We start from the raw sequence: 72,089 nt of genomic DNA, 5'->3' as shown, positions 1-72,089 counted from the left end.
TTAACCATTACGCTACATAGCCACATGGGAGAGACGGAACACAAGATGGCTTATGTTTTGGTCTATGTGCGTCATTAAAAACAAAAAAAACCCACAACGGACAAAGTTAGATCCTAGTGGAATCGAACTCAGAACCTCAAGACAACAAGTCCAACACCTTACCCATTAGGCTACAGACACTGGACATGGGGGGGCTCAGAGAAAAACAATCCTTTAGTTTTTTACAGTCCTTTAGCTGGCCTGACTTCCAAACAAACACATTAAATCAACTAAAGAATGGTGGCTTTTAGGGGCCGAGACAAGATGGCTTAAATTTTGGTCTATGTGGTGATCCATGTCAAAAATAAGCCTTAGGGAATTGAACCAAGAACCTCACGAATCACCTAAACTAACACCTAAACCAAAAGGCTACAGAGAGAGGCGCCTTCCAGTATCTCTGACTTGGAGCTGTGGTTAAGGTGTTGGCCTTCCATCCCGCTGCTCGTGAGTTCAAATCCGGCCGCTGCCACCTTGTTCCCGCGCCAGTAATGTCGGCGAAAAGTGCTGCGGTTACCTTGGTGCACATAAATTCAAGCGGCAAAAAAAAGAAAGTCTCATTATTAATGATTCCTTTAACAATTTAATAATTAATAAATAATGATCAAATATGATACCTCTCGTTGTGACATAATGCACCAATCAGGAGGCTAGGGCTGAGGGGCAGCCCCTGATTGGCTGACTCCAGCAACCAATCAGCAGCCGGCACAGGTTCCCCTCTCCCTGATTGGTCGGCCCTGGTCAGGTGACAATACCCACCAATCAGGAGGCTAGGGCTGAGGGGCAGCCCCTGATTGGCTGAGCCTAGTCAGCTGACTCCAGCAACCAATCAGCAGCCGGCACAGGTTCCCCTCTCCCTGATTGGTCGGCCCTGGTCAGGTGACACCACCCACCAATCAGGAGGCTAGGGCTGAGGGGCAGCCCCTGATTGGCTGAGCCTAGTCAGCTGACTCCAGCAACCAATCAGCAGCCGGCACAGGTTCCCCTCTCCCTGATTGGTCGGCCCTGGTCAGGTGACACCACCCACCAATCAGGAGGCTAGGGCTGAGGGGCAGCCCCTGATTGGCTGAGCCTAGTCAGCTGACTCCAGCAACCAATCAGCAGCCGGCACAGGTTCCCCTCTCCCTGATTGGTCGGCCCTGGTCAGGTGACACCACCCACCAATCAGGAGGCTAGGGCTGAGGGGCAGCCCCTGATTGGCTGAGCCTAGTCAGCTGACTCCAGCAACCAATCAGCAGCCGGCACAGGTTCCCCTCTCCCTGATTGGTCGGCCCTGGTCAGGTGACACCACCCACCAATCAGGAGGCTAGGGCTGAGGGGCAGCCCCTGATTGGCTGAGCCTAGTCAGCTGACTCCAGCAACCAATCAGCAGCCGGCACAGGTTCCCCTCTCCCTGATTGGTCGTCCCTGGTCAGGTGACACCACCCACCAATCAGGAGGCTAGGGCTGAGGGGCAGCCCCTGATTGGCTGAGCCTAGTCAGCTGACTCCAGCAACCAATCAGCAGCCGGCACAGGTTCCCCTCTCCCTGATTGGTCGGCCCTGGTCAGGTGACACCACCCACCAATCAGGAGGCTAGGGAATCTCAATATGCATAAGCTTGGAGAAAATACCTGAAATTCATTTAACAAATCACAGGAGGGATGATTGTTTCAAAAAAGGAGAAATGGTTAAACAAGGTCATAATCTGAAACTAGTGAGTTAGAGGCTCAAATGTAATGTAAAGAAGCTTTACTCCGAGAGTGGTAGAGAAATGGAACAGCCTCCCAGCAGAAGCGGTAGAGACTAATAAAGTGAGGGAATGTTAGCTTCAAAGACACAACACAAAAGGGATTGAACAGGACACGTTAAAGCTATGGAAAGAAGAAGAACTACTTATGATAAGTGAAGGAAAAGACATTACTATTATTTGAGACGATAGGGTCTGAGACACCTTGTGCCTTCAGTAACAGCAAAGGTGGAGGCGGGAAAAAAAAAACTAAAACACAAAAGAATAGGGCCAATGGCAATATAAAAACAGAGACAGGGGAAATACTGTACAAAGATAAGCCCTGGCCTGGACACATCCTACTGCAACCACAGCACCTGGATTTCTCAAAGAAAATGAACAACAAAAGAACCAAGGGTTGCAAGTGATGCTTAAATCCCCCCCGGGTCTCAATCCCAATGCCTGGTTGGCTGGTGGAGTCACTTGACCAGGTTCAGCCAATCACAATGTGGGGATGTATGGTGGGATAAATATACAATGCAGGGGTAATTTTTAAGATGATTTTGTATGGCCTGTGAATGATGATAAAAATATCCAAATGTGGGGAAAATGGCTAATGCTAACAGAGTGACCCAAATCCCTTTGACTAAATCATTCAATTTAAATGCATGAACTGGGTGGCTTGTGTTTTGGTCTACCTGGTTGCTAATGGCTTTTTTCTCCCTCACCAACCAACAAAAACAGCACAATGTAGAGGAGAACTGAAAGAGAATTCAAGATAGACCACAAGGGAATCGAACCCACAACCTTAACCACTCTAGCTTAGCTCCTTAACCATTACGCTACATAGCCACATGGGAGAGACGGAACACAAGATGGCTTATGTTTTGGTCTATGTGCGTCATTAAAAACAAAAAAAACCCACAACGGACAAAGTTAGATCCTAGTGGAATCGAACTCAGAACCTCAAGACAACAAGTCCAACACCTTACCCATTAGGCTACAGACACTGGACATGGGGGGGTTCAGAGAAAAACAATCCTTTAGTTTTTTACAGTCCTTTAGCTGGCCTGACTTCCAAACAAACACATTAAATCAACTAAAGAATGGTGGCTTTTAGGGGCCGAGACAAGATGGCTTAAATTTTGGTCTATGTGGTGATCCATGTCAAAAATAAGCCTTAGGGAATTGAACCAAGAACCTCACGAATCACCTAAACTAACACCTAAACCAAAAGGCTACAGAGAGAGGCGCCTTCCAGTATCTCTGACTTGGAGCTGTGGTTAAGGTGTTGGCCTTCCATCCCGCTGCTCGTGAGTTCAAATCCGGCCGCTGCCACCTTGTTCCCGCGCCAGTAATGTCGGCGAAAAGTGCTGCGGTTACCTTGGTGCACATAAATTCAAGCGGCAAAAAAAAGAAAGTCTCATTATTAATGATTCCTTTAACAATTTAATAATTAATAAATAATGATCAAATATGATACCTCTCGTTGTGACATAATGCACCAATCAGGAGGCTAGGGCTGAGGGGCAGCCCCTGATTGGCTGACTCCAGCAACCAATCAGCAGCCGGCACAGGTTCCCCTCTCCCTGATTGGTCGGCCCTGGTCAGGTGACCCACCCACCAATCAGGAGGCTAGGGCTGAGGGGCAGCCCCTGATTGGCTGAGCCTAGTCAGCTGACTCCAGCAACCAATCAGCAGCCGGCACAGGATCCCCTCTCCCTGATTGGTCGGCCCCGGTCAGGTGACACCACCCACCAATCAGGAGGCTAGGGCTGAGGGGCAGCTCCTGATTGGCTGAGCCTAGTCAGCTGACTCCAGCAACCAATCAGCAGCCGGCACAGGTTCCCCTCTCCCTGATTGGTCGGCCCTGGTCAGGTGACACCACCCACCAATCAGGAGGATAGGGCTGAGGGGCAGCCCCTGATTGGCTGAGCCTAGTCAGCTGACTCCAGCAACCAATCAGCAGCCGGCACAGGTTCCCCTCTCCCTGATTGGTCGGCCCTGGTCAGGTGACACCACCCACCAATCAGGAGGCTAGGGCTGAGGGGCAGCCCCTGATTGGCTGAGCCTAGTCAGCTGACTCCAGCAACCAATCAGCAGCCGGCACAGGATCCCCTCTCCCTGATTGGTCGGCCCCGGTCAGGTGACACCACCCACCAATCAGGAGGCTAGGGCTGAGGGGCAGCCCCTGATTGGCTGAGCCTAGTCAGCTGACTCCAGCAACCAATCAGCAGCCGGCACAGGTTCCCCTCTCCCTGATTGGTCGGCCCTGGTCAGGTGACACCACCCACCAATCAGGAGGCTAGGGCTGAGGGGCAGCCCCTGATTGGCTGAGCCTAGTCAGCTGACTCCAGCAACCAATCAGCAGCCGGCACAGGTTCCCCTCTCCCTGATTGGTCGGCCCTGGTCAGGTGACACCACCCACCAATCAGGAGGCTAGGGCTGAGGGGCAGCCCCTGATTGGCTGAGCCTAGTCAGCTGACTCCAGCAACCAATCAGCAGCCGGCACAGGTTCCCCTCTCCCTGATTGGTCGGCCCTGGTCAGGTGACACCACCCACCAATCAGGAGGCTAGGGCTGAGGGGCAGCCCCTGATTGGCTGAGCCTAGTCAGCTGACTCCAGCAACCAATCAGCAGCCGGCACAGGTTCCCCTCTCCCTGATTGGTCGGCCCTGGTCAGGTGACACCACCCACCAATCAGGAGGCTAGGGCTGAGGGGCAGCCCCTGATTGGCTGAGCCTAGTCAGCTGACTCCAGCAACCAATCAGCAGCCGGCACAGGTTCCCCTCTCCCTGATTGGTCGGCCCTGGTCAGGTGACACCACCCACCAATCAGGAGGCTAGGGAATCTCAATATGCATAAGCTTGGAGAAAATACCTGAAATTCATTTAACAAATCACAGGAGGGATGATTGTTTCAAAAAAGGAGAAATGGTTAAACAAGGTCATAATCTGAAACTAGTGAGTTAGAGGCTCAAATGTAATGTAAAGAAGCTTTACTCCGAGAGTGGTAGAGAAATGGAACAGCCTCCCAGCAGAAGCGGTAGAGACTAATAAAGTGAGGGAATGTTAGCTTCAAAGACACAACACAAAAGGGATTGAACAGGACACGTTAAAGCTATGGAAAGAAGAAGAACTACTCATGATAAGTGAAGGAAAAGACATTACTATTATTTGAGACGATAGGGTCTGAGACACCTTGTGCCTTCAGTAACAGCAAAGGTGGAGGCGGGGAAAAAAAAACTAAAACACAAAAGAATAGGGCCAATGGCAATATAAAAACAGAGACAGGGGAAATACTGTACAAAGATAAGCCCTGGCCTGGACACATCCTACTGCAACCACAGCACCTGGATTTCTCAAAGAAAATGAACAACAAAAGAACCAAGGGCTGCAAGTGATGCTTAAATCCCCCCCGGGTCTCAATCCCAATGCCTGGTTGGCTGGTGGAGTCACTTGACCAGGTTCAGCCAATCACAATGTGGGGATGTATGGTGGGATAAATATACAATGCAGGGGTAATTTTTAAGATGATTTTGTATGGCCTGTGAATGATGATAAAAATATCCAAATGTGGGGAAAATGGCTAATGCTAACAGAGTGACCCAAATCCCTTTGACTAAATAATTCAATTTAAATGCATGAACTGGGTGGCTTGTGTTTTGGTCTACCTGGTTGCTAATGGCTTTTTTCTCCCTCACCAACCAACAAAAACAGCACAATGTAGAGGAGAACTGAAAGAGAATTCAAGATAGACCACAAGGGAATCGAACCCACAACCTTAACCACTCTAGCTTAGCTCCTTAACCATTACGCTACATAGCCACATGGGAGAGACGGAACACAAGATGGCTTATGTTTTGGTCTATGTGCGTCATTAAAAACAAAAAAAACCCACAACGGACAAAGTTAGATCCTAGTGGAATCGAACTCAGAACCTCAAGACAACAAGTCCAACACCTTACCCATTAGGCTACAGACACTGGACATGGGGGGGCTCAGAGAAAAACAATCCTTTAGTTTTTTACAGTCCTTTAGCTGGCCTGACTTCCAAACAAACACATTAAATCAACTAAAGAATGGTGGCTTTTAGGGGCCGAGACAAGATGGCTTAAATTTTGGTCTATGTGGTGATCCATGTCAAAAATAAGCCTTAGGGAATTGAACCAAGAACCTCACGAATCACCTAAACTAACACCTAAACCAAAAGGCTACAGAGAGAGGCGCCTTCCAGTATCTCTGACTTGGAGCTGTGGTTAAGGTGTTGGCCTTCCATCCCGCTGCTCGTGAGTTCAAATCCGGCCGCTGCCACCTTGTTCCCGCGCCAGTAATGTCGGCGAAAAGTGCTGCGGTTACCTTGGTGCACATAAATTCAAGCGGCAAAAAAAAGAAAGTCTCATTATTAATGATTCCTTTAACAATTTAATAATTAATAAATAATGATCAAATATGATACCTCTCGTTGTGACATAATGCACCAATCAGGAGGCTAGGGCTGAGGGGCAGCCCCTGATTGGCTGACTCCAGCAACCAATCAGCAGCCGGCACAGGTTCCCCTCTCCCTGATTGGTCGGCCCTGGTCAGGTGACCCACCCACCAATCAGGAGGCTAGGGCTGAGGGGCAGCCCCTGATTGGCTGAGCCTAGTCAGCTGACTCCAGCAACCAATCAGCAGCCGGCACAGGATCCCCTCTCCCTGATTGGTCGGCCCCGGTCAGGTGACACCACCCACCAATCAGGAGGCTAGGGCTGAGGGGCAGCCCCTGATTGGCTGAGCCTAGTCAGCTGACTCCAGCAACCAATCAGCAGCCGGCACAGGTTCCCCTCTCCCTGATTGGTCGGCCCTGGTCAGGTGACACCACCCACCAATCAGGAGGCTAGGGCTGAGGGGCAGCCCCTGATTGGCTGAGCCTAGTCAGCTGACTCCAGCAACCAATCAGCAGCCGGCACAGGTTCCCCTCTCCCTGATTGGTCGGCCCTGGTCAGGTGACACCACCCACCAATCAGGAGGCTAGGGCTGAGGGGCAGCCCCTGATTGGCTGAGCCTAGTCAGCTGACTCCAGCAACCAATCAGCAGCCGGCACAGGTTCCCCTCTCCCTGATTGGTCGGCCCTGGTCAGGTGACACCACCCACCAATCAGGAGGCTAGGGCTGAGGGGCAGCCCCTGATTGGCTGAGCCTAGTCAGCTGACTCCAGCAACCAATCAGCAGCCGGCACAGGTTCCCCTCTCCCTGATTGGTCGGCCCTGGTCAGGTGACACCACCCACCAATCAGGAGGCTAGGGCTGAGGGGCAGCCCCTGATTGGCTGAGCCTAGTCAGCTGACTCCAGCAACCAATCAGCAGCCGGCACAGGTTCCCCTCTCCCTGATTGGTCGGCCCTGGTCAGGTGACACCACCCACCAATCAGGAGGCTAGGGCTGAGGGGCAGCCCCTGATTGGCTGAGCCTAGTCAGCTGACTCCAGCAACCAATCAGCAGCCGGCACAGGTTCCCCTCTCCCTGATTGGTCGGCCCTGGTCAGGTGACACCACCCACCAATCAGGAGGCTAGGGCTGAGGGGCAGCCCCTGATTGGCTGAGCCTAGTCAGCTGACTCCAGCAACCAATCAGCAGAAGGCACAGGTTCCCCTCTCCCTGATTGGTCGGCCCTGGTCAGGTGACACCACCCACCAATCAGGAGGCTAGGGAATCTCAATATGCATAAGCTTGGAGAAAATACCTGAAATTCATTTAACAAATCACAGGAGGGATGATTGTTTCAAAAAAGGAGAAATGGTTAAACAAGGTCATAATCTGAAACTAGTGAGTTAGAGGCTCAAATGTAATGTAAAGAAGCTTTACTCCGAGAGTGGTAGAGAAATGGAACAGCCTCCCAGCAGAAGCGGTACAGACTAATAAAGTGAGGGAATGTTAGCTTCAAAGACACAACACAAAAGGGATTGAACAGGACACGTTAAAGCTATGGAAAGAAGAAGAACTACTCATGATAAGTGAAGGAAAAGACATTACTATTATTTGAGACGATAGGGTCTGAGACACCTTGTGCCTTCAGTAACAGCAAAGGTGGAGGCGGGAAAAAAAAACGAAAACACAAAAGAATAGGGCCAATGGCAATATAAAAACAGAGACAGGGGAAATACTGTACAAAGATAAGCCCTGGCCTGGACACATCCTACTGCAACCACAGCACCTGGATTTCTCAAAGAAAATGAACAACAAAAGAACCAAGGGCTGCAAGTGATGCTTAAATCCCCCCCGGGTCTCAATCCCAATGCCTGGTTGGCTGGTGGAGTCACTTGACCAGGTTCAGCCATTCACAATGTGGGGATGTATGGTGGGATAAATATACAATGCAGGGGTAATTTTTAAGATGATTTTGTATGGCCTGTGAATGATGATAAAAATATCCAAATGTGGGGAAAATGGCTAATGCTAACAGAGTGACCCAAATCCCTTTGACTAAATAATTCAATTTAAATGCATGAACTGGGTGGCTTGTGTTTTGGTCTACCTGGTTGCTAATGGCTTTTTTCTCCCTCACCAACCAACAAAAACAGCACAATGTAGAGGAGAACTGAAAGAGAATTCAAGATAGACCACAAGGGAATCGAACCCACAACCTTAAGCACTCTAGCTTAGCTCCTTAACCATTACGCTACATAGCCACATGGGAAAGACGGAACACAAGATGGCTTATGTTTTGGTCTATGTGCGTCATTAAAAACAAAAAAAACCCGCAACGGACAAAGTTAGATCCTAGTGGAATCGAACTCAGAACCTCAAGACAACAAGTCCAACACCTTACCCATTAGGCTACAGACACTGGACATGGGGGGGTGCAGAGAAAAACAATCCTTTAGTGTTTTACAGTCCTTTAGCTGGCCTGACTTCCAAACAAACACATTAAATCAACTAAAGAATGGTGGCTTTTAGGGGCCGAGACAAGATGGCTTAAATTTTGGTCTATGTGGTGATCCACGTCAAAAATAAGCCTTAGGGAATTGAACCAAGAACCTCACGAATCACCTAAACTAACACCTAAACCAAAAGGCTACAGAGAGAGGCGCCTTCCAGTATCTCTGACTTGGAGCTGTGGTTAAGGTGTTGGCCTTCCATCCTGCTGCTCGTGAGTTCAAATCCGGCCGCTGCCACCTTGTTCCCGCGCCAGTAATGTCGGCGAAAAGTGCTGCGGTTACCTTGGTGCACATAAATTCAAGCGGCAAAAAAAAGAAAGTCTCATTATTAATGATTCCTTTAACAATTTAATAATTAATAAATAATGATCAAATATGATACCTCTCGTTGTGACATAATGCACCAATCAGGAGGCTAGGGCTGAGGGGCAGCCCCTGATTGGCTGACTCCAGCAACCAATCAGCAGCCGGCACAGGTTCCCCTCTCCCTGATTGGTCGGCCCTGGTCAGGTGACAATACCCACCAATCAGGAGGCTAGGGCTGAGGGGCAGCCCCTGATTGGCTGAGCCTAGTCAGCTGACTCCAGCAACCAATCAGCAGCCGGCACAGGTTCCCCTCTCCCTGATTGGTCGGCCCTGGTCAGGTGACACCACCCACCAATCAGGAGGCTAGGGCTGAGGGGCAGCCCCTGATTGGCTGAGCCTAGTCAGCTGACTCCAGCAACCAATCAGCAGCCGGCACAGGTTCCCCTCTCCCTGATTGGTCGGCCCTGGTCAGGTGACACCACCCACCAATCAGGAGGCTAGGGCTGAGGGGCAGCCCCTGATTGGCTGAGCCTAGTCAGCTGACTCCAGCAACCAATCAGCAGCCGGCACAGGTTCCCCTCTCCCTGATTGGTCGGCCCTGGTCAGGTGACACCACCCACCAATCAGGAGGCTAGGGCTGAGGGGCAGCCCCTGATTGGCTGAGCCTAGTCAGCTGACTCCAGCAACCAATCAGCAGCCGGCACAGGTTCCCCTCTCCCTGATTGGTCGGCCCTGGTCAGGTGACACCACCCACCAATCAGGAGGCTAGGGCTGAGGGGCAGCCCCTGATTGGCTGAGCCTAGTCAGCTGACTCCAGCAACCAATCAGCAGCCGGCACAGGTTCCCCTCTCCCTGATTGGTCGGCCCTGGTCAGGTGACACCACCCACCAATCAGGAGGCTAGGGCTGAGGGGCAGCCCCTGATTGGCTGAGCCTAGTCAGCTGACTCCAGCAACCAATCAGCAGAAGGCACAGGTTCCCCTCTCCCTGATTGGTCGGCCCTGGTCAGGTGACACCACCCACCAATCAGGAGGCTAGGGAATCTCAATATGCATAAGCTTGGAGAAAATACCTGAAATTCATTTAACAAATCACAGGAGGGATGATTGTTTCAAAAAAGGAGAAATGGTTAAACAAGGTCATAATCTGAAACTAGTGAGTTAGAGGCTCAAATGTAATGTAAAGAAGCTTTACTCCGAGAGTGGTAGAGAAATGGAACAGCCTCCCAGCAGAAGCGGTACAGACTAATAAAGTGAGGGAATGTTAGCTTCAAAGACACAACACAAAAGGGATTGAACAGGACACGTTAAAGCTATGGAAAGAAGAAGAACTACTCATGATAAGTGAAGGAAAAGACATTACTATTATTTGAGACGATAGGGTCTGAGACACCTTGTGCCTTCAGTAACAGCAAAGGTGGAGGCGGGAAAAAAAAACGAAAACACAAAAGAATAGGGCCAATGGCAATATAAAAACAGAGACAGGGGAAATACTGTACAAAGATAAGCCCTGGCCTGGACACATCCTACTGCAACCACAGCACCTGGATTTCTCAAAGAAAATGAACAACAAAAGAACCAAGGGCTGCAAGTGATGCTTAAATCCCCCCCGGGTCTCAATCCCAATGCCTGGTTGGCTGGTGGAGTCACTTGACCAGGTTCAGCCATTCACAATGTGGGGATGTATGGTGGGATAAATATACAATGCAGGGGTAATTTTTAAGATGATTTTGTATGGCCTGTGAATGATGATAAAAATATCCAAATGTGGGGAAAATGGCTAATGCTAACAGAGTGACCCAAATCCCTTTGACTAAATAATTCAATTTAAATGCATGAACTGGGTGGCTTGTGTTTTGGTCTACCTGGTTGCTAATGGCTTTTTTCTCCCTCACCAACCAACAAAAACAGCACAATGTAGAGGAGAACTGAAAGAGAATTCAAGATAGACCACAAGGGAATCGAACCCACAACCTTAAGCACTCTAGCTTAGCTCCTTAACCATTACGCTACATAGCCACATGGGAAAGACGGAACACAAGATGGCTTATGTTTTGGTCTATGTGCGTCATTAAAAACAAAAAAAACCCGCAACGGACAAAGTTAGATCCTAGTGGAATCGAACTCAGAACCTCAAGACAACAAGTCCAACACCTTACCCATTAGGCTACAGACACTGGACATGGGGGGGTGCAGAGAAAAACAATCCTTTAGTGTTTTACAGTCCTTTAGCTGGCCTGACTTCCAAACAAACACATTAAATCAACTAAAGAATGGTGGCTTTTAGGGGCCGAGACAAGATGGCTTAAATTTTGGTCTATGTGGTGATCCACGTCAAAAATAAGCCTTAGGGAATTGAACCAAGAACCTCACGAATCACCTAAACTAACACCTAAACCAAAAGGCTACAGAGAGAGGCGCCTTCCAGTATCTCTGACTTGGAGCTGTGGTTAAGGTGTTGGCCTTCCATCCTGCTGCTCGTGAGTTCAAATCCGGCCGCTGCCACCTTGTTCCCGCGCCAGTAATGTCGGCGAAAAGTGCTGCGGTTACCTTGGTGCACATAAATTCAAGCGGCAAAAAAAAGAAAGTCTCATTATTAATGATTCCTTTAACAATTTAATAATTAATAAATAATGATCAAATATGATACCTCTCGTTGTGACATAATGCACCAATCAGGAGGCTAGGGCTGAGGGGCAGCCCCTGATTGGCTGACTCCAGCAACCAATCAGCAGCCGGCACAGGTTCCCCTCTCCCTGATTGGTCGGCCCTGGTCAGGTGACAATACCCACCAATCAGGAGGCTAGGGCTGAGGGGCAGCCCCTGATTGGCTGAGCCTAGTCAGCTGACTCCAGCAACCAATCAGCAGCCGGCACAGGTTCCCCTCTCCCTGATTGGTCGGCCCTGGTCAGGTGACACCACCCACCAATCAGGAGGCTAGGGCTGAGGGGCAGCCCCTGATTGGCTGAGCCTAGTCAGCTGACTCCAGCAACCAATCAGCAGCCGGCACAGGTTCCCCTCTCCCTGATTGGTCGGCCCTGGTCAGGTGACACCACCCACCAATCAGGAGGCTAGGGCTGAGGGGCAGCCCCTGATTGGCTGAGCCTAGTCAGCTGACTCCAGCAACCAATCAGCAGCCGGCACAGGTTCCCCTCTCCCTGATTGGTCGGCCCTGGTCAGGTGACACCACCCACCAATCAGGAGGCTAGGGCTGAGGGGCAGCCCCTGATTGGCTGAGCCTAGTCAGCTGACTCCAGCAACCAATCAGCAGCCGGCACAGGTTCCCCTCTCCCTGATTGGTCGGCCCTGGTCAGGTGACACCACCCACCAATCAGGAGGCTAGGGCTGAGGGGCAGCCCCTGATTGGCTGAGCCTAGTCAGCTGACTCCAGCAACCAATCAGCAGCCGGCACAGGTTCCCCTCTCCCTGATTGGTCGTCCCTGGTCAGGTGACACCACCCACCAATCAGGAGGCTAGGGCTGAGGGGCAGCCCCTGATTGGCTGAGCCTAGTCAGCTGACTCCAGCAACCAATCAGCAGCCGGCACAGGTTCCCCTCTCCCTGATTGGTCGGCCCTGGTCAGGTGACACCACCCACCAATCAGGAGGCTAGGGAATCTCAATATGCATAAGCTTGGAGAAAATACCTGAAATTCATTTAACAAATCACAGGAGGGATGATTGTTTCAAAAAAGGAGAAATGGTTAAACAAGGTCATAATCTGAAACTAGTGAGTTAGAGGCTCAAATGTAATGTAAAGAAGCTTTACTCCGAGAGTGGTAGAGAAATGGAACAGCCTCCCAGCAGAAGCGGTACAGACTAATAAAGTGAGGGAATGTTAGCTTCAAAGACACAACACAAAAGGGATTGAACAGGACACGTTAAAGCTATGGAAAGAAGAAGAACTACTCATGATAAGTGAAGGAAAAGACATTACTATTATTTGAGACGATAGGGTCTGAGACACCTTGTGCCTTCAGTAACAGCAAAGGTGGAGGCGGGAAAAAAAAACGAAAACACAAAAGAATAGGGCCAATGGCAATATAAAAACAGAGACAGGGGAAATACTGTACAAAGATAAGCCCTGGCCTGGACACATCCTACTGCAACCACAGCACCTGGATTTCTCAAAGAAAATGAACAACAAAAGAACCAAGGGCTGCAAGTGATGCTTAAATCCCCCCCGGGTCTCAATCCCAATGCCTGGTTGGCTGGTGGAGTCACTTGACCAGGTTCAGCCATTCACAATGTGGGGATGTATGGTGGGATAAATATACAATGCAGGGGTAATTTTTAAGATGATTTTGTATGGCCTGTGAATGATGATAAAAATATCCAAATGTGGGGAAAATGGCTAATGCTAACAGAGTGACCCAAATCCCTTTGACTAAATAATTCAATTTAAATGCATGAACTGGGTGGCTTGTGTTTTGGTCTACCTGGTTGCTAATGGCTTTTTTCTCCCTCACCAACCAACAAAAACAGCACAATGTAGAGGAGAACTGAAAGAGAATTCAAGATAGACCACAAGGGAATCGAACCCACAACCTTAAGCACTCTAGCTTAGCTCCTTAACCATTACGCTACATAGCCACATGGGAAAGACGGAACACAAGATGGCTTATGTTTTGGTCTATGTGCGTCATTAAAAACAAAAAAAACCCGCAACGGACAAAGTTAGATCCTAGTGGAATCGAACTCAGAACCTCAAGACAACAAGTCCAACACCTTACCCATTAGGCTACAGACACTGGACATGGGGGGGTGCAGAGAAAAACAATCCTTTAGTGTTTTACAGTCCTTTAGCTGGCCTGACTTCCAAACAAACACATTAAATCAACTAAAGAATGGTGGCTTTTAGGGGCCGAGACAAGATGGCTTAAATTTTGGTCTATGTGGTGATCCACGTCAAAAATAAGCCTTAGGGAATTGAACCAAGAACCTCACGAATCACCTAAACTAACACCTAAACCAAAAGGCTACAGAGAGAGGCGCCTTCCAGTATCTCTGACTTGGAGCTGTGGTTAAGGTGTTGGCCTTCCATCCTGCTGCTCGTGAGTTCAAATCCGGCCGCTGCCACCTTGTTCCCGCGCCAGTAATGTCGGCGAAAAGTGCTGCGGTTACCTTGGTGCACATAAATTCAAGCGGCAAAAAAAAGAAAGTCTCATTATTAATGATTCCTTTAACAATTTAATAATTAATAAATAATGATCAAATATGATACCTCTCGTTGTGACATAATGCACCAATCAGGAGGCTAGGGCTGAGGGGCAGCCCCTGATTGGCTGACTCCAGCAACCAATCAGCAGCCGGCACAGGTTCCCCTCTCCCTGATTGGTCGGCCCTGGTCAGGTGACAATACCCACCAATCAGGAGGCTAGGGCTGAGGGGCAGCCCCTGATTGGCTGAGCCTAGTCAGCTGACTCCAGCAACCAATCAGCAGCCGGCACAGGTTCCCCTCTCCCTGATTGGTCGGCCCTGGTCAGGTGACACCACCCACCAATCAGGAGGCTAGGGCTGAGGGGCAGCCCCTGATTGGCTGAGCCTAGTCAGCTGACTCCAGCAACCAATCAGCAGCCGGCACAGGTTCCCCTCTCCCTGATTGGTCGGCCCTGGTCAGGTGACACCACCCACCAATCAGGAGGCTAGGGCTGAGGGGCAGCCCCTGATTGGCTGAGCCTAGTCAGCTGACTCCAGCAACCAATCAGCAGCCGGCACAGGTTCCCCTCTCCCTGATTGGTCGGCCCTGGTCAGGTGACACCACCCACCAATCAGGAGGCTAGGGCTGAGGGGCAGCCCCTGATTGGCTGAGCCTAGTCAGCTGACTCCAGCAACCAATCAGCAGCCGGCACAGGTTCCCCTCTCCCTGATTGGTCGGCCCTGGTCAGGTGACACCACCCACCAATCAGGAGGCTAGGGCTGAGGGGCAGCCCCTGATTGGCTGAGCCTAGTCAGCTGACTCCAGCAACCAATCAGCAGCCGGCACAGGTTCCCCTCTCCCTGATTGGTCGTCCCTGGTCAGGTGACACCACCCACCAATCAGGAGGCTAGGGCTGAGGGGCAGCCCCTGATTGGCTGAGCCTAGTCAGCTGACTCCAGCAACCAATCAGCAGCCGGCACAGGTTCCCCTCTCCCTGATTGGTCGGCCCTGGTCAGGTGACACCACCCACCAATCAGGAGGCTAGGGAATCTCAATATGCATAAGCTTGGAGAAAATACCTGAAATTCATTTAACAAATCACAGGAGGGATGATTGTTTCAAAAAAGGAGAAATGGTTAAACAAGGTCATAATCTGAAACTAGTGAGTTAGAGGCTCAAATGTAATGTAAAGAAGCTTTACTCCGAGAGTGGTAGAGAAATGGAACAGCCTCCCAGCAGAAGCGGTAGAGACTAATAAAGTGAGGGAATGTTAGCTTCAAAGACACAACACAAAAGGGATTGAACAGGACACGTTAAAGCTATGGAAAGAAGAAGAACTACTTATGATAAGTGAAGGAAAAGACATTACTATTATTTGAGACGATAGGGTCTGAGACACCTTGTGCCTTCAGTAACAGCAAAGGTGGAGGCGGGAAAAAAAAAACTAAAACACAAAAGAATAGGGCCAATGGCAATATAAAAACAGAGACAGGGGAAATACTGTACAAAGATAAGCCCTGGCCTGGACACATCCTACTGCAACCACAGCACCTGGATTTCTCAAAGAAAATGAACAACAAAAGAACCAAGGGCTGCAAGTGATGCTTAAATCCCCCCCGGGTCTCAATCCCAATGCCTGGTTGGCTGGTGGAGTCACTTGACCAGGTTCAGCCAATCACAATGTGGGGATGTATGGTGGGATAAATATACAATGCAGGGGTAATTTTTAAGATGATTTTGTATGGCCTGTGAATGATGATAAAAATATCCAAATGTGGGGAAAATGGCTAATGCTAACAGAGTGACCCAAATCCCTTTGACTAAATCATTCAATTTAAATGCATGAACTGGGTGGCTTGTGTTTTGGTCTACCTGGTTGCTAATGGCTTTTTTCTCCCTCACCAACCAACAAAAACAGCACAATGTAGAGGAGAACTGAAAGAGAATTCAAGATAGACCACAAGGGAATCGAACCCACAACCTTAACCACTCTAGCTTAGCTCCTTAACCATTACGCTACATAGCCACATGGGAGAGACGGAACACAAGATGGCTTATGTTTTGGTCTATGTGCGTCATTAAAAACAAAAAAAACCCACAACGGACAAAGTTAGATCCTAGTGGAATCGAACTCAGAACCTCAAGACAACAAGTCCAACACCTTACCCATTAGGCTACAGACACTGGACATGGGGGGGTTCAGAGAAAAACAATCCTTTAGTTTTTTACAGTCCTTTAGCTGGCCTGACTTCCAAACAAACACATTAAATCAACTAAAGAATGGTGGCTTTTAGGGGCCGAGACAAGATGGCTTAAATTTTGGTCTATGTGGTGATCCATGTCAAAAATAAGCCTTAGGGAATTGAACCAAGAACCTCACGAATCACCTAAACTAACACCTAAACCAAAAGGCTACAGAGAGAAGCGCCTTCCAGTATCTCTGACTTGGAGCTGTGGTTAAGGTGTTGGCCTTCCATCCCGCTGCTCGTGAGTTCAAATCCGGCCGCTGCCACCTTGTTCCCGCGCCAGTAATGTCGGCGAAAAGTGCTGCGGTTACCTTGGTGCACATAAATTCAAGCGGCAAAAAAAAGAAAGTCTCATTATTAATGATTCCTTTAACAATTTAATAATTAATAAATAATGATCAAATATGATACCTCTCGTTGTGACATAATGCACCAATCAGGAGGCTAGGGCTGAGGGGCAGCCCCTGATTGGCTGACTCCAGCAACCAATCAGCAGCCGGCACAGGTTCCCCTCTCCCTGATTGGTCGGCCCTGGTCAGGTGACCCACCCACCAATCAGGAGGCTAGGGCTGAGGGGCAGCCCCTGATTGGCTGAGCCTAGTCAGCTGACTCCAGCAACCAATCAGCAGCCGGCACAGGATCCCCTCTCCCTGATTGGTCGGCCCCGGTCAGGTGACACCACCCACCAATCAGGAGGCTAGGGCTGAGGGGCAGCCCCTGATTGGCTGAGCCTAGTCAGCTGACTCCAGCAACCAATCAGCAGCCGGCACAGGTTCCCCTCTCCCTGATTGGTCGGCCCTGGTCAGGTGACACCACCCACCAATCAGGAGGCTAGGGCTGAGGGGCAGCCCCTGATTGGCTGAGCCTAGTCAGCTGACTCCAGCAACCAATCAGCAGCCGGCACAGGTTCCCCTCTCCCTGATTGGTCGGCCCTGGTCAGGTGACCCACCCACCAATCAGGAGGCTAGGGCTGAGGGGCAGCCCCTGATTGGCTGAGCCTAGTCAGCTGACTCCAGCAACCAATCAGCAGCCGGCACAGGATCCCCTCTCCCTGATTGGTCGGCCCCGGTCAGGTGACACCACCCACCAATCAGGAGGCTAGGGCTGAGGGGCAGCCCCTGATTGGCTGAGCCTAGTCAGCTGACTCCAGCAACCAATCAGCAGCCGGCACAGGTTCCCCTCTCCCTGATTGGTCGGCCCTGGTCAGGTGACACCACCCACCAATCAGGAGGCTAGGGCTGAGGGGCAGCCCCTGATTGGCTGAGCCTAGTCAGCTGACTCCAGCAACCAATCAGCAGCCGGCACAGGTTCCCCTCTCCCTGATTGGTCGGCCCTGGTCAGGTGACACCACCCACCAATCAGGAGGCTAGGGCTGAGGGGCAGCCCCTGATTGGCTGAGCCTAGTCAGCTGACTCCAGCAACCAATCAGCAGCCGGCACAGGTTCCCCTCTCCCTGATTGGTCGGCCCTGGTCAGGTGACACCACCCACCAATCAGGAGGCTAGGGCTGAGGGGCAGCCCCTGATTGGCTGAGCCTAGTCAGCTGACTCCAGCAACCAATCAGCAGCCGGCACAGGTTCCCCTCTCCCTGATTGGTCGGCCCTGGTCAGGTGACACCACCCACCAATCAGGAGGCTAGGGCTGAGGGGCAGCCCCTGATTGGCTGAGCCTAGTCAGCTGACTCCAGCAACCAATCAGCAGAAGGCACAGGTTCCCCTCTCCCTGATTGGTCGGCCCTGGTCAGGTGACACCACCCACCAATCAGGAGGCTAGGGAATCTCAATATGCATAAGCTTGGAGAAAATACCTGAAATTCATTTAACAAATCACAGGAGGGATGATTGTTTCAAAAAAGGAGAAATGGTTAAACAAGGTCATAATCTGAAACTAGTGAGTTAGAGGCTCAAATGTAATGTAAAGAAGCTTTACTCCGAGAGTGGTAGAGAAATGGAACAGCCTCCCAGCAGAAGCGGTACAGACTAATAAAGTGAGGGAATGTTAGCTTCAAAGACACAACACAAAAGGGATTGAACAGGACACGTTAAAGCTATGGAAAGAAGAAGAACTACTCATGATAAGTGAAGGAAAAGACATTACTATTATTTGAGACGATAGGGTCTGAGACACCTTGTGCCTTCAGTAACAGCAAAGGTGGAGGCGGGAAAAAAAAACGAAAACACAAAAGAATAGGGCCAATGGCAATATAAAAACAGAGACAGGGGAAATACTGTACAAAGATAAGCCCTGGCCTGGACACATCCTACTGCAACCACAGCACCTGGATTTCTCAAAGAAAATGAACAACAAAAGAACCAAGGGCTGCAAGTGATGCTTAAATCCCCCCCGGGTCTCAATCCCAATGCCTGGTTGGCTGGTGGAGTCACTTGACCAGGTTCAGCCATTCACAATGTGGGGATGTATGGTGGGATAAATATACAATGCAGGGGTAATTTTTAAGATGATTTTGTATGGCCTGTGAATGATGATAAAAATATCCAAATGTGGGGAAAATGGCTAATGCTAACAGAGTGACCCAAATCCCTTTGACTAAATAATTCAATTTAAATGCATGAACTGGGTGGCTTGTGTTTTGGTCTACCTGGTTGCTAATGGCTTTTTTCTCCCTCACCAACCAACAAAAACAGCACAATGTAGAGGAGAACTGAAAGAGAATTCAAGATAGACCACAAGGGAATCGAACCCACAACCTTAAGCACTCTAGCTTAGCTCCTTAACCATTACGCTACATAGCCACATGGGAAAGACGGAACACAAGATGGCTTATGTTTTGGTCTATGTGCGTCATTAAAAACAAAAAAAACCCGCAACGGACAAAGTTAGATCCTAGTGGAATCGAACTCAGAACCTCAAGACAACAAGTCCAACCCCTTACCCATTAGGCTACAGACACTGGACATGGGGGGGTGCAGAGAAAAACAATCCTTTAGTGTTTTACAGTCCTTTAGCTGGCCTGACTTCCAAACAAACACATTAAATCAACTAAAGAATGGTGGCTTTTAGGGGCCGAGACAAGATGGCTTAAATTTTGGTCTATGTGGTGATCCACGTCAAAAATAAGCCTTAGGGAATTGAACCAAGAACCTCACGAATCACCTAAACTAACACCTAAACCAAAAGGCTACAGAGAGAGGCGCCTTCCAGTATCTCTGACTTGGAGCTGTGGTTAAGGTGTTGGCCTTCCATCCTGCTGCTCGTGAGTTCAAATCCGGCCGCTGCCACCTTGTTCCCGCGCCAGTAATGTCGGCGAAAAGTGCTGCGGTTACCTTGGTGCACATAAATTCAAGCGGCAAAAAAAAGAAAGTCTCATTATTAATGATTCCTTTAACAATTTAATAATTAATAAATAATGATCAAATATGATACCTCTCGTTGTGACATAATGCACCAATCAGGAGGCTAGGGCTGAGGGGCAGCCCCTGATTGGCTGACTCCAGCAACCAATCAGCAGCCGGCACAGGTTCCCCTCTCCCTGATTGGTCGGCCCTGGTCAGGTGACAATACCCACCAATCAGGAGGCTAGGGCTGAGGGGCAGCCCCTGATTGGCTGAGCCTAGTCAGCTGACTCCAGCAACCAATCAGCAGCCGGCACAGGTTCCCCTCTCCCTGATTGGTCGGCCCTGGTCAGGTGACACCACCCACCAATCAGGAGGCTAGGGCTGAGGGGCAGCCCCTGATTGGCTGAGCCTAGTCAGCTGACTCCAGCAACCAATCAGCAGCCGGCACAGGTTCCCCTCTCCCTGATTGGTCGGCCCTGGTCAGGTGACACCACCCACCAATCAGGAGGCTAGGGCTGAGGGGCAGCCCCTGATTGGCTGAGCCTAGTCAGCTGACTCCAGCAACCAATCAGCAGCCGGCACAGGTTCCCCTCTCCCTGATTGGTCGGCCCTGGTCAGGTGACACCACCCACCAATCAGGAGGCTAGGGCTGAGGGGCAGCCCCTGATTGGCTGAGCCTAGTCAGCTGACTCCAGCAACCAATCAGCAGCCGGCACAGGTTCCCCTCTCCCTGATTGGTCGGCCCTGGTCAGGTGACACCACCCACCAATCAGGAGGCTAGGGCTGAGGGGCAGCCCCTGATTGGCTGAGCCTAGTCAGCTGACTCCAGCAACCAATCAGCAGCCGGCACAGGTTCCCCTCTCCCTGATTGGTCGTCCCTGGTCAGGTGACACCACCCACCAATCAGGAGGCTAGGGCTGAGGGGCAGCCCCTGATTGGCTGAGCCTAGTCAGCTGACTCCAGCAACCAATCAGCAGCCGGCACAGGTTCCCCTCTCCCTGATTGGTCGGCCCTGGTCAGGTGACACCACCCACCAATCAGGAGGCTAGGGAATCTCAATATGCATAAGCTTGGAGAAAATACCTGAAATTCATTTAACAAATCACAGGAGGGATGATTGTTTCAAAAAAGGAGAAATGGTTAAACAAGGTCATAATCTGAAACTAGTGAGTTAGAGGCTCAAATGTAATGTAAAGAAGCTTTACTCCGAGAGTGGTAGAGAAATGGAACAGCCTCCCAGCAGAAGCGGTAGAGGCTAATAAAGTGAGGGAATGTTAGCTTCAAAGACACAACACAAAAGGGATTGAACAGGACACGTTAAAGCTATGGAAAGAAGAAGAACTACTTATGATAAGTGAAGGAAAAGACATTACTATTATTTGAGACGATAGGGTCTGAGACACCTTGTGCCTTCAGTAACAGCAAAGGTGGAGGCGGGAAAAAAAAAACTAAAACACAAAAGAATAGGGCCAATGGCAATATAAAAACAGAGACAGGGGAAATACTGTACAAAGATAAGCCCTGGCCTGGACACATCCTACTGCAACCACAGCACCTGGATTTCTCAAAGAAAATGAACAACAAAAGAACCAAGGGCTGCAAGTGATGCTTAAATCCCCCCCGGGTCTCAATCCCAATGCCTGGTTGGCTGGTGGAGTCACTTGACCAGGTTCAGCCAATCACAATGTGGGGATGTATGGTGGGATAAATATACAATGCAGGGGTAATTTTTAAGATGATTTTGTATGGCCTGTGAATGATGATAAAAATATCCAAATGTGGGGAAAATGGCTAATGCTAACAGAGTGACCCAAATCCCTTTGACTAAATCATTCAATTTAAATGCATGAACTGGGTGGCTTGTGTTTTGGTCTACCTGGTTGCTAATGGCTTTTTTCTCCCTCACCAACCAACAAAAACAGCACAATGTAGAGGAGAACTGAAAGAGAATTCAAGATAGACCACAAGGGAATCGAACCCACAACCTTAACCACTCTAGCTTAGCTCCTTAACCATTACGCTACATAGCCACATGGGAGAGACGGAACACAAGATGGCTTATGTTTTGGTCTATGTGCGTCATTAAAAACAAAAAAAACCCACAACGGACAAAGTTAGATCCTAGTGGAATCGAACTCAGAACCTCAAGACAACAAGTCCAACACCTTACCCATTAGGCTACAGACACTGGACATGGGGGGGCTCAGAGAAAAACAATCCTTTAGTTTTTTACAGTCCTTTAGCTGGCCTGACTTCCAAACAAACACATTAAATCAACTAAAGAATGGTGGCTTTTAGGGGCCGAGACAAGATGGCTTAAATTTTGGTCTATGTGGTGATCCATGTCAAAAATAAGCCTTAGGGAATTGAACCAAGAACCTCACGAATCACCTAAACTAACACCTAAACCAAAAGGCTACAGAGAGAGGCGCCTTCCAGTATCTCTGACTTGGAGCTGTGGTTAAGGTGTTGGCCTTCCATCCCGCTGCTCGTGAGTTCAAATCCGGCCGCTGCCACCTTGTTCCCGCGCCAGTAATGTCGGCGAAAAGTGCTGCGGTTACCTTGGTGCACATAAATTCAAGCGGCAAAAAAAAGAAAGTCTCATTATTAATGATTCCTTTAACAATTTAATAATTAATAAATAATGATCAAATATGATACCTCTCGTTGTGACATAATGCACCAATCAGGAGGCTAGGGCTGAGGGGCAGCCCCTGATTGGCTGACTCCAGCAACCAATCAGCAGCCGGCACAGGTTCCCCTCTCCCTGATTGGTCGGCCCTGGTCAGGTGACCCACCCACCAATCAGGAGGCTAGGGCTGAGGGGCAGCCCCTGATTGGCTGAGCCTAGTCAGCTGACTCCAGCAACCAATCAGCAGCCGGCACAGGATCCCCTCTCCCTGATTGGTCGGCCCCGGTCAGGTGACACCACCCACCAATCAGGAGGCTAGGGCTGAGGGGCAGCCCCTGATTGGCTGAGCCTAGTCAGCTGACTCCAGCAACCAATCAGCAGCCGGCACAGGTTCCCCTCTCCCTGATTGGTCGGCCCTGGTCAGGTGACACCACCCACCAATCAGGAGGCTAGGGCTGAGGGGCAGCCCCTGATTGGCTGAGCCTAGTCAGCTGACTCCAGCAACCAATCAGCAGCCGGCACAGGTTCCCCTCTCCCTGATTGGTCGGCCCTGGTCAGGTGACACCACCCACCAATCAGGAGGCTAGGGCTGAGGGGCAGCCCCTGATTGGCTGAGCCTAGTCAGCTGACTCCAGCAACCAATCAGCAGCCGGCACAGGTTCCCCTCTCCCTGATTGGTCGGCCCTGGTCAGGTGACACCACCCACCAATCAGGAGGCTAGGGCTGAGGGGCAGCCCCTGATTGGCTGAGCCTAGTCAGCTGACTCCAGCAACCAATCAGCAGCCGGCACAGGTTCCCCTCTCCCTGATTGGTCGGCCCTGGTCAGGTGACACCACCCACCAATCAGGAGGCTAGGGCTGAGGGGCAGCCCCTGATTGGCTGAGCCTAGTCAGCTGACTCCAGCAACCAATCAGCAGCCGGCACAGGTTCCCCTCTCCCTGATTGGTCGGCCCTGGTCAGGTGACACCACCCACCAATCAGGAGGCTAGGGCTGAGGGGCAGCCCCTGATTGGCTGAGCCTAGTCAGCTGACTCCAGCAACCAATCAGCAGCCGGCACAGGTTCCCCTCTCCCTGATTGGTCGGCCCTGGTCAGGTGACACCACCCACCAATCAGGAGGCTAGGGCTGAGGGGCAGCCCCTGATTGGCTGAGCCTAGTCAGCTGACTCCAGCAACCAATCAGCAGCCGGCACAGGTTCCCCTCTCCCTGATTGGTCGGCCCTGGTCAGGTGACACCACCCACCAATCAGGAGGCTAGGGCTGAGGGGCAGCCCCTGATTGGCTGAGCCTAGTCAGCTGACTCCAGCAACCAATCAGCAGCCGGCACAGGTTCCCCTCTCCCTGATTGGTCGGCCCTGGTCAGGTGACACCACCCACCAATCAGGAGGCTAGGGAATCTCAATATGCATAAGCTTGGAGAAAATACCTGAAATTCATTTAACAAATCACAGGAGGGATGATTGTTTCAAAAAAGGAGAAATGGTTAAACAAGGTCATAATCTGAAACTAGTGAGTTAGAGGCTCAAATGTAATGTAAAGAAGCTTTACTCCGAGAGTGGTAGAGAAATGGAACAGCCTCCCAGCAGAAGCGGTAGAGACTAATAAAGTGAGGGAATGTTAGCTTCAAAGACACAACACAAAAGGGATTGAACAGGACACGTTAAAGCTATGGAAAGAAGAAGAACTACTCATGATAAGTGAAGGAAAAGACATTACTATTATTTGAGACGATAGGGTCTGAGACACCTTGTGCCTTCAGTAACAGCAAAGGTGGAGGCGGGGAAAAAAAAACTAAAACACAAAAGAATAGGGCCAATGGCAATATAAAAACAGAGACAGGGGAAATACTGTACAAAGATAAGCCCTGGCCTGGACACATCCTACTGCAACCACAGCACCTGGATTTCTCAAAGAAAATGAACAACAAAAGAACCAAGGGCTGCAAGTGATGCTTAAATCCCCCCCGGGTCTCAATCCCAATGCCTGGTTGGCTGGTGGAGTCACTTGACCAGGTTCAGCCAATCACAATGTGGGGATGTATGGTGGGATAAATATACAATGCAGGGGTAATTTTTAAGATGATTTTGTATGGCCTGTGAATGATGATAAAAATATCCAAATGTGGGGAAAATGGCTAATGCTAACAGAGTGACCCAAATCCCTTTGACTAAATAATTCAATTTAAATGCATGAACTGGGTGGCTTGTGTTTTGGTCTACCTGGTTGCTAATGGCTTTTTTCTCCCTCACCAACCAACAAAAACAGCACAATGTAGAGGAGAACTGAAAGAGAATTCAAGATAGACCACAAGGGAATCGAACCCACAACCTTAACCACTCTAGCTTAGCTCCTTAACCATTACGCTACATAGCCACATGGGAGAGACGGAACACAAGATGGCTTATGTTTTGGTCTATGTGCGTCATTAAAAACAAAAAAAACCCACAACGGACAAAGTTAGATCCTAGTGGAATCGAACTCAGAACCTCAAGACAACAAGTCCAACACCTTACCCATTAGGCTACAGACACTGGACATGGGGGGGCTCAGAGAAAAACAATCCTTTAGTTTTTTACAGTCCTTTAGCTGGCCTGACTTCCAAACAAACACATTAAATCAACTAAAGAATGGTGGCTTTTAGGGGCCGAGACAAGATGGCTTAAATTTTGGTCTATGTGGTGATCCATGTCAAAAATAAGCCTTAGGGAATTGAACCAAGAACCTCACGAATCACCTAAACTAACACCTAAACCAAAAGGCTACAGAGAGAGGCGCCTTCCAGTATCTCTGACTTGGAGCTGTGGTTAAGGTGTTGGCCTTCCATCCCGCTGCTCGTGAGTTCAAATCCGGCCGCTGCCACCTTGTTCCCGCGCCAGTAATGTCGGCGAAAAGTGCTGCGGTTACCTTGGTGCACATAAATTCAAGCGGCAAAAAAAAGAAAGTCTCATTATTAATGATTCCTTTAACAATTTAATAATTAATAAATAATGATCAAATATGATACCTCTCGTTGTGACATAATGCACCAATCAGGAGGCTAGGGCTGAGGGGCAGCCCCTGATTGGCTGACTCCAGCAACCAATCAGCAGCCGGCACAGGTTCCCCTCTCCCTGATTGGTCGGCCCTGGTCAGGTGACCCACCCACCAATCAGGAGGCTAGGGCTGAGGGGCAGCCCCTGATTGGCTGAGCCTAGTCAGCTGACTCCAGCAACCAATCAGCAGCCGGCACAGGATCCCCTCTCCCTGATTGGTCGGCCCCGGTCAGGTGACACCACCCACCAATCAGGAGGCTAGGGCTGAGGGGCAGCCCCTGATTGGCTGAGCCTAGTCAGCTGACTCCAGCAACCAATCAGCAGCCGGCACAGGTTCCCCTCTCCCTGATTGGTCGGCCCTGGTCAGGTGACACCACCCACCAATCAGGAGGCTAGGGCTGAGGGGCAGCCCCTGATTGGCTGAGCCTAGTCAGCTGACTCCAGCAACCAATCAGCAGCCGGCACAGGTTCCCCTCTCCCTGATTGGTCGGCCCTGGTCAGGTGACACCACCCACCAATCAGGAGGCTAGGGCTGAGGGGCAGCCCCTGATTGGCTGAGCCTAGTCAGCTGACTCCAGCAACCAATCAGCAGCCGGCACAGGTTCCCCTCTCCCTGATTGGTCGGCCCTGGTCAGGTGACACCACCCACCAATCAGGAGGCTAGGGCTGAGGGGCAGCCCCTGATTGGCTGAGCCTAGTCAGCTGACTCCAGCAACCAATCAGCAGCCGGCACAGGTTCCCCTCTCCCTGATTGGTCGGCCCTGGTCAGGTGACACCACCCACCAATCAGGAGGCTAGGGAATCTCAATATGCATAAGCTTGGAGAAAATACCTGAAATTCATTTAACAAATCACAGGAGGGATGATTGTTTCAAAAAAGGAGAAATGGTTAAACAAGGTCATAATCTGAAACTAGTGAGTTAGAGGCTCAAATGTAATGTAAAGAAGCTTTACTCCGAGAGTGGTAGAGAAATGGAACAGCCTCCCAGCAGAAGCGGTAGAGACTAATAAAGTGAGGGAATGTTAGCTTCAAAGACACAACACAAAAGGGATTGAACAGGACACGTTAAAGCTATGGAAAGAAGAAGAACTACTCATGATAAGTGAAGGAAAAGACATTACTATTATTTGAGACGATAGGGTCTGAGACACCTTGTGCCTTCAGTAACAGCAAAGGTGGAGGCGGGGAAAAAAAAACTAAAACACAAAAGAATAGGGCCAATGGCAATATAAAAACAGAGACAGGGGAAATACTGTACAAAGATAAGCCCTGGCCTGGACACATCCTACTGCAACCACAGCACCTGGATTTCTCAAAGAAAATGAACAACAAAAGAACCAAGGGCTGCAAGTGATGCTTAAATCCCCCCCGGGTCTCAATCCCAATGCCTGGTTGGCTGGTGGAGTCACTTGACCAGGTTCAGCCAATCACAATGTGGGGATGTATGGTGGGATAAATATACAATGCAGGGGTAATTTTTAAGATGATTTTGTATGGCCTGTGAATGATGATAAAAATATCCAAATGTGGGGAAAATGGCTAATGCTAACAGAGTGACCCAAATCCCTTTGACTAAATAATTCAATTTAAATGCATGAACTGGGTGGCTTGTGTTTTGGTCTACCTGGTTGCTAATGGCTTTTTTCTCCCTCACCAACCAACAAAAACAGCACAATGTAGAGGAGAACTGAAAGAGAATTCAAGATAGACCACAAGGGAATCGAACCCACAACCTTAACCACTCTAGCTTAGCTCCTTAACCATTACGCTACATAGCCACATGGGAGAGACGGAACACAAGATGGCTTATGTTTTGGTCTATGTGCGTCATTAAAAACAAAAAAAACCCACAACGGACAAAGTTAGATCCTAGTGGAATCGAACTCAGAACCTCAAGACAACAAGTCCAACACCTTACCCATTAGGCTACAGACACTGGACATGGGGGGGCTCAGAGAAAAACAATCCTTTAGTTTTTTACAGTCCTTTAGCTGGCCTGACTTCCAAACAAACACATTAAATCAACTAAAGAATGGTGGCTTTTAGGGGCCGAGACAAGATGGCTTAAATTTTGGTCTATGTGGTGATCCATGTCAAAAATAAGCCTTAGGGAATTGAACCAAGAACCTCACGAATCACCTAAACTAACACCTAAACCAAAAGGCTACAGAGAGAGGCGCCTTCCAGTATCTCTGACTTGGAGCTGTGGTTAAGGTGTTGGCCTTCCATCCCGCTGCTCGTGAGTTCAAATCCGGCCGCTGCCACCTTGTTCCCGCGCCAGTAATGTCGGCGAAAAGTGCTGCGGTTACCTTGGTGCACATAAATTCAAGCGGCAAAAAAAAGAAAGTCTCATTATTAATGATTCCTTTAACAATTTAATAATTAATAAATAATGATCAAATATGATACCTCTCGTTGTGACATAATGCACCAATCAGGAGGCTAGGGCTGAGGGGCAGCCCCTGATTGGCTGACTCCAGCAACCAATCAGCAGCCGGCACAGGTTCCCCTCTCCCTGATTGGTCGGCCCTGGTCAGGTGACCCACCCACCAATCAGGAGGCTAGGGCTGAGGGGCAGCCCCTGATTGGCTGAGCCTAGTCAGCTGACTCCAGCAACCAATCAGCAGCCGGCACAGGATCCCCTCTCCCTGATTGGTCGGCCCCGGTCAGGTGACACCACCCACCAATCAGGAGGCTAGGGCTGAGGGGCAGCCCCTGATTGGCTGAGCCTAGTCAGCTGACTCCAGCAACCAATCAGCAGCCGGCACAGGTTCCCCTCTCCCTGATTGGTCGGCCCTGGTCAGGTGACACCACCCACCAATCAGGAGGCTAGGGCTGAGGGGCAGCCCCTGATTGGCTGAGCCTAGTCAGCTGACTCCAGCAACCAATCAGCAGCCGGCACAGGTTCCCCTCTCCCTGATTGGTCGGCCCTGGTCAGGTGACACCACCCACCAATCAGGAGGCTAGGGCTGAGGGGCAGCCCCTGATTGGCTGAGCCTAGTCAGCTGACTCCAGCAACCAATCAGCAGCCGGCACAGGTTCCCCTCTCCCTGATTGGTCGGCCCTGGTCAGGTGACACCACCCACCAATCAGGAGGCTAGGGCTGAGGGGCAGCCCCTGATTGGCTGAGCCTAGTCAGCTGACTCCAGCAACCAATCAGCAGCCGGCACAGGTTCCCCTCTCCCTGATTGGTCGGCCCTGGTCAGGTGACACCACCCACCAATCAGGAGGCTAGGGCTGAGGGGCAGCCCCTGATTGGCTGAGCCTAGTCAGCTGACTCCAGCAACCAATCAGCAGCCGGCACAGGTTCCCCTCTCCCTGATTGGTCGGCCCTGGTCAGGTGACACCACCCACCAATCAGGAGGCTAGGGCTGAGGGGCAGCCCCTGATTGGCTGAGCCTAGTCAGCTGACTCCAGCAACCAATCAGCAGCCGGCACAGGTTCCCCTCTCCCTGATTGGTCGGCCCTGGTCAGGTGACACCACCCACCAATCAGGAGGCTAGGGCTGAGGGGCAGCCCCTGATTGGCTGAGCCTAGTCAGCTGACTCCAGCAACCAATCAGCAGAAGGCACAGGTTCCCCTCTCCCTGATTGGTCGGCCCTGGTCAGGTGACACCACCCACCAATCAGGAGGCTAGGGAATCTCAATATGCATAAGCTTGGAGAAAATACCTGAAATTCATTTAACAAATCACAGGAGGGATGATTGTTTCAAAAAAGGAGAAATGGTTAAACAAGGTCATAATCTGAAACTAGTGAGTTAGAGGCTCAAATGTAATGTAAAGAAGCTTTACTCCGAGAGTGGTAGAGAAATGGAACAGCCTCCCAGCAGAAGCGGTACAGACTAATAAAGTGAGGGAATGTTAGCTTCAAAGACACAACACAAAAGGGATTGAACAGGACACGTTAAAGCTATGGAAAGAAGAAGAACTACTCATGATAAGTGAAGGAAAAGACATTACTATTATTTGAGACGATAGGGTCTGAGACACCTTGTGCCTTCAGTAACAGCAAAGGTGGAGGCGGGAAAAAAAAACGAAAACACAAAAGAATAGGGCCAATGGCAATATAAAAACAGAGACAGGGGAAATACTGTACAAAGATAAGCCCTGGCCTGGACACATCCTACTGCAACCACAGCACCTGGATTTCTCAAAGAAAATGAACAACAAAAGAACCAAGGGCTGCAAGTGATGCTTAAATCCCCCCCGGGTCTCAATCCCAATGCCTGGTTGGCTGGTGGAGTCACTTGACCAGGTTCAGCCATTCACAATGTGGGGATGTATGGTGGGATAAATATACAATGCAGGGGTAATTTTTAAGATGATTTTGTATGGCCTGTGAATGATGATAAAAATATCCAAATGTGGGGAAAATGGCTAATGCTAACAGAGTGACCCAAATCCCTTTGACTAAATAATTCAATTTAAATGCATGAACTGGGTGGCTTGTGTTTTGGTCTACCTGGTTGCTAATGGCTTTTTTCTCCCTCACCAACCAACAAAAACAGCACAATGTAGAGGAGAACTGAAAGAGAATTCAAGATAGACCACAAGGGAATCGAACCCACAACCTTAAGCACTCTAGCTTAGCTCCTTAACCATTACGCTACATAGCCACATGGGAAAGACGGAACACAAGATGGCTTATGTTTTGGTCTATGTGCGTCATTAAAAACAAAAAAAACCCGCAACGGACAAAGTTAGATCCTAGTGGAATCGAACTCAGAACCTCAAGACAACAAGTCCAACACCTTACCCATTAGGCTACAGACACTGGACATGGGGGGGTGCAGAGAAAAACAATCCTTTAGTGTTTTACAGTCCTTTAGCTGGCCTGACTTCCAAACAAACACATTAAATCAACTAAAGAATGGTGGCTTTTAGGGGCCGAGACAAGATGGCTTAAATTTTGGTCTATGTGGTGATCCACGTCAAAAATAAGCCTTAGGGAATTGAACCAAGAACCTCACGAATCACCTAAACTAACACCTAAACCAAAAGGCTACAGAGAGAGGCGCCTTCCAGTATCTCTGACTTGGAGCTGTGGTTAAGGTGTTGGCCTTCCATCCTGCTGCTCGTGAGTTCAAATCCGGCCGCTGCCACCTTGTTCCCGCGCCAGTAATGTCGGCGAAAAGTGCTGCGGTTACCTTGGTGCACATAAATTCAAGCGGCAAAAAAAAGAAAGTCTCATTATTAATGATTCCTTTAACAATTTAATAATTAATAAATAATGATCAAATATGATACCTCTCGTTGTGACATAATGCACCAATCAGGAGGCTAGGGCTGAGGGGCAGCCCCTGATTGGCTGACTCCAGCAACCAATCAGCAGCCGGCACAGGTTCCCCTCTCCCTGATTGGTCGGCCCTGGTCAGGTGACAATACCCACCAATCAGGAGGCTAGGGCTGAGGGGCAGCCCCTGATTGGCTGAGCCTAGTCAGCTGACTCCAGCAACCAATCAGCAGCCGGCACAGGTTCCCCTCTCCCTGATTGGTCGGCCCTGGTCAGGTGACACCACCCACCAATCAGGAGGCTAGGGCTGAGGGGCAGCCCCTGATTGGCTGAGCCTAGTCAGCTGACTCCAGCAACCAATCAGCAGCCGGCACAGGTTCCCCTCTCCCTGATTGGTCGGCCCTGGTCAGGTGACACCACCCACCAATCAGGAGGCTAGGGCTGAGGGGCAGCCCCTGATTGGCTGAGCCTAGTCAGCTGACTCCAGCAACCAATCAGCAGCCGGCACAGGTTCCCCTCTCCCTGATTGGTCGGCCCTGGTCAGGTGACACCACCCACCAATCAGGAGGCTAGGGCTGAGGGGCAGCCCCTGATTGGCTGAGCCTAGTCAGCTGACTCCAGCAACCAATCAGCAGCCGGCACAGGTTCCCCTCTCCCTGATTGGTCGGCCCTGGTCAGGTGACACCACCCACCAATCAGGAGGCTAGGGCTGAGGGGCAGCCCCTGATTGGCTGAGCCTAGTCAGCTGACTCCAGCAACCAATCAGCAGCCGGCACAGGTTCCCCTCTCCCTGATTGGTCGTCCCTGGTCAGGTGACACCACCCACCAATCAGGAGGCTAGGGCTGAGGGGCAGCCCCTGATTGGCTGAGCCTAGTCAGCTGACTCCAGCAACCAATCAGCAGCCGGCACAGGTTCCCCTCTCCCTGATTGGTCGGCCCTGGTCAGGTGACACCACCCACCAATCAGGAGGCTAGGGAATCTCAATATGCATAAGCTTGGAGAAAATACCTGAAATTCATTTAACAAATCACAGGAGGGATGATTGTTTCAAAAAAGGAGAAATGGTTAAACAAGGTCATAATCTGAAACTAGTGAGTTAGAGGCTCAAATGTAATGTAAAGAAGCTTTACTCCGAGAGTGGTAGAGAAATGGAACAGCCTCCCAGCAGAAGCGGTAGAGACTAATAAAGTGAGGGAATGTTAGCTTCAAAGACACAACACAAAAGGGATTGAACAGGACACGTTAAAGCTATGGAAAGAAGAAGAACTACTTATGATAAGTGAAGGAAAAGACATTACTATTATTTGAGACGATAGGGTCTGAGACACCTTGTGCCTTCAGTAACAGCAAAGGTGGAGGCGGGAAAAAAAAAACTAAAACACAAAAGAATAGGGCCAATGGCAATATAAAAACAGAGACAGGGGAAATACTGTACAAAGATAAGCCCTGGCCTGGACACATCCTACTGCAACCACAGCACCTGGATTTCTCAAAGAAAATGAACAACAAAAGAACCAAGGGTTGCAAGTGATGCTTAAATCCCCCCCGGGTCTCAATCCCAATGCCTGGTTGGCTGGTGGAGTCACTTGACCAGGTTCAGCCAATCACAATGTGGGGATGTATGGTGGGATAAATATACAATGCAGGGGTAATTTTTAAGATGATTTTGTATGGCCTGTGAATGATGATAAAAATATCCAAATGTGGGGAAAATGGCTAATGCTAACAGAGTGACCCAAATCCCTTTGACTAAATCATTCAATTTAAATGCATGAACTGGGTGGCTTGTGTTTTGGTCTACCTGGTTGCTAATGGCTTTTTTCTCCCTCACCAACCAACAAAAACAGCACAATGTAGAGGAGAACTGAAAGAGAATTCAAGATAGACCACAAGGGAATCGAACCCACAACCTTAACCACTCTAGCTTAGCTCCTTAACCATTACGCTACATAGCCACATGGGAGAGACGGAACACAAGATGGCTTATGTTTTGGTCTATGTGCGTCATTAAAAACAAAAAAAACCCACAACGGACAAAGTTAGATCCTAGTGGAATCGAACTCAGAACCTCAAGACAACAAGTCCAACACCTTACCCATTAGGCTACAGACACTGGACATGGGGGGGTTCAGAGAAAAACAATCCTTTAGTTTTTTACAGTCCTTTAGCTGGCCTGACTTCCAAACAAACACATTAAATCAACTAAAGAATGGTGGCTTTTAGGGGCCGAGACAAGATGGCTTAAATTTTGGTCTATGTGGTGATCCATGTCAAAAATAAGCCTTAGGGAATTGAACCAAGAACCTCACGAATCACCTAAACTAACACCTAAACCAAAAGGCTACAGAGAGAGGCGCCTTCCAGTATCTCTGACTTGGAGCTGTGGTTAAGGTGTTGGCCTTCCATCCCGCTGCTCGTGAGTTCAAATCCGGCCGCTGCCACCTTGTTCCCGCGCCAGTAATGTCGGCGAAAAGTGCTGCGGTTACCTTGGTGCACATAAATTCAAGCGGCAAAAAAAAGAAAGTCTCATTATTAATGATTCCTTTAACAATTTAATAATTAATAAATAATGATCAAATATGATACCTCTCGTTGTGACATAATGCACCAATCAGGAGGCTAGGGCTGAGGGGCAGCCCCTGATTGGCTGACTCCAGCAACCAATCAGCAGCCGGCACAGGTTCCCCTCTCCCTGATTGGTCGGCCCTGGTCAGGTGACCCACCCACCAATCAGGAGGCTAGGGCTGAGGGGCAGCCCCTGATTGGCTGAGCCTAGTCAGCTGACTCCAGCAACCAATCAGCAGCCGGCACAGGATCCCCTCTCCCTGATTGGTCGGCCCCGGTCAGGTGACACCACCCACCAATCAGGAGGCTAGGGCTGAGGGGCAGCTCCTGATTGGCTGAGCCTAGTCAGCTGACTCCAGCAACCAATCAGCAGCCGGCACAGGTTCCCCTCTCCCTGATTGGTCGGCCCTGGTCAGGTGACACCACCCACCAATCAGGAGGCTAGGGCTGAGGGGCAGCCCCTGATTGGCTGAGCCTAGTCAGCTGACTCCAGCAACCAATCAGCAGCCGGCACAGGTTCCCCTCTCCCTGATTGGTCGGCCCTGGTCAGGTGACACCACCCACCAATCAGGAGGCTAGGGCTGAGGGGCAGCCCCTGATTGGCTGAGCCTAGTCAGCTGACTCCAGCAACCAATCAGCAGCCGGCACAGGATCCCCTCTCCCTGATTGGTCGGCCCCGGTCAGGTGACACCACCCACCAATCAGGAGGCTAGGGCTGAGGGGCAGCCCCTGATTGGCTGAGCCTAGTCAGCTGACTCCAGCAACCAATCAGCAGCCGGCACAGGTTCCCCTCTCCCTGATTGGTCGGCCCTGGTCAGGTGACACCACCCACCAATCAGGAGGCTAGGGCTGAGGGGCAGCCCCTGATTGGCTGAGCCTAGTCAGCTGACTCCAGCAACCAATCAGCAGCCGGCACAGGTTCCCCTCTCCCTGATTGGTCGGCCCTGGTCAGGTGACACCACCCACCAATCAGGAGGCTAGGGCTGAGGGGCAGCCCCTGATTGGCTGAGCCTAGTCAGCTGACTCCAGCAACCAATCAGCAGCCGGCACAGGTTCCCCTCTCCCTGATTGGTCGGCCCTGGTCAGGTGACACCACCCACCAATCAGGAGGCTAGGGCTGAGGGGCAGCCCCTGATTGGCTGAGCCTAGTCAGCTGACTCCAGCAACCAATCAGCAGCCGGCACAGGTTCCCCTCTCCCTGATTGGTCGGCCCTGGTCAGGTGACACCACCCACCAATCAGGAGGCTAGGGCTGAGGGGCAGCCCCTGATTGGCTGAGCCTAGTCAGCTGACTCCAGCAACCAATCAGCAGCCGGCACAGGTTCCCCTCTCCCTGATTGGTCGGCCCTGGTCAGGTGACACCACCCACCAATCAGGAGGCTAGGGAATCTCAATATGCATAAGCTTGGAGAAAATACCTGAAATTCATTTAACAAATCACAGGAGGGATGATTGTTTCAAAAAAGGAGAAATGGTTAAACAAGGTCATAATCTGAAACTAGTGAGTTAGAGGCTCAAATGTAATGTAAAGAAGCTTTACTCCGAGAGTGGTAGAGAAATGGAACAGCCTCCCAGCAGAAGCGGTAGAGACTAATAAAGTGAGGGAATGTTAGCTTCAAAGACACAACACAAAAGGGATTGAACAGGACACGTTAAAGCTATGGAAAGAAGAAGAACTACTCATGATAAGTGAAGGAAAAGACATTACTATTATTTGAGACGATAGGGTCTGAGACACCTTGTGCCTTCAGTAACAGCAAAGGTGGAGGCGGGGGAAAAAAAACTAAAACACAAAAGAATAGGGCCAATGGCAATATAAAAACAGAGACAGGGGAAATACTGTACAAAGATAAGCCCTGGCCTGGACACATCCTACTGCAACCACAGCACCTGGATTTCTCAAAGAAAATGAACAACAAAAGAACCAAGGGCTGCAAGTGATGCTTAAATCCCCCCCGGGTCTCAATCCCAATGCCTGGTTGGCTGGTGGAGTCACTTGACCAGGTTCAGCCAATCACAATGTGGGGATGTATGGTGGGATAAATATACAATGCAGGGGTAATTTTTAAGATGATTTTGTATGGCCTGTGAATGATGATAAAAATATCCAAATGTGGGGAAAATGGCTAATGCTAACAGAGTGACCCAAATCCCTTTGACTAAATAATTCAATTTAAATGCATGAACTGGGTGGCTTGTGTTTTGGTCTACCTGGTTGCTAATGGCTTTTTTCTCCCTCACCAACCAACAAAAACAGCACAATGTAGAGGAGAACTGAAAGAGAATTCAAGATAGACCACAAGGGAATCGAACCCACAACCTTAACCACTCTAGCTTAGCTCCTTAACCATTACGCTACATAGCCACATGGGAGAGACGGAACACAAGATGGCTTATGTTTTGGTCTATGTGCGTCATTAAAAACAAAAAAAACCCACAACGGACAAAGTTAGATCCTAGTGGAATCGAACTCAGAACCTCAAGACAACAAGTCCAACACCTTACCCATTAGGCTACAGACACTGGACATGGGGGGGCTCAGAGAAAAACAATCCTTTAGTTTTTTACAGTCCTTTAGCTGGCCTGACTTCCAAACAAACACATTAAATCAACTAAAGAATGGTGGCTTTTAGGGGCCGAGACAAGATGGCTTAAATTTTGGTCTATGTGGTGATCCATGTCAAAAATAAGCCTTAGGGAATTGAACCAAGAACCTCACGAATCACCTAAACTAACACCTAAACCAAAAGGCTACAGAGAGAGGCGCCTTCCAGTATCTCTGACTTGGAGCTGTGGTTAAGGTGTTGGCCTTCCATCCCGCTGCTCGTGAGTTCAAATCCGGCCGCTGCCACCTTGTTCCCGCGCCAGTAATGTCGGCGAAAAGTGCTGCGGTTACCTTGGTGCACATAAATTCAAGCGGCAAAAAAAAGAAAGTCTCATTATTAATGATTCCTTTAACAATTTAATAATTAATAAATAATGATCAAATATGATACCTCTCGTTGTGACATAATGCACCAATCAGGAGGCTAGGGCTGAGGGGCAGCCCCTGATTGGCTGACTCCAGCAACCAATCAGCAGCCGGCACAGGTTCCCCTCTCCCTGATTGGTCGGCCCTGGTCAGGTGACCCACCCACCAATCAGGAGGCTAGGGCTGAGGGGCAGCCCCTGATTGGCTGAGCCTAGTCAGCTGACTCCAGCAACCAATCAGCAGCCGGCACAGGATCCCCTCTCCCTGATTGGTCGGCCCCGGTCAGGTGACACCACCCACCAATCAGGAGGCTAGGGCTGAGGGGCAGCCCCTGATTGGCTGAGCCTAGTCAGCTGACTCCAGCAACCAATCAGCAGCCGGCACAGGTTCCCCTCTCCCTGATTGGTCGGCCCTGGTCAGGTGACACCACCCACCAATCAGGAGGCTAGGGCTGAGGGGCAGCCCCTGATTGGCTGAGCCTAGTCAGCTGACTCCAGCAACCAATCAGCAGCCGGCACAGGTTCCCCTCTCCCTGATTGGTCGGCCCTGGTCAGGTGACACCACCCACCAATCAGGAGGCTAGGGCTGAGGGGCAGCCCCTGATTGGCTGAGCCTAGTCAGCTGACTCCAGCAACCAATCAGCAGCCGGCACAGGTTCCCCTCTCCCTGATTGGTCGGCCCTGGTCAGGTGACACCACCCACCAATCAGGAGGCTAGGGCTGAGGGGCAGCCCCTGATTGGCTGAGCCTAGTCAGCTGACTCCAGCAACCAATCAGCAGCCGGCACAGGTTCCCCTCTCCCTGATTGGTCGGCCCTGGTCAGGTGACACCACCCACCAATCAGGAGGCTAGGGCTGAGGGGCAGCCCCTGATTGGCTGAGCCTAGTCAGCTGACTCCAGCAACCAATCAGCAGCCGGCACAGGTTCCCCTCTCCCTGATTGGTCGGCCCTGGTCAGGTGACACCACCCACCAATCAGGAGGCTAGGGCTGAGGGGCAGCCCCTGATTGGCTGAGCCTAGTCAGCTGACTCCAGCAACCAATCAGCAGCCGGCACAGGTTCCCCTCTCCCTGATTGGTCGGCCCTGGTCAGGTGACACCACCCACCAATCAGGAGGCTAGGGCTGAGGGGCAGCCCCTGATTGGCTGAGCCTAGTCAGCTGACTCCAGCAACCAATCAGCAGAAGGCACAGGTTCCCCTCTCCCTGATTGGTCGGCCCTGGTCAGGTGACACCACCCACCAATCAGGAGGCTAGGGAATCTCAATATGCATAAGCTTGGAGAAAATACCTGAAATTCATTTAACAAATCACAGGAGGGATGATTGTTTCAAAAAAGGAGAAATGGTTAAACAAGGTCATAATCTGAAACTAGTGAGTTAGAGGCTCAAATGTAATGTAAAGAAGCTTTACTCCGAGAGTGGTAGAGAAATGGAACAGCCTCCCAGCAGAAGCGGTACAGACTAATAAAGTGAGGGAATGTTAGCTTCAAAGACACAACACAAAAGGGATTGAACAGGACACGTTAAAGCTATGGAAAGAAGAAGAACTACTCATGATAAGTGAAGGAAAAGACATTACTATTATTTGAGACGATAGGGTCTGAGACACCTTGTGCCTTCAGTAACAGCAAAGGTGGAGGCGGGAAAAAAAAACGAAAACACAAAAGAATAGGGCCAATGGCAATATAAAAACAGAGACAGGGGAAATACTGTACAAAGATAAGCCCTGGCCTGGACACATCCTACTGCAACCACAGCACCTGGATTTCTCAAAGAAAATGAACAACAAAAGAACCAAGGGCTGCAAGTGATGCTTAAATCCCCCCCGGGTCTCAATCCCAATGCCTGGTTGGCTGGTGGAGTCACTTGACCAGGTTCAGCCATTCACAATGTGGGGATGTATGGTGGGATAAATATACAATGCAGGGGTAATTTTTAAGATGATTTTGTATGGCCTGTGAATGATGATAAAAATATCCAAATGTGGGGAAAATGGCTAATGCTAACAGAGTGACCCAAATCCCTTTGACTAAATAATTCAATTTAAATGCATGAACTGGGTGGCTTGTGTTTTGGTCTACCTGGTTGCTAATGGCTTTTTTCTCCCTCACCAACCAACAAAAACAGCACAATGTAGAGGAGAACTGAAAGAGAATTCAAGATAGACCACAAGGGAATCGAACCCACAACCTTAAGCACTCTAGCTTAGCTCCTTAACCATTACGCTACATAGCCACATGGGAAAGACGGAACACAAGATGGCTTATGTTTTGGTCTATGTGCGTCATTAAAAACAAAAAAAACCCGCAACGGACAAAGTTAGATCCTAGTGGAATCGAACTCAGAACCTCAAGACAACAAGTCCAACACCTTACCCATTAGGCTACAGACACTGGACATGGGGGGGTGCAGAGAAAAACAATCCTTTAGTGTTTTACAGTCCTTTAGCTGGCCTGACTTCCAAACAAACACATTAAATCAACTAAAGAATGGTGGCTTTTAGGGGCCGAGACAAGATGGCTTAAATTTTGGTCTATGTGGTGATCCACGTCAAAAATAAGCCTTAGGGAATTGAACCAAGAACCTCACGAATCACCTAAACTAACACCTAAACCAAAAGGCTACAGAGAGAGGCGCCTTCCAGTATCTCTGACTTGGAGCTGTGGTTAAGGTGTTGGCCTTCCATCCTGCTGCTCGTGAGTTCAAATCCGGCCGCTGCCACCTTGTTCCCGCGCCAGTAATGTCGGCGAAAAGTGCTGCGGTTACCTTGGTGCACATAAATTCAAGCGGCAAAAAAAAGAAAGTCTCATTATTAATGATTCCTTTAACAATTTAATAATTAATAAATAATGATCAAATATGATACCTCTCGTTGTGACATAATGCACCAATCAGGAGGCTAGGGCTGAGGGGCAGCCCCTGATTGGCTGACTCCAGCAACCAATCAGCAGCCGGCACAGGTTCCCCTCTCCCTGATTGGTCGGCCCTGGTCAGGTGACAATACCCACCAATCAGGAGGCTAGGGCTGAGGGGCAGCCCCTGATTGGCTGAGCCTAGTCAGCTGACTCCAGCAACCAATCAGCAGCCGGCACAGGTTCCCCTCTCCCTGATTGGTCGGCCCTGGTCAGGTGACACCACCCACCAATCAGGAGGCTAGGGCTGAGGGGCAGCCCCTGATTGGCTGAGCCTAGTCAGCTGACTCCAGCAACCAATCAGCAGCCGGCACAGGTTCCCCTCTCCCTGATTGGTCGGCCCTGGTCAGGTGACACCACCCACCAATCAGGAGGCTAGGGCTGAGGGGCAGCCCCTGATTGGCTGAGCCTAGTCAGCTGACTCCAGCAACCAATCAGCAGCCGGCACAGGTTCCCCTCTCCCTGATTGGTCGGCCCTGGTCAGGTGACACCACCCACCAATCAGGAGGCTAGGGCTGAGGGGCAGCCCCTGATTGGCTGAGCCTAGTCAGCTGACTCCAGCAACCAATCAGCAGCCGGCACAGGTTCCCCTCTCCCTGATTGGTCGGCCCTGGTCAGGTGACACCACCCACCAATCAGGAGGCTAGGGCTGAGGGGCAGCCCCTGATTGGCTGAGCCTAGTCAGCTGACTCCAGCAACCAATCAGCAGCCGGCACAGGTTCCCCTCTCCCTGATTGGTCGGCCCTGGTCAGGTGACACCACCCACCAATCAGGAGGCTAGGGCTGAGGGGCAGCCCCTGATTGGCTGAGCCTAGTCAGCTGACTCCAGCAACCAATCAGCAGCCGGCACAGGTTCCCCTCTCCCTGATTGGTCGTCCCTGGTCAGGTGACACCACCCACCAATCAGGAGGCTAGGGCTGAGGGGCAGCCCCTGATTGGCTGAGCCTAGTCAGCTGACTCCAGCAACCAATCAGCAGCCGGCACAGGTTCCCCTCTCCCTGATTGGTCGGCCCTGGTCAGGTGACACCACCCACCAATCAGGAGGCTAGGGAATCTCAATATGCATAAGCTTGGAGAAAATACCTGAAATTCATTTAACAAATCACAGGAGGGATGATTGTTTCAAAAAAGGAGAAATGGTTAAACAAGGTCATAATCTGAAACTAGTGAGTTAGAGGCTCAAATGTAATGTAAAGAAGCTTTACTCCGAGAGTGGTAGAGAAATGGAACAGCCTCCCAGCAGAAGCGGTAGAGACTAATAAAGTGAGGGAATGTTAGCTTCAAAGACACAACACAAAAGGGATTGAACAGGACACGTTAAAGCTATGGAAAGAAGAAGAACTACTTATGATAAGTGAAGGAAAAGACATTACTATTATTTGAGACGATAGGGTCTGAGACACCTTGTGCCTTCAGTAACAGCAAAGGTGGAGGCGGGAAAAAAAAAACTAAAACACAAAAGAATAGGGCCAATGGCAATATAAAAACAGAGACAGGGGAAATACTGTACAAAGATAAGCCCTGGCCTGGACACATCCTACTGCAACCACAGCACCTGGATTTCTCAAAGAAAATGAACAACAAAAGAACCAAGGGCTGCAAGTGATGCTTAAATCCCCCCCGGGTCTCAATCCCAATGCCTGGTTGGCTGGTGGAGTCACTTGACCAGGTTCAGCCAATCACAATGTGGGGATGTATGGTGGGATAAATATACAATGCAGGGGTAATTTTTAAGATGATTTTGTATGGCCTGTGAATGATGATAAAAATATCCAAATGTGGGGAAAATGGCTAATGCTAACAGAGTGACCCAAATCCCTTTGACTAAATCATTCAATTTAAATGCATGAACTGGGTGGCTTGTGTTTTGGTCTACCTGGTTGCTAATGGCTTTTTTCTCCCTCACCAACCAACAAAAACAGCACAATGTAGAGGAGAACTGAAAGAGAATTCAAGATAGACCACAAGGGAATCGAACCCACAACCTTAACCACTCTAGCTTAGCTCCTTAACCATTACGCTACATAGCCACATGGGAGAGACGGAACACAAGATGGCTTATGTTTTGGTCTATGTGCGTCATTAAAAACAAAAAAAACCCACAACGGACAAAGTTAGATCCTAGTGGAATCGAACTCAGAACCTCAAGACAACAAGTCCAACACCTTACCCATTAGGCTACAGACACTGGACATGGGGGGGTTCAGAGAAAAACAATCCTTTAGTTTTTTACAGTCCTTTAGCTGGCCTGACTTCCAAACAAACACATTAAATCAACTAAAGAATGGTGGCTTTTAGGGGCCGAGACAAGATGGCTTAAATTTTGGTCTATGTGGTGATCCATGTCAAAAATAAGCCTTAGGGAATTGAACCAAGAACCTCACGAATCACCTAAACTAACACCTAAACCAAAAGGCTACAGAGAGAAGCGCCTTCCAGTATCTCTGACTTGGAGCTGTGGTTAAGGTGTTGGCCTTCCATCCCGCTGCTCGTGAGTTCAAATCCGGCCGCTGCCACCTTGTTCCCGCGCCAGTAATGTCGGCGAAAAGTGCTGCGGTTACCTTGGTGCACATAAATTCAAGCGGCAAAAAAAAGAAAGTCTCATTATTAATGATTCCTTTAACAATTTAATAATTAATAAATAATGATCAAATATGATACCTCTCGTTGTGACATAATGCACCAATCAGGAGGCTAGGGCTGAGGGGCAGCCCCTGATTGGCTGACTCCAGCAACCAATCAGCAGCCGGCACAGGTTCCCCTCTCCCTGATTGGTCGGCCCTGGTCAGGTGACCCACCCACCAATCAGGAGGCTAGGGCTGAGGGGCAGCCCCTGATTGGCTGAGCCTAGTCAGCTGACTCCAGCAACCAATCAGCAGCCGGCACAGGATCCCCTCTCCCTGATTGGTCGGCCCCGGTCAGGTGACACCACCCACCAATCAGGAGGCTAGGGCTGAGGGGCAGCCCCTGATTGGCTGAGCCTAGTCAGCTGACTCCAGCAACCAATCAGCAGCCGGCACAGGTTCCCCTCTCCCTGATTGGTCGGCCCTGGTCAGGTGACACCACCCACCAATCAGGAGGCTAGGGCTGAGGGGCAGCCCCTGATTGGCTGAGCCTAGTCAGCTGACTCCAGCAACCAATCAGCAGCCGGCACAGGTTCCCCTCTCCCTGATTGGTCGGCCCTGGTCAGGTGACACCACCCACCAATCAGGAGGCTAGGGCTGAGGGGCAGCCCCTGATTGGCTGAGCCTAGTCAGCTGACTCCAGCAACCAATCAGCAGCCGGCACAGGTTCCCCTCTCCCTGATTGGTCGGCCCTGGTCAGGTGACACCACCCACCAATCAGGAGGCTAGGGCTGAGGGGCAGCCCCTGATTGGCTGAGCCTAGTCAGCTGACTCCAGCAACCAATCAGCAGCCGGCACAGGTTCCCCTCTCCCTGATTGGTCGGCCCTGGTCAGGTGACACCACCCACCAATCAGGAGGCTAGGGCTGAGGGGCAGCCCCTGATTGGCTGAGCCTAGTCAGCTGACTCCAGCAACCAATCAGCAGAAGGCACAGGTTCCCCTCTCTCTGATTGGTCGGCCCTGGTCAGGTGACACCACCCACCAATCAGGAGGCTAGGGAATCTCAATATGCATAAGCTTGGAGAAAATACCTGAAATTCATTTAACAAATCACAGGAGGGATGATTGTTTCAAAAAAGGAGAAATGGTTAAACAAGGTCATAATCTGAAACTAGTGAGTTAGAGGCTCAAATGTAATGTAAAGAAGCTTTACTCCGAGAGTGGTAGAGAAATGGAACAGCCTCCCAGCAGAAGCGGTACAGACTAATAAAGTGAGGGAATGTTAGCTTCAAAGACACAACACAAAAGGGATTGAACAGGACACGTTAAAGCTATGGAAAGAAGAAGAACTACTCATGATAAGTGAAGGAAAAGACATTACTATTATTTGAGACGATAGGGTCTGAGACACCTTGTGCCTTCAGTAACAGCAAAGGTGGAGGCGGGAAAAAAAAACGAAAACACAAAAGAATAGGGCCAATGGCAATATAAAAACAGAGACAGGGGAAATACTGTACAAAGATAAGCCCTGGCCTGGACACATCCTACTGCAACCACAGCACCTGGATTTCTCAAAGAAAATGAACAACAAAAGAACCAAGGGCTGCAAGTGATGCTTAAATCCCCCCCGGGTCTCAATCCCAATGCCTGGTTGGCTGGTGGAGTCACTTGACCAGGTTCAGCCATTCACAATGTGGGGATGTATGGTGGGATAAATATACAATGCAGGGGTAATTTTTAAGATGATTTTGTATGGCCTGTGAATGATGATAAAAATATCCAAATGTGGGGAAAATGGCTAATGCTAACAGAGTGACCCAAATCCCTTTGACTAAATAATTCAATTTAAATGCATGAACTGGGTGGCTTGTGTTTTGGTCTACCTGGTTGCTAATGGCTTTTTTCTCCCTCACCAACCAACAAAAACAGCACAATGTAGAGGAGAACTGAAAGAGAAATCAAGATAGACCACAAGGGAATCGAACCCACAACCTTAAGCACTCTAGCTTAGCTCCTTAACCATTACGCTACATAGCCACATGGGAAAGACGGAACACAAGATGGCTTATGTTTTGGTCTATGTGCGTCATTAAAAACAAAAAAAACCCGCAACGGACAAAGTTAGATCCTAGTGGAATCGAACTCAGAACCTCAAGACAACAAGTCCAACACCTTACCCATTAGGCTACAGACACTGGACATGGGGGGGTGCAGAGAAAAACAATCCTTTAGTGTTTTACAGTCCTTTAGCTGGCCTGACTTCCAAACAAACACATTAAATCAACTAAAGAATGGTGGCTTTTAGGGGCCGAGACAAGATGGCTTAAATTTTGGTCTATGTGGTGATCCACGTCAAAAATAAGCCTTAGGGAATTGAACCAAGAACCTCACGAATCACCTAAACTAACACCTAAACCAAAAGGCTACAGAGAGAGGCGCCTTCCAGTATCTCTGACTTGGAGCTGTGGTTAAGGTGTTGGCCTTCCATCCTGCTGCTCGTGAGTTCAAATCCGGCCGCTGCCACCTTGTTCCCGCGCCAGTAATGTCGGCGAAAAGTGCTGCGGTTACCTTGGTGCACATAAATTCAAGCGGCAAAAAAAAGAAAGTCTCATTATTAATGATTCCTTTAACAATTTAATAATTAATAAATAATGATCAAATATGATACCTCTCGTTGTGACATAATGCACCAATCAGGAGGCTAGGGCTGAGGGGCAGCCCCTGATTGGCTGACTCCAGCAACCAATCAGCAGCCGGCACAGGTTCCCCTCTCCCTGATTGGTCGGCCCTGGTCAGGTGACAATACCCACCAATCAGGAGGCTAGGGCTGAGGGGCAGCCCCTGATTGGCTGAGCCTAGTCAGCTGACTCCAGCAACCAATCAGCAGCCGGCACAGGTTCCCCTCTCCCTGATTGGTCGGCCCTGGTCAGGTGACACCACCCACCAATCAGGAGGCTAGGGCTGAGGGGCAGCCCCTGATTGGCTGAGCCTAGTCAGCTGACTCCAGCAACCAATCAGCAGCCGGCACAGGTTCCCCTCTCCCTGATTGGTCGGCCCTGGTCAGGTGACACCACCCACCAATCAGGAGGCTAGGGCTGAGGGGCAGCCCCTGATTGGCTGAGCCTAGTCAGCTGACTCCAGCAACCAATCAGCAGCCGGCACAGGTTCCCCTCTCCCTGATTGGTCGGCCCTGGTCAGGTGACACCACCCACCAATCAGGAGGCTAGGGCTGAGGGGCAGCCCCTGATTGGCTGAGCCTAGTCAGCTGACTCCAGCAACCAATCAGCAGCCGGCACAGGTTCCCCTCTCCCTGATTGGTCGGCCCTGGTCAGGTGACACCACCCACCAATCAGGAGGCTAGGGCTGAGGGGCAGCCCCTGATTGGCTGAGCCTAGTCAGCTGACTCCAGCAACCAATCAGCAGCCGGCACAGGTTCCCCTCTCCCTGATTGGTCGTCCCTGGTCAGGTGACACCACCCACCAATCAGGAGGCTAGGGCTGAGGGGCAGCCCCTGATTGGCTGAGCCTAGTCAGCTGACTCCAGCAACCAATCAGCAGCCGGCACAGGTTCCCCTCTCCCTGATTGGTCGGCCCTGGTCAGGTGACACCACCCACCAATCAGGAGGCTAGGGAATCTCAATATGCATAAGCTTGGAGAAAATACCTGAAATTCATTTAACAAATCACAGGAGGGATGATTGTTTCAAAAAAGGAGAAATGGTTAAACAAGGTCATAATCTGAAACTAGTGAGTTAGAGGCTCAAATGTAATGTAAAGAAGCTTTACTCCGAGAGTGGTAGAGAAATGGAACAGCCTCCCAGCAGAAGCGGTAGAGACTAATAAAGTGAGGGAATGTTAGCTTCAAAGACACAACACAAAAGGGATTGAACAGGACACGTTAAAGCTATGGAAAGAAGAAGAACTACTTATGATAAGTGAAGGAAAAGACATTACTATTATTTGAGACGATAGGGTCTGAGACACCTTGTGCCTTCAGTAACAGCAAAGGTGGAGGCGGGAAAAAAAAAACTAAAACACAAAAGAATAGGGCCAATGGCAATATAAAAACAGAGACAGGGGAAATACTGTACAAAGATAAGCCCTGGCCTGGACACATCCTACTGCAACCACAGCACCTGGATTTCTCAAAGAAAATGAACAACAAAAGAACCAAGGGCTGCAAGTGATGCTTAAATCCCCCCCGGGTCTCAATCCCAATGCCTGGTTGGCTGGTGGAGTCACTTGACCAGGTTCAGCCAATCACAATGTGGGGATGTATGGTGGGATAAATATACAATGCAGGGGTAATTTTTAAGATGATTTTGTATGGCCTGTGAATGATGATAAAAATATCCAAATGTGGGGAAAATGGCTAATGCTAACAGAGTGACCCAAATCCCTTTGACTAAATCATTCAATTTAAATGCATGAACTGGGTGGCTTGTGTTTTGGTCTACCTGGTTGCTAATGGCTTTTTTCTCCCTCACCAACCAACAAAAACAGCACAATGTAGAGGAGAACTGAAAGAGAATTCAAGATAGACCACAAGGGAATCGAACCCACAACCTTAACCACTCTAGCTTAGCTCCTTAACCATTACGCTACATAGCCACATGGGAGAGACGGAACACAAGATGGCTTATGTTTTGGTCTATGTGCGTCATTAAAAACAAAAAAAACCCACAACGGACAAAGTTAGATCCTAGTGGAATCGAACTCAGAACCTCAAGACAACAAGTCCAACACCTTACCCATTAGGCTACAGACACTGGACATGGGGGGGTTCAGAGAAAAACAATCCTTTAGTTTTTTACAGTCCTTTAGCTGGCCTGACTTCCAAACAAACACATTAAATCAACTAAAGAATGGTGGCTTTTAGGGGCCGAGACAAGATGGCTTAAATTTTGGTCTATGTGGTGATCCATGTCAAAAATAAGCCTTAGGGAATTGAACCAAGAACCTCACGAATCACCTAAACTAACACCTAAACCAAAAGGCTACAGAGAGAGGCGCCTTCCAGTATCTCTGACTTGGAGCTGTGGTTAAGGTGTTGGCCTTCCATCCCGCTGCTCGTGAGTTCAAATCCGGCCGCTGCCACCTTGTTCCCGCGCCAGTAATGTCGGCGAAAAGTGCTGCGGTTACCTTGGTGCACATAAATTCAAGCGGCAAAAAAAAGAAAGTCTCATTATTAATGATTCCTTTAACAATTTAATAATTAATAATGATCAAATATGATACCTCTCGTTGTGACATAATGCACCAATCAGGAGGCTAGGGCTGAGGGGCAGCCCCTGATTGGCTGACTCCAGCAACCAATCAGCAGCCGGCACAGGTTCCCCTCTCCCTGATTGGTCGGCCCTGGTCAGGTGACCCACCCACCAATCAGGAGGCTAGGGCTGAGGGGCAGCCCCTGATTGGCTGAGCCTAGTCAGCTGACTCCAGCAACCAATCAGCAGCCGGCACAGGATCCCCTCTCCCTGATTGGTCGGCCCCGGTCAGGTGACACCACCCACCAATCAGGAGGCTAGGGCTGAGGGGCAGCCCCTGATTGGCTGAGCCTAGTCAGCTGACTCCAGCAACCAATCAGCAGCCGGCACAGGTTCCCCTCTCCCTGATTGGTCGGCCCTGGTCAGGTGACACCACCCACCAATCAGGAGGCTAGGGCTGAGGGGCAGCCCCTGATTGGCTGAGCCTAGTCAGCTGACTCCAGCAACCAATCAGCAGCCGGCACAGGTTCCCCTCTCCCTGATTGGTCGGCCCTGGTCAGGTGACACCACCCACCAATCAGGAGGCTAGGGCTGAGGGGCAGCCCCTGATTGGCTGAGCCTAGTCAGCTGACTCCAGCAACCAATCAGCAGCCGGCACAGGATCCCCTCTCCCTGATTGGTCGGCCCCGGTCAGGTGACACCACCCACCAATCAGGAGGCTAGGGCTGAGGGGCAGCCCCTGATTGGCTGAGCCTAGTCAGCTGACTCCAGCAACCAATCAGCAGCCGGCACAGGTTCCCCTCTCCCTGATTGGTCGGCCCTGGTCAGGTGACACCACCCACCAATCAGGAGGCTAGGGCTGAGGGGCAGCCCCTGATTGGCTGAGCCTAGTCAGCTGACTCCAGCAACCAATCAGCAGCCGGCACAGGTTCCCCTCTCCCTGATTGGTCGGCCCTGGTCAGGTGACACCACCCACCAATCAGGAGGCTAGGGCTGAGGGGCAGCCCCTGATTGGCTGAGCCTAGTCAGCTGACTCCAGCAACCAATCAGCAGCCAGCACAGGTTCCCCTCTCCCTGATTGGTCGGCCCTGGTCAGGTGACACCACCCACCAATCAGGAGGCTAGGGCTGAGGGGCAGCCCCTGATTGGCTGAGCCTAGTCAGCTGACTCCAGCAACCAATCAGCAGCCGGCACAGGTTCCCCTCTCCCTGATTGGTCGGCCCTGGTCAGGTGACACCACCCACCAATCAGGAGGCTAGGGCTGAGGGGCAGCCCCTGATTGGCTGAGCCTAGTCAGCTGACTCCAGCAACCAATCAGCAGCCGGCACAGGTTCCCCTCTCCCTGATTGGTCGGCCCTGGTCAGGTGACACCACCCACCAATCAGGAGGCTAGGGAATCTCAATATGCATAAGCTTGGAGAAAATACCTGAAATTCATTTAACAAATCACAGGAGGGATGATTGTTTCAAAAAAGGAGAAATGGTTAAACAAGGTCATAATCTGAAACTAGTGAGTTAGAGGCTCAAATGTAATGTAAAGAAGCTTTACTCCGAGAGTGGTAGAGAAATGGAACAGCCTCCCAGCAGAAGCGGTAGAGACTAATAAAGTGAGGGAATGTTAGCTTCAAAGACACAACACAAAAGGGATTGAACAGGACACGTTAAAGCTATGGAAAGAAGAAGAACTACTCATGATAAGTGAAGGAAAAGACATTACTATTATTTGAGACGATAGGGTCTGAGACACCTTGTGCCTTCAGTAACAGCAAAGGTGGAGGCGGGGAAAAAAAAACTAAAACACAAAAGAATAGGGCCAATGGCAATATAAAAACAGAGACAGGGGAAATACTGTACAAAGATAAGCCCTGGCCTGGACACATCCTACTGCAACCACAGCACCTGGATTTCTCAAAGAAAATGAACAACAAAAGAACCAAGGGCTGCAAGTGATGCTTAAATCCCCCCCGGGTCTCAATCCCAATGCCTGGTTGGCTGGTGGAGTCACTTGACCAGGTTCAGCCAATCACAATGTGGGGATGTATGGTGGGATAAATATACAATGCAGGGGTAATTTTTAAGATGATTTTGTATGGCCTGTGAATGATGATAAAAATATCCAAATGTGGGGAAAATGGCTAATGCTAACAGAGTGACCCAAATCCCTTTGACTAAATAATTCAATTTAAATGCATGAACTGGGTGGCTTGTGTTTTGGTCTACCTGGTTGCTAATGGCTTTTTTCTCCCTCACCAACCAACAAAAACAGCACAATGTAGAGGAGAACTGAAAGAGAATTCAAGATAGACCACAAGGGAATCGAACCCACAACCTTAACCACTCTAGCTTAGCTCCTTAACCATTACGCTACATAGCCACATGGGAGAGACGGAACACAAGATGGCTTATGTTTTGGTCTATGTGCGTCATTAAAAACAAAAAAAACCCACAACGGACAAAGTTAGATCCTAGTGGAATCGAACTCAGAACCTCAAGACAACAAGTCCAACACCTTACCCATTAGGCTACAGACACTGGACATGGGGGGGCTCAGAGAAAAACAATCCTTTAGTTTTTTACAGTCCTTTAGCTGGCCTGACTTCCAAACAAACACATTAAATCAACTAAAGAATGGTGGCTTTTAGGGGCCGAGACAAGATGGCTTAAATTTTGGTCTATGTGGTGATCCATGTCAAAAATAAGCCTTAGGGAATTGAACCAAGAACCTCACGAATCACCTAAACTAACACCTAAACCAAAAGGCTACAGAGAGAGGCGCCTTCCAGTATCTCTGACTTGGAGCTGTGGTTAAGGTGTTGGCCTTCCATCCCGCTGCTCGTGAGTTCAAATCCGGCCGCTGCCACCTTGTTCCCGCGCCAGTAATGTCGGCGAAAAGTGCTGCGGTTACCTTGGTGCACATAAATTCAAGCGGCAAAAAAAAGAAAGTCTCATTATTAATGATTCCTTTAACAATTTAATAATTAATAAATAATGATCAAATATGATACCTCTCGTTGTGACATAATGCACCAATCAGGAGGCTAGGGCTGAGGGGCAGCCCCTGATTGGCTGACTCCAGCAACCAATCAGCAGCCGGCACAGGTTCCCCTCTCCCTGATTGGTCGGCCCTGGTCAGGTGACCCACCCACCAATCAGGAGGCTAGGGCTGAGGGGCAGCCCCTGATTGGCTGAGCCTAGTCAGCTGACTCCAGCAACCAATCAGCAGCCGGCACAGGATCCCCTCTCCCTGATTGGTCGGCCCCGGTCAGGTGACACCACCCACCAATCAGGAGGCTAGGGCTGAGGGGCAGCCCCTGATTGGCTGAGCCTAGTCAGCTGACTCCAGCAACCAATCAGCAGCCGGCACAGGTTCCCCTCTCCCTGATTGGTCGGCCCTGGTCAGGTGACACCACCCACCAATCAGGAGGCTAGGGCTGAGGGGCAGCCCCTGATTGGCTGAGCCTAGTCAGCTGACTCCAGCAACCAATCAGCAGCCGGCACAGGTTCCCCTCTCCCTGATTGGTCGGCCCTGGTCAGGTGACACCACCCACCAATCAGGAGGCTAGGGCTGAGGGGCAGCCCCTGATTGGCTGAGCCTAGTCAGCTGACTCCAGCAACCAATCAGCAGCCGGCACAGGTTCCCCTCTCCCTGATTGGTCGGCCCTGGTCAGGTGACACCACCCACCAATCAGGAGGCTAGGGCTGAGGGGCAGCCCCTGATTGGCTGAGCCTAGTCAGCTGACTCCAGCAACCAATCAGCAGCCGGCACAGGTTCCCCTCTCCCTGATTGGTCGGCCCTGGTCAGGTGACACCACCCACCAATCAGGAGGCTAGGGCTGAGGGGCAGCCCCTGATTGGCTGAGCCTAGTCAGCTGACTCCAGCAACCAATCAGCAGCCGGCACAGGTTCCCCTCTCCCTGATTGGTCGGCCCTGGTCAGGTGACACCACCCACCAATCAGGAGGCTAGGGCTGAGGGGCAGCCCCTGATTGGCTGAGCCTAGTCAGCTGACTCCAGCAACCAATCAGCAGCCGGCACAGGTTCCCCTCTCCCTGATTGGTCGGCCCTGGTCAGGTGACACCACCCACCAATCAGGAGGCTAGGGAATCTCAATATGCATAAGCTTGGAGAAAATACCTGAAATTCATTTAACAAATCACAGGAGGGATGATTGTTTCAAAAAAGGAGAAATGGTTAAACAAGGTCATAATCTGAAACTAGTGAGTTAGAGGCTCAAATGTAATGTAAAGAAGCTTTACTCCGAGAGTGGTAGAGAAATGGAACAGCCTCCCAGCAGAAGCGGTAGAGACTAATAAAGTGAGGGAATGTTAGCTTCAAAGACACAACACAAAAGGGATTGAACAGGACACGTTAAAGCTATGGAAAGAAGAAGAACTACTCATGATAAGTGAAGGAAAAGACATTACTATTATTTGAGACGATAGGGTCTGAGACACCTTGTGCCTTCAGTAACAGCAAAGGTGGAGGCGGGAAAAAAAAAACTAAAACACAAAAGAATAGGGCCAATGGCAATATAAAAACAGAGACAGGGGAAATACTGTACAAAGATAAGCCCTGGCCTGGACACATCCTACTGCAACCACAGCACCTGGATTTCTCAAAGAAAATGAACAACAAAAGAACCAAGGGCTGCAAGTGATGCTTAAATCCCCCCCCGGGTCTCAATCCCAATGCCTGGTTGGCTGGTGGAGTCCGTTGACCAGGTTCAGCCAATCACAATGTGGGGATGTATGGTGGGATAAATATACAATGCAGGGGTAATTTTTAAGCTGATTTTGTATGGCCTGTGAATGATGATAAAAATATCCAAATGTGGGGAAAATGGCTAATGCTAACAGAGTGACCCAAATCCCTTTGACTAAATCATTCAATTTAAATGCATGAACTGGGTGGCTTGTGTTTTGGTCTACCTGGTTGCTAATAGCTTTTTTCTCCCTCACCAACCAACAAAAACAGGACAATGTAGAGGAGAGCTGAAAGAGAATTCAAGATAGACCACAAAGGAATCAAACCCACAACCTTAAGCACTCTAGCTTAGCTCCTTAACCATTACGCTCCATAGCCACATGGGAGAGATAGAACACTAGATGGCTTATGTTTTGGTCTATGTGCGTCATTAAAAACAAAAAAAAACCACAACGGACACAGTTAGATCCCAGTGGAATCGAACTCAGAACCTCAAGACAACAAGTCCAACACCTTACCCATTAGGCTACAGAGACTGGACATGGGGGGGGTCTTGAGAAAAACAATCCTTTAGTTTTTTACAGTCCTTTAGCTGGCCTGACTTCCAAACAAACACATTAAATCAACTAAAGAATGGTGGCTTTTAGGGGCCGAGACAAGATGGCTTAAATTTTGGTCTATGTGGTGATCCACGTCAAAAATAAGCCTTAGGGAATTGAACCAAGAACCTCACGAATCACCTAAACCTAAACTAACACCTAAACCAAAAGGCTACAGAGAGAAGCACCTTCCAGTATCTCTGACTTGGAGCTGTGGTTAAGGTGTTGGCCTTCCATCCTGCTGCTCGTGAGTTCAAATCCGGCTGGGAAGTGCCGGCAGGGGAGGCTGTCTGAGCGTATCAGGGAGTAGGATGCAGGTCCCCTGCACTGCTGCCGGGGATCTGTATCCTGACCCCGCTGCCTGCCCGGGACTGCATGTCCCGGGCGTCGGGCGCTAGACCCCGAATATAGGCCGCACCCCCACTTTAAAGACTTAAAGTGGGGGAAAAAAGTGCGGCCTATGTTCGGGCCAATACGGTAATTTGGCAATTACAATGTATAGCAAAGTCAAGGAGTTTAAATCATGTCTCTGGCGCAGACTTGCTTCTGATATTGAGGTGGTCTGTTATAGCAACAATCCACAAATAGCCAGGACTATTTTGCCCAGAGCTGCAAATTCACTCAAGTTAAACCCCTATGTTTGCTTTTGTACAACAGTCCACAAATCCTCACACTGGAAGAGGGAAAGCAGAAGGCTTAACCAAGCTGGTTCACTAACCAAATTAGCATTTTCTATAGCCTCCCTTTAAAGGTACAGGCAGTGACAACTACATCACCGGGACCACTGGAGCGAGCCCACGCCAGGACCATGCCAAGCGGTCGCTGAAAACTTCACGAGCGACCGCTCGGCGCCCGGCCTGCCCGGGACTTAAATTGAAACATCATTTTTCTTGTTTGTTTTAACTTTATTTAACAACCTCCATGTTAAATAACGTTAAAACAACTTTATTTAATATGGAGGATGTTAAAAAAAAACAAAACAAAACAAAAAACCGATGCTTTAATTTAACTCCCGGGCCAGCGCCCCTGTTGCCATGGCGCCCTGTGCGGCCGCACAGGTCGCACACCCCTAAGGCCGGCCCTGATCCCAATATCTTGGTTTTATGTTAATATGTGTTTTGCTGGATATATCCAGCCCTGTGTGTCTAAAATAAATCAGTCTTCGTTTGGTTTTACCCTACAGGGAGTCTCGACTAGTGACTGGGGAACCGGGGAAAGTGTGTTGTCCCAGGATAAAGGAGCACAAGTTAGCGGAGGTAGTCGGTCGGACTAGCCAGCTCCGTGACAACTAGTAATATAAACAATTTGCCAGGAGTCCCCCTTTAAGCATATTTCCTCCTTACCCTTCCTGGTTTCAGCAAAAGTGAGGTGGCAAATGAGACAGACGTCTCTCGCTTCAATGACTCCAGAATGCAAATAGAGGTTGGATAATAACACTAAGATCCAGATCCCCCGCATCGCTGCAATGGACCTGGATTCTCCTCTCTGACAGCCGGCGGGCGTCTGTGCGATGTGCGCAGACATCCTTTGCTACTGTCCTCCACTTCCTCCAGGGCTTCTATGATGGAGCAGCAGCTGACATGACCTTCCTGTGCTCCACCATAGGAGCCCCGGCCGGGCGTCTGTGTGATATGCGCAGACAACTTCCGCTGGTACTGGCAGCAGAGGTTGTCTACACGCAGATGCTCACCGGCTGCCCCTACTAGACACCAAGGAGTGTGGAGCATGGGGGTAAGTGGGGGGGGGCATATCTGGGGGTATAAAGCATATCAGGGGCAGGGTGTACATTTTACCCTGGGGTAATTACCTCACTGCAAGGCATCTCTTGGGAGTGCAAACTATTCTCTATAGTGCCTTCAGGGGAAAAAAACTATTTGAGTAACTAAACTGCTCTAATCATATAATAACAATTGTACTTATGTATACACTAAGGATCAGGTTTGATTTATGCTGACAAGCGTGTAATTCATTGTCTAATCAGTAATATTCATTAGAAAGCACTCATCACACAGTACACTATAACCCTAACTACTTCAGAACGTGCAGTAAAAATGAAATCGAGGCTTGGAACGCTGCAGTTCAGTGACGTCACTGGATCGAGGTTCTCCAGCTTTTCGGCCGCTGACTGGTGTTTTTACATCCCCATATGTGCCCAGACCGCGATGGGGAGAGGTAGTAGCTGGCCTGATTCCTCTACCCAGCACCAGCCGCTTTCTCTCATGCCAGGGGGCAGCGAGGCTTGGGCAAGCACAGGCTAGAAACAAAACCAAAAGCAACGTTTGTGTCCGGAAGCGGGGTAGCTCCGCCCACTCCGACTCACCAAGAACTGCCAGGCCATCAGGTGGAAGTCCTGCTTGGATCAAGAGACAGGTATTTAGGAGGCATGTAAGGGGTAACTAGGCTTGCGAGGGGCAAATGAAGAGGGGGTTTTTGAGTGAGTAGTAGACAAACATACATTCAGGGCTTGTAGGGGGAATGCAGTTGGTTGTTTTGAGTTTTGTGTTGGATTAAGAGTCCATAAAATAAGGTCCCTGATCAGTGCTGTTTTATTGCCCAAGTGCTGGTCCCGTTTGCTTTACTTAAGTTTCAGGGAGCTGTTAAGAACCTGTCAGTCAGAAAGGAGATGTTTGGGCCAAGTAAAGAGAAGTCTGTGACCATGTAACCTGGCAGGGCAGAAGCTCATTAACTACCTGATACCCCTTATCTATAATATGAAAGCAAGAAGCAGTAACTATATACACTATAGATTTAACTGAGTCCCCGCTGAAGCACAGGTCAATATCTGTTTCTTCCGATCTTCTCGTGTTCGTGGATGGTCATCCAAACCACACGTACTGGTGGGACCCCAATCAAAAGCATTAGGTTTGCGCCATGGATTGATTTCTGGCATTCATCTCTGGTATATTCATTAAAGGCACTGTTGTGGTTTCAACTCCCTCGTTAGTGATGGCCCTTTATTATGAATATTATGAGGGCTAACACTTTTCCCTATCAAGAAGGGCTGAGCTGGCCCTTTATAGTGTATAAGTAATTAATTTCACCGCTGTAACTATATCTTTAAAAAGAGTCAACTAAGCTCTTGCTACAGCAGAAGCTCACTGAGGTTGGACCTCCATAATGTATATTGGAATATAAAACCTGAAGTGCAACTCTCCCTTTAATGAATAAACCCCTCTGTCTGAAAGGACCATTTTCAACCAGAAGTAATAAACGCTGCTTTCATTTCCTGGTATCTGTAAGTCGGGTAGGATATGTACTGAGTCACCGCTGAAGAAGTCATTAAGCATTGTGTTGAAGACTGTAAATAAGTTAGCGAGGCCATTGTTGTATTACAATAGGCAATTGCTGTACAAACAAAAATTCCTGCTTGGAAAAAAACTCTAGTTTTCAAGTTAATAAAAGTTACCAGTTTAATTAAAATTATACACATGTAATAGCTGAGATGTATATAACAAATCGGCCTGGGTCAAGTGCAATTCGGTCAACCGTGTCACCTCAGCCCTCATATGCCCACCATTCTTGCCAGGAACTTTGTGTAAAAGTATCATAAGGCTAGATGGCATGATCACAGGCAGGGTTCTCAACTCCTGTTGTGTCTGTTTGTTATGTATGTGTTAACTGCCCCATTTAAATTGGACAGAGCTGCGTATTTTGTTGGCGCTTAATAAAAAATAAAAAAAAAAAAAAAAAAAAAGGATAATAATAATAAAATTAATAATATAACAGGTCATGAACTGTATGACTCGGGTAGGGTGAATATGTTAGAAAAGTATTTTATTTTTATAATATACTTTTTAAGCTCCACTATGACATTGTACATTGTATTTATTTACTTTTTATTTGATGTGTTGTTGTGTATTACCTTGTTTTAATCACTTTAAAATATATATATATATATATATATATATATATATATATATATTAGTTGCATAATTATCTGTTGCTAGTATTAATATTACATTAACACTTTACATAAATACTTTATCCTGTGGTGGCAGTTATCAAGACATAACCCATAGAAATCAGTAGGTAATTATAGAAAAATATATATTCACCATAATTGAGTTGGGGAATAATCATGGTGATGGTTATAAGGAAGTCTGAAAGCTCCTCACAAACATATCTGGGAACTTTCCGGGTTTGACCCGGAGATTGCCGGGTGAAGCTCCGTTCTCCGGGTCAAGAGCCGAATCCTCTGGGTTGCGGGAGCGGGGTCTTGGCACGCCCCGCTCCCCACCCATTATCTCCTGAATTAGGGGTGTTTCAAGGGAAGGCTCTGGGTAGCGGGAGGCCAAAAGTTCACAGGTATGCTCGCAAAGTGCTAACGTTTTTCTGTAATTACCGGCTGGTTTCCAGTTTTAGGACTAATATGCCTATAGAGGGCCTGAAACCTTGAGTTTTTCATAGGCTTCAGTCCTTACCATGTATGAATTCTATCGTATCCTACATGTCACACAGGACAGCTAGTGTAAATAAGCAATTGAAACACAACCATCTCCTGATCTTAAAACAAGAAGGGATGTTATACATTACCGAGCACATTCGTACAGCTAGATTGTTTAAATTCAAGGGAACACGTTCATATTACAGGGCAAAAATCATAACGTAGAGGCGGCTCAACTATGTACAGTATCTCCAGGGTCTGCCTTGCTGTATCTTGAGATGAGATCTAAATTGGAGGTATATTTTACATTTAAAGATAAATGTAATGCTGTCGTGCCTCAACGTCTAATGTATTGCAGCATACGTTTTGTGAGGCTTCACATTAGGCAAGTGGACAGTACCGCGTCTTACTTAGAACTCTCAATATATTATTGCTGAGGAAGATTTTGGCAATACCTACCAAGATAGTAGTTGTTTTTTGTATGTGTAGCTGAATAATTTCAAGACTGTCCAAAATGAAATGTTTTATTTTTTGTTTCAGTTGTCATGGACCCCACCATAGATGATGACATCTGTATTTTGGCCCATGAGAAAGAGGACTGCGTCTCAAAACAAGAGCAACCGGTTCCCTTTTCTTCGTCTTCTGAGGAGACATCTGTTGCCTCGCATTTTGCACTTGTTACGGCATATGAAGACATTAAGAAACGCCTGAAGGACACTGAAAAGGAGAATTATTCCCTAAAGAAAAGATTAAGGCAACTGGAAGAAAGGGTATGTGCCGCAGCTAAGAGCTTGCCACGCTGCTGTGATTATTATAGATTTTTCCTCATTTGGTATCATGATATAAATAAAATGTAACTCTTAATAATAAAATAACTGATTTTGTTAGCCGGCCATCCTACAAATACAACTAAATGTTGGTGGAACTAAATGTATTAAAGATTTGTTTTTTAACCTTCATGGAACATTTTTTGTGGCGTCTACTGATTATGTAACAAAAGGGTTAAATATAATATTCTTACTAAATGCTAGGCTATACATGCAAATGGTATCAAAAGAAAGCCCTGTATTAAAAATATATATATATATAACAATTTTGAGAGAAAAAAAAGGTTCCTTATACATGTATTTTGTACTGTGGTAGGAGTACCATAAGCTAGTCATAATATCCATAAGTCTAGATACTGACCTAGTTCTTGTTACCAGTGGTTTCTTCTATACAGTTGTATTTATCACTTCATTTTTTTCAAACTTTTAGCTCTGTAGAAGCCAAGAAGAAGAACAAGGTGCAGTCGACTATAAACAAGCAGATAAAGGGTGGGTTGGAGGCAAACAAGTGAGCAAAGCTTACAGTGCCTACCGCGAGATTTGCATTGAGCGTGACAAACTGAGAAGCAAGCTGGACATGGTGGTATGTGGAATAAATCTTTTATACGGCTTTGCATTTACTTTATTTTTTTCTTCCAGATTGCTCTGAACTTTTGAACTGACATATTTTTGTAGCCAAAGGGAAACAGGAAAGATTTTTTTTATTATTAAAAAAAATGTTCTAGAATAGTTAAATTTGATTGCTAAGAGAGCTCCAATGAGCCTATACTTATTACTGAAATAATATTTTGAAAAGCTGTATATATATATTATAAACATTTCCCCACCTTGTTGCTATCATTTAAAGTGATACAAATACAACCAAGCTAGTAAGGAAGATGTGGTGAGGTACATGCTATGTACCGTCATGGTGAGAAGCCATTTGTCTGATCTTGTCATGCAAAACGTTGCATGAGGAAGTGAAAATGTAGTTTATTTTCTTCGGCCACATTGTGCCATAAATGTTATCTGGAAACCTGGCCACACTCCACCATAAAGTTAGCTGACCATGAAGAACATCCAAGAAGGGCATCTTCAAAGGATGCCAGATGTCCTGACCAGGTTGCTGTAAAATCTTACAGGAGATGAGGCATTTGGGTCACACAGGGGACGCAGCACCTAGCATCTTCATTTGAGAAATATCGTTACTTTACCATGGCAGAATCGTAACGTGGAGATGTTCTGTGTGCGGACTGTCTGACATCGAGATTGATGGAAAACATGGCAGGGGGGAAATTACAATGGGTCACCTCACTAACAGGTAGATAGATGTTTGGTACTTGTATGCTTGTGATGAACCCAGTACCCAATGTACCATAGCAACAGAATATGATGTATTAAAATATCAGACAGGAGCTTGCTTCCAGCTGTACGACCCAGTTCATAGGGAGCGTCGTAAAGTGGCTGGACTACAACCCCCCTCACCACATGACACCAAATGGGCGGCCCCCCATTGATTTCATCGTTCGGCGATCATATGTTAGGAAGACCTATATATATATATATATATATATATATATATATATATATATATATATATATATATATATAGCGCGCCACTTTATTAGATACACCTCGCTACCGGTTTGAACTGCCTTCATTCTTTGTGGCATACTTTCTACAAGGTGCTGAAAACCTTCCTCAGAGGTTTTGGTCCATATGTACATGATGGCATCACGCAGTTGCTGCAGATTTGTCGGCTGCACATGATGCGAATCTCCCATTCCACCACATCTAAAAGGTGCTCTACTGGATTGAGATCTGGTGACTGTGGAGACCATTGGAGTACAGTGAACTTATTGACATGTTCAAGAAACCAGTTTGAGATGATGTGAGATTTGTGACATGGTGCATTATCCTGCTGGAAGTAGCCATCAGAAGATGGGTACACAGTAGTCATAATGGGATGACCACCGTCACATTTAAACAATGCTCAATTGGTACTAAGGGGCCCAAAGTGTGCCAAAAAATGTCCCCCACACCATGACACCACCAGCCTGAACCAGGATAGATCCATACTTTCGTGTGTTTACGCCAAAGTCGGATCCTGCCCTCTGAATGTCGCAGCTGGAATCGAGACTCATCAGACCAGGCAACGTTCTTCCAGTCTTTCATTGTCCATTTGTGGTGAGCCTTTGCAAATTGTAGCCTCAGTTTCCTGTTCTTAGCTGGCAGGAGTGGTACCCAGTGTGGTCTTCTGCTGCTATAGCCCATCTGCTTCAAGGCTCGATGTGTTGTGCGTTCAGAGATGGTATTCTGTATACCTTGGTTGTAACGAGTGGTTATTTGAGTTATTGTTGCCTTTCTGTCATCTCAAACCAGTCTGCCCATTCCCCTATGGCCTCAACAAGGCATTTTCATCCACACAACCTCCACTCACTGGATATTTTCTCTTTTTCGGACCATTCTCTGTAAACCCTAGAGATGGTTCTACGTGAAAATCCCAGTAAATCAGCAGATTCTGAAAGACCAGCCTGTCTGTCATCAACAACGATGCCACATTCACTGTCACTTAAATCTCCTTTCTTCCCCATTATAATGCTCGGTTTGAACTTCAGCAAGTTGTCTTGGCCTAAATGCATTAAGTTGCTGCCATGTGGCTGATTAGCTATTTGTGTTAAGAAGCAATTGAACATGTATACCTAATAGAGTGGTCAGTTAGTGTATATCTGCATAAGTTGATTTGTTAATAATCAATGATTTTATTGTGCAGGAGAAGGAGAAACTTAAATCTACTAAAGCTCTGAATGACCAGCTGCAATCCAAAGAAGTAGAGTTGCTACAAGTGAAAACGGAGCTGGAAACCCATCAAGGTAAGTCTAGTCTCAGTCCCTTCTGGAAATCAGTAATTGGAAGCCATGACCTACATCTCAGATTCATGATGTTGTCCGACACTTGCTAAAGGAGGAAGCTGCATTATGCATGAGATGTCCGCATTTAGGTTTCTGTTCAAGCTGTTTAGCCATTTTTTTTTTTAGTTTCGATTCTGGCACTTATTATTTTTATAGTTGGTGGCTGTGTCCTCTTGCTGCGCTGAAGCCTTAGTGGCCAACTGCATTATTGAATGGCCACACTGAAATATAAACAACTCAGGCTACCCTTTGCTTTCAGCAAGTACACAAGGGCACAGGTTAATAGATGCTGTGGTGCTTTCTGTATTAAATCTGTACCCCCACAACAGCGCTTTAACTCCACTGTAAGTACCAAAAAAGGTTTTGAAGTATCTGTATAATAATCTGTGCATTCAAATGTCTTTCGGAGTAGCTAATAGACATTGGGCCACGGTTACAAAAGCTGATATGCTGTTATCATAGAAGTAATATGCGTATGTTTAAAAAAGGACTTAAGGATACATTTTGAATTTTAAAGCCTTCAAAATGTCCTTTCAAACCTCAGAAATCCTGGTTTTCAGAATCTAGGTTGAAAAGAATAATGCAACAAAGTCCTAAGAAACAGTGAATTACTAAGCACCTCTCTTGCTCGCTTTTATCAGTGAATCTCCGTCATTTAAATTCACACTTGTATGTAAGGTAACGCGTCTGAATGTTTAATAGGCATGTCAAATAAAGTGAACTCAAATAACAGACAAAATGCTGCACACAATACAGTATAGAAAGAATACTTTATTTGGAAATCCTCTGTTTCACATGTTTTTCTTTGTATAAACAAATAAAATAAATATAATATCCATAGTGCAGTGTTCCTTCTAAATCTTTCAAATGATATATATACAATTTTATTCCCACCATGGATGTAAAAAAAGTTTATTATTTGAGTATTTGAATTAAATGTTTTAATTTGGAAGCGCTTGTTTAAATGTATATTTCAGCAATATAATATTGGTGTTTTGCTGATGTGTACATTTATGATTAAGTGTGCTTGGTATCATTTTTTATTTATTTATGTAAAAAAAAACTGATGACTCGTTTCGGCATTGGTTAATTTGATATTACCTTCTTGATGAGGGAGGTGGCAGCGCATTTTATATGATGCCGCTATTGATGATGATGGGACGGCACTAATGAGCTTATACTGCAAGAGTTGCTGAGCGGACCCTTCATAATTAAAGTTGACGAGATAACATTCAAGAAAACCACCCCACCTTAGCTGTGCATGATGCAGGGCCAGTTCAGCTGTTCTTCCATGATAAGCTCCTCGGGGTTGGCCTTTTGATAATACATAGTGGAATCGGAGTTGAAAGTTTCCACACTTCTGCAAACTCATTGTGTACTGAATACACCACATACCGTGACCATCATCCTGTGGTTTTGGTGAGGTGTGTCTGTAACACCTTCAGATCTCTCCACCGTAATGACAGTAAAGCTTAAGTTTCGCTTAAGATTATGTTTTGTAAAGGGTTGATCTCTTCTGCAATGTCACAAGTATGAATAAATTAGTTTTACAGCCTAGATATTTTTTTGGCTAGCAAATAAATTAAAAACCTGTTTTTTTTTTTTTTGTTTTTTTTTAATTGTTCACTTCTGTTTGTTACACCAAAAGTAAAGTGTTGAATTGACTTTTTTTTTTAACAGTGATGAAAAGCTTAAGCAAAACTCCTAGTGACTGGGAGATAGAAAAACTGAACAGCGAGTTGAAAATGCGGTCGCTGGAGCAAGAAGTCAAATTGCTCCAGGAAGAATCCAGGAACCTTAAAGCAGAACTTCAAAGGACAAAGGTAATTGTGCATGTTTGAGAAATGTGCAGTAAAAGCTCGATGTGCATAAAACCGTTTACGGTCCTCTCCGATTCAAGCAGATGCTCTTTATGGATGAATTCATTTTAAGTTGTGCAATTAGTCTCAGCAAACCCCTTTTAATGGCTGAGTTATACAAATTATACTGCGATGGCAGTAGGTAAATGGAACAGGTAGCAGAAGTGGTAGAGGCTAATAATGTAATAATAAACATGCATGATATGGGCATGCAGCTGTCCTGGGTATAAGACAGAAGTGGGCCAACTAGACTTTTGCCGAGTGGTTCTTCTCTGTTGCCAAGATATATGCTTTTGTGTTAACATACGGGTCTGATAGGAGAGTAATGTGACCCAGGGATGCTTGATTAAACAATAGCAGATTAGTTCCACTATTGACCATATTGTGGCGTTATGCATTAAAGTGTCTATCATAAAAGTAGTCCAGTTGTAGCACAACTGACGTCTCTCTGTATGACATGTTACCCCTAAAGAGTTTTGCATCGTTTGCACCACTATAGAAAAAAAAAGTTCGTTTTCTTAGCTGCTCTGTGTAGTCAGATCAAGCTTTGAAAATGAAAGGTCTCAACACTGCTATGGAATCTGTGGGTGCCATATAAATAAAATGTACTTATTACACTTAACTCTTATTTATATAGCGCCAACAATTTACGCAGCGCTTAGTACAATACATAAATTCGAGGGGCCTGACAAGACGAGAATTGAAAGACTAAGACAAACCGATACATTAGGTGGAGAGAGCCCTGCTCACAAGCTTACAATCTTGAGGGAATGGGGTGACAAACATAAGGCACAGAGAAAGGGTGAGAGGTAGTGTGTGTGTGAGGGGGTATAAGGCACAGAGAAAGGGTGAGAGGTAGTGTGGGGGTTGTATCAATGACAAGGAAGTTCTAGCAGCTAAGACGGTGCGGCTTCTCTGAAGAAGTGAGTTTTTAGATGTTTCTTGAATGTCGGAGGGAGGGTGAATGCTGAAGGTTCAGGGGAAGTAGATTCCAGAGATATGGGGCAGCCACATATTTATTATTATTATTATTGTTTTATATAGCGCCATCAAATTGCGTAGCGCTGTACAGTGGGTAGACAGGACATAACAAGTAGTATGTAACATAAATTGACTTACAGAGACAACAGGTGAGGAGGGCCCGGCTCAAGCGAGCTTACAATCTCTAGTGCAGCGACCTCATACTCTAAATTGACAAAGAAGGGTTTTCACTATATTAATGTAAAGGGTTTGTCATATTATTATAGGTGTGTCATTCATTTGCAGGGTTTCACAAACGAATTGTCTTTAGAGGTATGCGACCTTTTAAAATTAAATGCAGAAGTGCGTGTATCACCTTTGGCCACTAGATGGTGCCAAAGACAATCATATAACATGCTGCTTTAGCATACTCTCGTAATATCCTAAAATAATCGTGCAACACGAGAACTGTGGTGTGTATAGTTTACCCTCAGCCTTTAAAGATATAATGGGCAATGAAAAGTTTATCAACTTTTTATAGTAGAAAAAAACCCTGTTATCTCTGTGCATAAATCACACAGGCTCCAGTTTATTGGTATAGAGATGGGCAGCGTTCGGTACTTAAGCTTCAGCAGCTGAATGTATTCCCATATATTCCCAATTCCTATATTCTCGTCCAGCTTTTTCTAACCATGCAGTAGCTTGAGTGCCAAAAAACATATCTGGTATCTGTGTGAATATCTGCGCATGCACTCGAAAAAGATGTACGATTTCTCACTTGCTTATTTTGTGCAAGAAAAAAAAACGGCACTTTTGGTTTATAAAATGTAAGTTTGCTTGTTATTTTGTAGGAAGCAAATCTGGAGAAAACTCTGACTACCTATGGATGCAGCCAAGGCAATGAAACTGAAAGGTAAGTAAAATTCTGATTTGCTATTCCGAGACAAATACATAGTTTGGGATCTTTTTTCTTAGTAAAGTGAGGGCATTAGCACAGATTCCACCCTAGCTGATTCAGAGCTTGGCCTGTTATGGGGAAAACATCCTTCTCTACTTTACCTGTCTGTTTTATATAATAAATGAATGTTTGCAAAATAAACAGCAACATAGATGCAAGCTGGCCATACATGTTTAAATTCCTTCTTCTTCACAAAAAACAATCATTTCATTATGAATTATATGGGGCAAGCCAAGCTCTTCCTATGGCAGAGGCCATTCTTACTGCGTGGTCAATTTGACAAACCCCAGAGACAGCATTTTAAATGCCAAAGTGTATGTTTGAGCATTCTGTTTTTCCAGTTTCGATGCTGACCCTGCGGAAACCATAAGATAGTGTTGTACAAACCCTGCTGGGGTCTCTGATTATCCTCCTGTCATTGATCACACAAGGTTAGGGGGACATCAAGTGGCTGTCATAATGATCAGATGGTCAGGAGTGATCTGATCATCATCATCAGCCCAGTGTGTGGGTGTGGGTGTGTGTGGGTGTGGGTGTTAATACATTTTTCACATATATGATATGGTTTCAAATAAAAGCTCAATTGATTAGCTTAATTGATCAGTGATTTGGGTGTTTCCGTTCTGAATACCCAAGGAGGATATGCATCTACCCGATATGTCTTCGTTGAACCAAAAAAATCAACGAAAGCATTATTTTGCATTTATCAAATGCTCTGACTGCCCCAATTTGCTGGAATAATAGTCTCTCAATTTTTGTCTGATACACGTTGGTGTCGAATGTGACTGAAAAACGTTTAGGGAATTTGTACGGCTTCCTTTATTGAACGGTGTAAACTCTCAGTAAAGTACTTTTGTACCATTAACCAAAGATTACAGCGATATAATAAGTATTTTTCCTCTACGTGCATTTTAGCAGTTAAGCAATGACAATAACTCCACTGCACTTTTCCCTTGTATATAAGCCACCCGTCCCCCCCCCAGAATCTGTATGGGTATATAAGTACCGCTTAGCAACCATTTCATTTAGGCTAGTATTTCCATAGAGAGAAGAGAGAATGTGCGGTTCTTGCTAAACAGACTGGAACTTTTTTTTTTATAATGTGCTTTGACATCAATAGATTACACGCTGTTTAAATTATCTAAGCCAGAACCTTACATGAACTCATGCAGCGCTCCTGGTTTTCTTATTTTTTTAAAAGTTAAAGATTTGTAATGCGAGTAGAGCTGCTTTAGCACAGGGTGGATATTCTTACTTCTTTTTTAATACACCGTGTGCTTTGGTGTTAATTCCCGTATCACAGTATATACCCGTATTACCCTGACAATATGGCAGCCTTTACTTTCAAATGCCCCTGTTGAGCTGTGTGTGTATTGCATTAAGGAAATAAACACAAAGTACTATCTGGATGGTACATAAATCCAATATATACCCATATAAATCAGGACTCGCCAGGTTCTTACCTTTTACATGTGGTGTGACCTGTTTGGTGGGGAGCAATACCCAGGCTTCCTTCCAACACATAAATCCATATTCAACTAGACTTAGCAAGTACAAATGTGATTAAGAAGTCCACAACACTTGACTCCTTCATCATAACAAGATCCGGCATAACCTGTAAAGGCATTCAATATAACCTACATAATATATTATGGCTATGGCGTAATAAGAAAGAAAACAAAAAACTATATTTCACAAAACTGATTTCTCAGATACACAAAACAGATTCAACCTCCCTGTCTTTTTTTTACTCTTCCTATTGGATATTATTGCATATATTACATGTGCTGATTTTGTTTCTTATAGTATATATATATATATAAAAAAAACCCCAAAACATATTTTTGCGATAAACAAAATGTACTTGATTAGCGTGCGTATGGCAAACTATAGATCCACAATATCGTAAGCTCACAGAGGAGCCTTTTCTGAAGCATACAATTTAACAAAAATTACAAAATATATATGTATATATTTTTTAATTCATATTCTCACTTCGTTAGTAAAACTATGTTGCACTCTTTTTTTTCATCGATTGCCCTTTTCTATTATTCTTTTAACATTGTGCTTACCAACGTAGGATGAATGATGTCCACTAGGGGGAGAACAAGGACTTCAAATTGTTCTTTTTTTTTTTTTGTGAAGGTAGAAATAAATGAAGGGAGTCGATTAGACTGGCAAGAACTTTTATCCTTTATATTTGACTGCAGTCTGCTTTAAAAATTAAATAAAAGTGCTGAAACATTTGCTCACCTCTCAACGCACGGGGGTAAACTACGTAATTACACTCATGTAGGTCTATGCAGTAATCTAAAAAAAAATTATATAAAAAGTAAATGTTTGCTTGTCCGTTTGGTATTTTTTGCTAATTGTCTGGAATGCCAGTTACAATTTAAACGTATCAACTGCTTAAATTTTTTTTAAAATGTTAATTCAAAACGTTTATTTCTGCAATTTTATAGTTAGACAATATGCACCTGACCCAGTCTATTCTTATTGTCTGTTTGCCATCCTATTACAAATGTGTCACTTTTTAGTATTAACTTAAGAGAACAGTATATATAGGAGTGATGTAGTGTTATTATCTTTCATGTCGTAGTCCGTGCCTGAAGCTAAATCTCTTAATAGTTATCCCTAAGCGCCTAAGGCTTGCTAGGATTACTGGGAATTGTAACGTAACACGACCTGGATGTTGAAACCTGAATTAAATGATATAAATTACAGTACAACACACTGGCTACTATCTCCCTCCAGGTATTGCCTGTATGGATAATATACTATATAAATATAGCGTATATTATATATCCGTTTCTCTATGTGATCTGGGACTTCACTCAGATCTCTCTTATGCATTATGGCATCAGGATCACACTTCTAAAATGTGTGTGTTCATTTTTTTGTTATCGTTGTAGCATGAAATTTTTTTTTTTTTTTCCTTCTCTTTTTTTCAAATCTGAAATTTTGCATTCATTTTTTTATGTTATTAATTGCCCAGTTTACCAATACTGTGATTTATATATTACTGTATGGAAAGGTTTTTACATATACATATACATTTTTTTTTTTTTTAGCCCATTTTAAGTTATATCCTGAATTTGTACATGCATTCCTGGATGATCTTTTTGAATAGAGGAAGTATACTAATCCAAACGTTTATTTTTTTATTTTTTATTATATATATATATATATATATATATATATATATATATATATATATATATATATATATATATATATATATGTGTGTGTGTACTAACCCAGTGCTACTTAACCTGGTGTTAATATATAATTCATATGTCATAACCAATAAAAATATCAACAACAATACATCATATTCATGTAGTCTGCAGTATAGCATTACAAAGCTTATTCGATCGACTTACAGGATCGCATAAGCAAATATGTATTATTTGAAAACACAAGATTATAATTTGATAGGGCAAACGCTATAGAATACTCTTTATTATATATATATATATATATATATATATATATATACACAGGAGTATATATATCTCTTGCTTGGAGTCTGTATGGTCCGCTAATATTCATTCCATTTAGGACCAATTTTTAGTTATGCATTTCATGGGGATTTCTAACAAGTGCATTTGCATGCAGGGTTGAAGTTTTTAAAAACATAGCTGAGTTTTTAGGTTTCTGTTTTGTAGACATTTCTTACGCTGCATATAACAAAAGAAAACTAATGGTGACACCCGTGTACTTGCCGCAATCAGGCAAACAAATGCCTGGGCATTCCCTTTTACTAATTAGGCAAGTGTTTTAGAGCTGTAGTTATCACGTATTTCGAGCAAGCATGACTACAACTAGTTTTTTTTTTTTTTTTTTTATCCTTAAATGCGTCATCTTACAGTATGGAATATACTATTACAGATGTATTTACTAAGGCTCCTCTTATTTCAAAAGATGAATATTTCTAAGCATTTAGCAAGCTCAGATACCTAGGGACAGTCTACGTTTGCTAAGCACGATAGCCCGTTGTACAGCAGAGTAGCGTGTCGGCGCACTAATGAAGGTAGTATTCATTTTCCCTACAATTTATATAGTAACAGATTTGTATAATAATATTTTTATGAACAATTTAGTGATTGTTGTTCCCCTTATTGCTTCAACAGGCTGATACTTTCGTAGTTTTTTTAAAAACTATATATATATATATATATATATATAATATATTCAGCACATCACGGGTTGACATGCTGTGTCCTTAAATTGTTTAGGAAAATGTTGGGGCGTTTTAGTTAAATATGTTAAAATGTAGCAAAAATTTTTTGCTGTAATTATCAGTTGATTTTTACTTATCGACAAAAAAATGATACAAGGGAGTGTTATGTCTGATTGCTTTCTAAAACACGAAGCTCAGGTTTTTTTTTCTTTTTTTTTTTTTTTTTTTTTTTTCTCGTTTCTGCCTTCCCTAAAATTGGAAATGAACACAAAATCCGATGCCACTGGGCAGCACATTAAACCCTTTTTTTTTTTTGTCGTCTTGCTGTTCTTTATTTTCAGCGAGAGCAATGCACAGCAAGCATACTGGGAGCTGAAGAAGGAAATGTCTAATTTACATGTAGTGACTGAAGTACAAGCCGAGGTGCTAAGAAAGCTGAAAGGAACCATCGCAGCGACCAGGAAAGGCAAGTCACGGTGGCTGCCGTAAAAAAGACTGCTCTAAACCTCAGATCCAAGCAAAAAGCCATTTAAAGAGCAAGCAGCTATCATATCTCATCAGAATCTCGCTGCTTGCAGCTGATACGCCTGAGTATATTAGAGCAGCAGCCTACACGCTTTCTGGTTTGGCTTCTGTCTCATACTGGTCAACTTCACACATAAAGGTGTTGCTGATGTGTATTTTCTGTATTGCTGTATTCTCTTCCCCTTGTGGCTTTTTTTTTCTCAGCCTGCTTAAGTGTACAAGGCAGAGGTGTTAACAGTTTATTTGTATTTGACCTTTTACTGGATCTGCCGTGTATAGAAAAGAAAAAAACAAAAACAATGCAATGCAGTCATTTCGCTTACAAAATGCTTACTTTCGTTATGGTCTCTTTCAAAATTATTTGTACCCTGGATAATCAGAGTCTCGTTTTCTTTTTAGATTTTCTCAGAACCAAAAAAAGTTGCTCTTGATATAACAAGGGCAGGATTTTTTTCTGTTAGGTTTTCTACTAAGTAGGTAATAATTTCCTTAGTAATAAATCTAAAAAAACAAATCTAAGAAATATTTGCTTTAATTAAATTACCAGTACTTTTTAGTTCACACAAGTGAAGATATATTTTATTAATCAAAACAATGACCTATTGGGTCGGTGTCTTAGCACAAAATGCTAGTTTTGCTCTAGATAAATATTTTATATAATGATATATAACTAATATATTTAATATGTTTATATCTAAACAAGAGTGACCATATAACATTCTAGACATTTCTAGTTTATTTCTTATCTTAATAGTTTTACTTAATTGAAGTTGAATACCAACTGGGATTGGCCCAAGGTATTTTGCATTATATTTTATGGTACTTGGGTTATATAAAATAGAATTCTATCATTGTTTCTTTTAAATGCTTTATTGACACTGAAGGTAGAAATTGATTTTAACTTTAAGAGACATACCCGTCTCCATTGAAAAATCAAAGTATTGTGTGTGTGTGTGTGTCATTTGATATCAAAGCAGTAATTCCAATTGACTATTATCAAGCATATCTGAGCACTAGTGATATCAATGACACATATTTTATGTTCAGAAAAAAACCCTTGACCACAATAGCTTTTAATGTATATTTTTTCTGGCATCATCTTTAGAACAAAATGTATTGATTATGAGTTGACCTTCCATGTTGGCGTTGTGTTACCGTAGATACAAGAACATTCTGATGGCTTTCCCAATAAGACTCGTAGTAATTCCTTTTTATTTTTGCAGCTTCTGAAAGTGCACCTGTGCAGTGTCAAGAGGACTTGGTGAAAAACTGCAGTAAACTACATTTATCTGCTACTAACGTAAATTCAGAAAAAGTGCCTTTGGTCTTACCAAACAAACAGAGGTTAAGCAGTGTCCCCACCATGCTTTATCCACCTGAAGACACGGACATTCGGCATGGAAAGACTGATGGCGCACAATGGGCCGATGAAAGATTGTTTGCGGTAGACGGAACAGACTGTGGAGACGACGATTTTTTCCCAAAGTCATCTCTCGAAGAGAACTCCTGGGTAATACCTAGCCCCCCAAAGCCCAGTGAAACATTGTTTTGGGAATCTAAAGGCAATTCCTCTACAGGGAATGTAGCACATTATTATAATCACAACTATTCCTTTAACAGCTAAGAAAAATCACAAGTGAATTATCTAGACAAAATATTCAGGTGTAAATTATTGTCTGGTGACTACTTCAAAGATAAATACAAGATATTTCCCATAAGAATATGGTATTACATCCCTGGTTTATCATATATATATTTTACAACAGATGTTAAATTGTTGAGGTTGGATGCGTAGTTTTGTTAATGTTGATTTGATTTTAGGAGCTTTTTCATTTCTGCATAGGAAATCGAGAAGGCTGGTTACAAAGTGTCTCATTTGATGGAATGAATCAAATTTGAGTTTGTAAAGACATTTTCAGATAGTAAGGGCTGAGTTGGGTGTAGTTTCACCTGCCTTCATTCACTGTGCAGTATAGAAGGTCAACTCTGCCCTACTTGGTGGAGATTCTGATAAGGTCTCTTATACCATCGTACTGTGGCAATTCTAAACAAAGCTCTGTTAGCTTCCTCGAGTGCTCGGTGAGAATCTAATAAAGCCCTTTATACTTTGTAGTTACTGCTATAAGGTTATTTTTGGTCTTCATTTAATCTGTATTTTTCCTTTTGCATTATTAGTCGTTGGGTCATTCTGAAACAAGTAACAGCTACCTTCAAACAGGAAGAGGATTGTTGTGATTTGGTTTACCTCTTACTATTGATCTTACCTATTGATCAGCAGTTCTGTAATGTGGAGAACATTTTGAGTATTAAACTCAACATCTCACAACAGTTGTGGAGTTTAGTTTTCCAAAATTACCTGTAGAAAAGTCATAACTCAAAAGGGGGGGCACAGTGAGTGTAGCTAAGGACCACCTTAGATACTTTATGTGCATTTACAACTTCTTTACTTCACGTGTCAATGTTTTAAAACGGGTTTAAAATGCAATGTTGCACCTGGGATGACTGATGATTTTAGGCGAAGACTGTTATGCAAAGTGATCGAATTAAGTATGAACAACCAGTGTGTTATGTTAATGTAGTATACACTGTTGTTTCTTTTAATGTTAGATGGAATTGCTAAAAAGTATTACTCTCTCAGGTTTTACTGGGAGAATATTTAAAGGGGCTCTATCATGCGTATACGACTTTTATCACCATACCATCAAACCTGTCTGTATGCTGTGTAAATTTTTTTTCCACTCATCGAATGGCATTTATTAAATATGATTTCCACTTGCCTACTGTGGGGCAACGCATTCTTCTGTCTTTCTGCACCACCAATAATTTTGATGATGTAAAATCTGCTATTCCTATACCTCTGATTTGTGTTTTCACCATGGACTGTGACAAATGCCTTTTTTTTTGTTTGTTTTGTTTTGTTTGTTTTTCTTTTCTGAAAATAGCTCCTTAGCTTGAGGCACCTTTAATACTATACCCACTGACCAATCAGTGGAAAGTATGTCCCTTACATTGAGTGTATGTAAGACTGACTGGGGAAAGAAAGCATTCAACGCTCAAGCTCTCCTGAACATTTCCAATAGAACCTCAACGTTTAATATCCAGGACCATAAAAAAAACAAGGTTATTCGTGGCTGCAATTGTTCGCCTTTCCCCTGACAAAGCTTATGGCCAGTTATGGAAAAACATGCAGCTTTTTTTTTTTTTTTTTTTTCTTTTTTTGCAGAGTTTAACGGGATCATAATTTTTTTTTTTTTAGTCGCCCCTCTGCTCTCTTTGGTCTTTTTACTTGTTCTCTTTTGTGTTTTAGCTCAGCTTTTACGAGTAATGTCCAGGGTTGATTCTGTGTAACATCTTAGATGCTAAAATGTTACCATTGAGCAGGGATTGGCAACAACATTAAACTGAAAGCAAATCTGTATTTTTAACCTTTTTTTAGTTGCCATTCA

General features: G+C 46.7%; 1 protein-coding gene across 1 annotated transcript; it reads left to right on the top strand.

The window, feature by feature from the left end:
* The first annotated feature begins 54,157 nt into the window (after nt 1–54,157).
* AZI2 (5-azacytidine induced 2) lies at nt 54,158–70,396 on the top strand. The gene is made up of 8 exons (XM_053466216.1): nt 54,158–54,426; nt 56,981–57,210; nt 57,698–57,850; nt 60,020–60,119; nt 61,839–61,981; nt 63,829–63,890; nt 68,460–68,584; nt 69,867–70,396. The coding sequence occupies exons 2-8, from the start codon at nt 56,986–56,988 to the stop codon at nt 70,265–70,267; spliced, it is 1,209 nt and encodes a 402-aa protein (XP_053322191.1). The 5' UTR covers nt 54,158–54,426; nt 56,981–56,985; the 3' UTR covers nt 70,268–70,396.
* The last annotated feature ends 1,693 nt before the right edge of the window (nt 70,397–72,089 follow it).

Source organism: Spea bombifrons, chromosome 5 (assembly GCF_027358695.1).
Source record: "Spea bombifrons isolate aSpeBom1 chromosome 5, aSpeBom1.2.pri, whole genome shotgun sequence".
In the NCBI taxonomy this organism is placed as follows: domain Eukaryota; kingdom Metazoa; phylum Chordata; class Amphibia; order Anura; family Pelobatidae; genus Spea; species Spea bombifrons.
The sequence above is the reverse complement of the archived record's forward strand: the minus strand, read 5'-3'. Positions and strand labels throughout refer to the sequence as shown.

What these genes read in the sequence shown, in the direction of transcription:
- AZI2 (XM_053466216.1), top strand. Translation starts at nt 56,986, where the DNA reads ATGGACCCCACCATAGATGATGACATCTGTATTTTGGCCCATGAGAAA. An exon ending in CAGAACTTCAAAGGACAAAG is followed by an intron (nt 61,982 to 63,828) that starts GTAATTGTGCAT and finishes GTTATTTTGTAG; the next exon opens with GAAGCAAATCTGGAGAAAAC. An exon ending in CAAGGCAATGAAACTGAAAG is followed by an intron (nt 63,891 to 68,459) that starts GTAAGTAAAATT and finishes CTTTATTTTCAG; the next exon opens with CGAGAGCAATGCACAGCAAG.